General features: G+C 45.9%; 6 protein-coding genes across 12 annotated transcripts in view; 5 read left to right on the plus strand and 1 right to left on the minus strand.

Annotated features, from left to right (window-relative positions):
* Window positions 1–13,422: 13,422 nt before the first annotated feature.
* Window positions 13,423–14,754, minus strand: LOC125533927 (G-type lectin S-receptor-like serine/threonine-protein kinase At1g34300). Its single transcript, XM_048697252.1, has 3 exons — window positions 14,739–14,754; window positions 14,315–14,648; window positions 13,423–14,086 (listed from the first exon to the last, which is right to left on the minus strand). Exons 1-3 carry the CDS (start codon window positions 14,752–14,754, stop codon window positions 13,423–13,425), a joined length of 1,014 nt encoding a protein of 337 aa, XP_048553209.1.
* Window positions 14,755–16,702: 1,948 nt separating this feature from the next.
* Window positions 16,703–22,617, plus strand: LOC125539521 (uncharacterized). 2 transcript variants are annotated; one of them, XM_048702996.2, is made up of 8 exons: window positions 16,703–17,250; window positions 18,042–19,431; window positions 20,898–21,145; window positions 21,222–21,425; window positions 21,519–21,611; window positions 21,681–21,788; window positions 21,873–22,226; window positions 22,316–22,617. In XM_048702996.2, the coding sequence occupies exons 1-8, from the start codon at window positions 16,837–16,839 to the stop codon at window positions 22,367–22,369; spliced, it is 2,865 nt and encodes a 954-aa protein (XP_048558953.1). In that variant the 5' UTR covers window positions 16,703–16,836; the 3' UTR covers window positions 22,370–22,617. The 2 variants fall into 2 exon arrangements, with proteins under 2 accessions (XP_048558953.1, XP_048558954.1); XM_048702997.2 differs by having other exon boundaries at window positions 18,126–19,431.
* Window positions 22,618–24,725: 2,108 nt separating this feature from the next.
* Window positions 24,726–31,384, plus strand: LOC125539522 (uncharacterized). Of its 3 annotated transcripts, none has more exons than XM_048702999.2 (11): window positions 24,727–25,234; window positions 25,502–27,481; window positions 27,550–27,753; window positions 28,132–28,224; window positions 28,422–28,883; window positions 28,985–29,126; window positions 29,563–30,188; window positions 30,283–30,375; window positions 30,445–30,552; window positions 30,637–30,988; window positions 31,079–31,384. In XM_048702999.2, exons 1-6 carry the CDS (start codon window positions 24,818–24,820, stop codon window positions 29,078–29,080), a joined length of 3,252 nt encoding a protein of 1,083 aa, XP_048558956.2. In that variant the 5' UTR covers window positions 24,727–24,817; the 3' UTR covers window positions 29,081–29,126; window positions 29,563–30,188; window positions 30,283–30,375; window positions 30,445–30,552; window positions 30,637–30,988; window positions 31,079–31,384. The 3 variants fall into 3 exon arrangements, with proteins under 3 accessions (XP_048558955.2, XP_048558956.2, XP_048558957.2); XM_048703000.2 differs by having other exon boundaries at window positions 28,985–29,084; XM_048702998.2 differs by lacking the exon at window positions 28,985–29,126 and having other exon boundaries at window positions 24,726–25,234.
* Window positions 31,385–32,567: 1,183 nt separating this feature from the next.
* LOC125539524 (uncharacterized) lies at window positions 32,568–37,597 on the plus strand. 3 transcript variants are annotated; one of them, XR_015617295.1, is made up of 7 exons: window positions 32,568–33,079; window positions 33,376–35,355; window positions 35,424–35,627; window positions 36,006–36,098; window positions 36,295–36,756; window positions 36,858–37,047; window positions 37,327–37,597. XR_015617295.1 is itself a non-coding variant. In XM_087544793.1 (7 exons), the coding sequence occupies exons 1-6, from the start codon at window positions 32,663–32,665 to the stop codon at window positions 36,951–36,953; spliced, it is 3,252 nt and encodes a 1,083-aa protein (XP_087400919.1). In that variant the 5' UTR covers window positions 32,568–32,662; the 3' UTR covers window positions 36,954–36,999; window positions 37,327–37,597. The 3 variants fall into 3 exon arrangements, 2 of the variants coding, with proteins under 2 accessions (XP_087400919.1, XP_087400918.1); XM_087544793.1 differs by having other exon boundaries at window positions 36,858–36,999; XM_087544792.1 differs by having other exon boundaries at window positions 36,858–36,957.
* Window positions 37,598–64,473: 26,876 nt separating this feature from the next.
* Window positions 64,474–69,557, plus strand: LOC125539526 (uncharacterized). Of its 2 annotated transcripts, XM_087544795.1 has the most exons (6): window positions 64,474–64,964; window positions 65,240–67,198; window positions 67,267–67,470; window positions 67,843–67,935; window positions 68,022–68,481; window positions 69,217–69,557. In XM_087544795.1, exons 1-5 carry the CDS (start codon window positions 64,560–64,562, stop codon window positions 68,451–68,453), a joined length of 3,093 nt encoding a protein of 1,030 aa, XP_087400921.1. In that variant the 5' UTR covers window positions 64,474–64,559; the 3' UTR covers window positions 68,454–68,481; window positions 69,217–69,557. The 2 variants fall into 2 exon arrangements, with proteins under 2 accessions (XP_087400921.1, XP_087400922.1); XM_087544796.1 differs by lacking the exon at window positions 67,267–67,470.
* A 147-nt stretch (window positions 69,558–69,704) lies between these two features.
* Window positions 69,705–69,855, plus strand: part of LOC125539525 (trimethyltridecatetraene synthase) — a 3,694-nt gene continuing 3,543 nt past the window's right edge. Inside the window, exon 1 of the mRNA XM_048703001.2 lies at window positions 69,705–69,855. This exon is cut by the window's right edge and continues 19 nt beyond it. The gene's annotated coding sequence lies outside the window, so the exon portion shown is untranslated.

Raw genomic sequence — 69,855 nt, forward strand, 5'->3', positions numbered from 1 at the left:
CGCTCGACTTGACCGCTTGTTTGAGGATGGAAAGCAGTGCTGAAGCGGATGTTGGTGCCCATGGCCTTCTGAAAAGAATCCCCAAACTTGGAGGTAAAGATGCTGCCACGGTCTGAAGAGATCACTTGAGGAATACCGTGCAGAGAGACAATGCAAGAGGTATAGAGTTCCGTCAATTGAGCTGCAGTGATCGACTCTTTGATAGGCAGAAAATGAGCCACTTTGGTGAGCTTGTCGATGACAACAAATATAGCATCATTGCCACGCTTGGACTTTGGAAACCCAGTCACGAAGTCCATTTCAATGTGGTCAAACTTCCATTCTGGAATGGCAAGAGGTTGGAGGAGACCAGCTGGCCTTTGGTGTTCTGCCTTCACTCTTCTGCAGACATCACATTCATTCACGAATTAAGCGATCTCGCGCTTCATTCGAGTCCACCAATAAGCTTGCTTGAGGTCCTGATACATCTTCGTGATCCCAGGGTGGATGGAGAGGAGAGAATTGTGAGCCTCATTCATGATCACTTTACGAAGTTCACCTTTGGGCACAACAATACGATCCTCGAAGAAGAGAGTGTCCTTGTCATCAAGGCGGTAGCACTTGTACTTGGACTGACTCTTGGCAATCCCAATCTTCACCTTTTTCACCATAGCATCAAGAAGCTGGGCTTGGCGAATCTGGTCTTCTAAGGTAGGAGAGACTTGAAGGTTGGCGAGGAAACCTTGAGGAACAACTTGCAGATTAAGTTTGCGGAAAGCTTCACAAAGCTCGGGTTGATAAGGCTTGAGAATCAGACTGTTGCAGTAGGCCTTTCTGCTCAAAGCGTCAGCAATCACATTGGCCTTGCCTGGAGTATACTCAATACTCGGATTATACTCTTGAATCATTTCGACCCATCGAGTTTGCCTTAGGTTGAGATTAGGCTGAGTGAAGATGTACTTGAGACTCTTGTGATCAGTGAAAATGTCCACATTTCTTCCCAATAGAAGATGTCTCCAAGTCAAAAGAGCATGCACAACTGCCGCCAACTCAAGATCATGAGTGGGGTAGTTCTTCTCATTAGGCTTCAACTGGCGAGATGTATAAGAAACCACTTTCTTCTCTTGCATCAAAACTGCGCCAAGACCTTAGAGAGAGGCATCACAAAAGACCTCGTACGGCTTGGATTCATCAGGTGGAGTCAAAACTGGAGCAGTGATCAATTTCTCTTTCAAAGTGTTGAAAGCAATATCACACTCTGGAGACCAAACGTACTTGACGTGCTTCTGAAGAAGATTTGAGAGAGGCTTCGCGATCTTAGAAAAGTTTTCAACGAATCTTCGGCAATAGCTTGCGAGACTGAGAAAACTGCGGAGTTGCTTCACATTCTGAGGAGGTTCCCAATTCACAATTGCGGATACCTTCTCGGGATTCACGGAAATGCCCTTGGCAGAGATGATATGACCAAGATAAAGAACCTCATCGAGCCAAAATTCACACTTGGAGAACTTGGCGTAGAACTGATGTTCCCTGAGCTTATCGAGAACCAAACGCAAGTGCTTGGCATGACCTTCCTTGTTCTTGGAGAAAACCAGAATGTCATCGAGATAGACCAAAACGAAGTCATTGGTGTAGGCATTGAAGATGAAATTCATCATGCGAGAGAACGTCGGAGGAGCGTTGGCGAGGCCAAAAGACATGACAGTGTATTCATATGAACCAAAGCTTGTTCTGAATGCTGTCTTGGGAATATCTTCTTCACGAATGCGAATCTGGTGATAACCCATACGGAGATCAAGCTTGGAGAATACTTGGGCACCTTTGAGTTGTTCGAACAGCTCATTGATGTTGGGAAGTGGGTACTTGTTCTTGATGGTCTTCTTGTTCACTGGACGGTAATCAACACAAAGTCGGTCCATTCCATCCTTCTTCTTCACAAAAAGAACACCACAACCCCACGGAGAAGTACTAGGCCGGATGAGACCCAATCTTTCTTGCTCATCGAGTTGCTTCTTCAGCTCCTTCAACTCTTCAGGTCCGAGCTTGTAAGGACGTTTGCACACAGGTTCCGTGCCAGGTTCAAGTTCAATAACGAATTCCACTGGCCGGTGCGGAGGCATTCCTGGCAGCTCTTCTGGAAAGACGTCTTGATATTCGCAAACGACTGGAATTTGAGAGATGGCATCCAATTCACCCTTCTCATTGAGAGAAAACAGACGGATAGTATTATCCCGAGCGGCAAAGATAATTACATCCTCAGACGAATGAGTCAATTGAATCTGCCTGGCAACACAATCAAGCTGAGCCTTGTGCTTAGAAAGCCAATCCATCCCGAGAATAAGATCAATATCCGAGTCACCAAGAACCGTAGGAGAAGACAGAAACTTGTAGTCACCCAAAGTGATAGAAACATCCGGAACGATGGAGTTAGCCTGCATGCGCTTGCCGGGAGAGACAACTGCTAAAGGACTAGGCAAAACTTGTGAAACCAATTCATGCCTATTTGTAAACGGCCTCGAGATGAAGCAATGCGATGCACCAGTGTCAAAAAGAACTTTTGCGGGAATATCATTAACAGGAAGGTTACCCATGATCACATCTGACGAGTTCTCTGCCTGAGCTGCATTCATCAAATTGACCTTGGCGTGCTTGGGGTTATGCTTGACCACAGCTGTACTTGCCGATCTCACAGGAGGAGGAGGAGGAGGAAGGCGCCTCTGGTTGAAACACTTGTTGGCATAGTGACCCTTCTGTTGGCACTTGTTGCACGTGACCTCTGAAAGCGGATGGTGATACGGAGCACTCGATCTTGGAGCTTGAGACAAAGCCTTGTTCTGAAAGCCTGGGTTGGGTGGGTGGGAAGAACCACTGCCACCTTTGCTCTTCTGCTGGTACGGCTGACGGAACGGAGGAGGAGGAAGCCAAAACTTCTGCTGCTTGGCCACTTGAGTAGAGGAAGAAGAAGTAACATCTCTGACTCGCTTCCTGGAAGCATCACACCTCAACTGAGCAGTCTCTTGCTTCAGTGCCATGTTGTAGAACTCATCGTATCTCAAGGGCTCGAAGAGAACAAGAGCGAGCTGAATATCTTCTCTGAGACCACCCCTGAACTGATATATCATGCTCTTCTCATCAGGCACGTCCTGCTTGGCAAAGCGGGCAAGCTTCTGGAACAATTTGTTGTAGTCATAGACAGACAAAGAGCATTGCTTCAGATTGCGGAATTCCTCACGCTTGCTTTCAACCACGCTCTGCGGAATGTGATGAGCTCGGAAATCTCGACGGAAATCATCCCAAGTGATAACACGTCCACCTCTGGAATCCTTGTACTGCTGGAACCATTCTGCAGCTTGATCTTTGAGTTGGAAGGAAGCGAACTTGACAAAGTCCTCAGGCCTGACGTTGCTGCACTCGAAATGCTTACACAAATCCACAAGCCAATCGTCAGCATCGGTTGCCTCAACACAATTACTGAAAGTCTTTGGCCCGTTAGCAAGGAACTGGTTGAGTGTAGCAAAGTGACTCTGATTGCTGCCTTGATTCCCTTGATTGTCTTGATTGCGCTCTTGGAGAATTTGCATGATCAGCTGAGTGTTTGCATTGCTTGCGGCCATCACAGCTTGCCATGCCTCTGGAGGAGGTGGAGGCGGTGGCGGATCTTGATTCTGGTTCTGACTGGTGCTCTTAGCGGGAGCCATCCTGAAGAGGTTGACCACCGTTAGCACATAGACAGATAAATATTGAAGCTGAATCCAACGGAATGAAAATTGCAACATATAGTATTCACATCCGAACAAAATGAACGAATGCATTCCTCTTCAAATGGTCACATATCCATAAATTGAGAAGCCACGTAGAATTAAGGTAGAGAAATAAATCAACAAGGTACGGATCAAGAACGAATAATCGGTAAGAAATCCCAATCTCAAACCAATATCCGTGGAAGAAGAACTAGAGCTACTAGAATTCCCACCTATGAAACTCCCGAACCTTTCCGGTTATGCAATCAGGTGTTGGGGATACAGGGGAAGCATAATATCTCACCCAAACTAGCAAATCCTACATCCAGCTGTATCCATCCTTCAACACATAACCAAGAAGACTTCGGAAACCATCTACTTCAACCTTCGAAAAGCATCCGTTATACAAGTTATGGCGATACTCCCGAACTCCCGCCCCAGTACTGGGTGGCGTCGAGGTTATCTCACCAACGAACTTCATAAAAGAGATTTTCGATGTCGGCGAACATATCTTAAGTATTCCAGAATTGCAATGATAAAATTATGATGACAACACCTCAGAGCTCAACTCCCCGGGACACTTCCACTAAACCCCTGACAGGAGGCACCAAGACAGTATTCTCATCATAAGCCATCGGAACAAATCAAGATACTCGCGTGATCCTAAATTTTTTTTAGTGAAATTTGAGAAGAGAAGAGTCAAAACTCTACGTCAGGATGCCTTACCAGAGCGATGAGGAGACTGGGAAGTAAAAGAATTCCTAAACTCTCCGATATATAATTCCTAAATGACTCAAAACATTTTTTCTAGACACAACTCGGCTGCTAAAAACGATCAAGCAATGGGGCTCCTAAGGACGGGGAAGGCTCTGATTACCAACTTGTAACGCCCTCGATGCGGCTATAGCTCCCACGTGTCGAGGCACGACTTAGAGGCATAACCGCATTGAAAGCAGTGTCGCAAGTCAGGCAATCATTACAGCATCCCATGTAATACATAATAAAAGGGGGAGATACATAGTTGGCTTACACTCGCCACGTCACATCAGAGTACATAAATAACATTCATCAAACAATCACTCATGGCCCGACTACGGCGCCAAAATAGAAAAGAACCCAACATGCGACAAGGCCCTGAATCAAACCCCAACTAGGCACCACTACTGATCATCGGGAAAGAAAACATAATAACGCTGAGAGTCCTCGTCGAACTCCCACTTGAGCTCGTACTCGCCACCTGGAGCGAAATCACCTGGACCTGCATCTGGAGTTATAGTATCTGTGAGCCACGGGGACTCAACAATCTCGCACCCTCGCGATCAAAAACTATTTAAGCTTATAGGAATGGATGAGGCAAATATATGTGGAGCTGCAGCAAGCGACTAGCATATGTGGTGGCTATCTTATACGCAAAAGAGAGCGAGAAGAGGAGGCAAAGCGCGAGCGAGAAGCTATAAGAACAACCTGCGCAAGCATAACCCCAACACCGTGTCCACTTCCCGGACTCCGCCGAGAAGATGCCATCACGGCAACACACACGGTTGATTCATTTTAAACAATTAAGGTTTAAGTTATCTACAACCGGACATTAACAAATTCCCATCTGCCCATAACCGCGGGCACGGCTTTCGAAAGTTCAATCCCTGCAAGGGGGTCCCAACTTAGCCCATGACAAGCTCTCACGGTCAACGAAGGAATAGACCTCCACCTGAGACACACCGATCAGACTCGGTAACCCGGTACAACAAGACAATTCGACAGGTTAAAACAAGACCAGCAACACCGCCCGAATGTGCCGACAAATCCCGATAGGAGCTGCACATATCTCTTTCTCAGGGCACACTCAGATTGTCGTAGGTACGGGTAGGCCAGCCCAGAGTTGCCCCTGGTGGCCACCGGTAGCTGATAGGTGGACCAACACTCAGAGGAGCACTGGCCCGGGGGGTTAAAATAAGATGACCCTTGAGTCTGCAGAACCCAAGGGAAAGAAAGGCTAGGTGGCAAATGGTAAAGCCAAGGTTGGACATTGCTGGAAAAGCTTTAATCAAGACGAAATATCAAGGGGTTCCCATTATAACCCAACCGCGTAAGGAACGCAAAATCCGGGAACATAACACCGATATGACGGAAACTAGGGCGGCAAGAGTGGAACAAAACACTAGGCGAGAGGCCGAGCCTTCCACCCTTTACCAAGTATATAGATGCATTAAGATAACATAGAAATATAGTGATATCCCAACAAGTAAATAAAAGATGTTCCAATAAGGAACGGCCTCCAAACTTCACCTGCAACTAGCAACGCTATAAGAGGGGCTGAGCAAAGCGGTAACATAGCCAATCAACGGTTTGCTAGGACATGGTGGGTTAGAGGTTCAACATGGCAATTGGGAGGCTGACAAGCAAAAGGTAGGCATCGTAGCATTGGCATAGCAAGAGCGAGCAAACTAGCATAGCAAAGATAGTAGTGATTTCGAGGGTATGATCATCTTGCCTGCACAGTTGTCAGAGTTGACTGGATCCTCACAAGCAAACTCAACGGGCTCCTCGGTAGCGAACTCGTCTTCCAGCTCTACCCAACAAGACAAACAAGCAACAAGGATACAATCAACCACGTGCAAGACCAAGCAATATGATGAAATGATGATATGCTATGCAGGATGCGATGCGGGATGCAAAATGCAAGATATGACAGGAAATGCATGAACCTGGCCTCAACTTGGAATTCCAAGGGTGCCACTGGATATAGGGTATGAAATCGCTTAAAAACGATATAAAGATCATTGGAATCGGATTTACGGTTTGGAAATGGCAAGCGTTTTAAGGTATGACACCGGTCTGCGATTTACAGCAAGTAGGCATCTAAATGCAACGAAATGAACATGCTACAGCCACCAAACAAGCCAACAAAAGACATGGCAGGGATGCACACAAGATGCTTAATAAAAGACTAGCACTGAGCCACGGCCAAATCATCCATTAAGAGGTTCAAACAAGCATGGCAAAAACGCAAATGCAGAACAGATTCCAGACTTAAGTGAAATTAACACTAGTCTGAAATTTCAGATCACGAAGCCCTCTTCGGAGCAGCAAAACAACATGATACATGACCTGAACATGACAAGTAAGAACATGGCATGGAGCTACTCAACAAGCTTAACAAAAGTCCCAAAGTGACCTGGGGCCAAAAGGGATCACAAAATATATTAACGGGCACACGAACATAGCTAAAACACAATCAGTTTTCAGACTTAGTGAAAACTGAGACATGCTGAAATATAACTCACGAAGGCATGTAAACGAGCTCGATGCACTCACCACCGTGCAAGTCATGGCAAGGAAGGCATACATCCATTAAGAAGGCACAAAATACAAGCTAGACATGGTAAAAACAATGGCATAGCATGCACGGATCAACTACAACAACGCCGGCAAAATCGCAAACGAGTTGACGATCTGCCCAGATTCACCACGAAGCAAAAGTAGAGCTCGATTGACTCAAGCTATGGTGCTCCATAATTGCAAACAAAGACATGGATGGATAGAGCATAACATGATTAACAAAACTCCTTTACTGATCATCCTCAAAAGAGGCACGGATCACCAGGAAACAAGCTGAACATATGGCATCATGAACTAAAATATCCCAGACTTAGTGAAAACAGATTTACCGGGTGCCTCACTTTGCAAGCTTGCACAAGTCACCACACACATCCTAAAAATGCATGGGTTGCACCTCTGGAAAGAAGACAAAATGCTTAACAAAATATATGAAGGACTCACAGGCATAGCATGCACACAATAATCATGGCAAAAATGACAAAAGTCTAAGATGAACTAGCAGATCTGACAATTAACTCACGAAGCCTCCTTCTAACAGCATTTTGGGCATCAAGATGAACTCAAAAGAAAATGATGCAATGGAATGAAATGATGTACTCGTCGAGGCGAACATTTTGATATATAATATGCCCAAAACGGAGCAACGGATGCAAAGTTGCGGGCGGTCAAAGTAGGCATAAAAATCTGGAAGAAGAGGGAAAAGTCAACCGTCAGTTTTTAGATCTCAGATCTAGGGTTCGGGCACTCTTCACGGCGGCACTGTAGCAGCTCGGCGCTGGAGTTCGCGCTCGCCGGAGATGGAGAAGAGGCCGGGGTGGGCCGCGGCCACCGGAGTCGGCGAGTGGCGGTGGCGGCTGGGCGGCACCGGCCCGGGGCGGCGCGGAGGCGGCGTAGGGCGGCCGGGCCCTGAGGCGAGGTGGCGGCCGGCGATGGCTAAGTCCGGCAAGGCGGCGGCCGGCGAAGGAGCTCAGGCGGGCGGCGGCGCGGTGCTCCGGAGTCAGGGAAGACGGGAGGCGGCGGCGGCGCTCCTCTGGCCCGGGAGTGCGGCGCCGGGGGCCGGGCGCGGGCCTGCGCAGGCGGCGGCGGCGGTGGTCGGCGGCGCCACGTGGCAAGGCGGGATTGGCGGCGGAGTAATGTCCGGCCGGGTCGGACGTGTCCGGCTCGGCGCAGAGATGTTTTTTTTTTAGAACTAGGGTTTCGAGGGGGAAGGCGAGATCCGAAAATGGAGGGGGTATAAATAGGCATAAGTAGAGCTAGGAGAGTCCAAATGAGGTGCGGTTTTCGGCCACGCGATCGTGATCAAACGCTCTAGGAAATGGAGTAGAGTTTGGTGGGTTTTGGGCCAAATTGGAGGGGTGTTGGGCTGCAACACACACGAGGCCTTTTCGGTCCCTCGGTTAACCGTTGGAGTATCAAACGAAGTCCAAATGATACGAAACTTGACAGGCGGTCTACCGGTAGTAAACCAAGGCCGCATGGCAAGTCTCGGTCCAATCCGGAAATGTTTAATCCCCACACACGAAAAAAAGGTAGAAATGACCACCGGAGGAGAACGAAGCGCCGGAAAGCAAAACAGACAACGGGGAAAATGTTCGAATGCATGAGATGAACACGTATGCAAATGCAATGCACATGATGCCATGATATGAGATGCATGAAAACGAGAACAACACACGGAGACAAAGACTCGAACCCGAGAAATAAATATAACTTAACGCCGGAAACGGCAAGAGTTGGAGTACAAATAGGGAAAGTTATTTCTGGGGCGTTACATCCATGCTATTATATTATCTATTTTGGATGTTTAATGGGCTTTATTATACACTTTTATATTATTTTTGGGACTAACCTACTAACCCAAGGCCTAGTGCAAATTGCTGTTTTTTTGCCTATTTCAGTGTTTCGCAGAAAAGGAATATCAAACGGAATCCAAACGGAATGAAACCTTCGGGAGAGTTATTTTTGGAACAAACGTGATCCAAGGGACTTAGAGTAGACATCAAGAAAGAAGCGAGTAGGGCACGAGGTAGGGAGGCACACCTGCCCCCCTGGGCGCGCCCCCACCCTCGTGGGCCCCTCGCAACTCCACCGACCTACTTCTTCCTCCTATACATATCCTTATACCCTAAAAACATCCAGGAGGACCACAAAACCCTATTTCCACCGCCGCAACCTTCTGTACGCAAGAGATCCCATCTTGGGGCCTTTTTCGGAGCTCCGCCGGAGGGGGAATCGATCATGGAGGGCTTCTACATCGACACCATAGCCTCTCCGATGATGTGTGAGTAGTTTACCACAGACCTTCGGGTCCATAGTTATTAGCTAGATGACTTCTTCTTTCTCTTTGGTTCTCAATACAAAGTTCTCCTCGATGTTCTTGGTGATCTATTCGATGTAATTCTTTTTGCGGTGTGTTTGTCGAGATCCGATGAATTGTGGGTTTATGACCAAGTTTATCTATGAACAATATTTGATTCTTCTCTGAAATCTTTTATGTATGAATGGTTATCTTTGCAAGTCTCTTCGAATTATCAGTTTGGTTTGGCCTACTAGTTGATCTTTCTTGCAATGGGAGAAGTGCTTAGCTTTGGGTTCAATCTTGCGGTGTCCTTTCCTAGTGACAGCAGGGGTAGCAAGGCACGCATTGTATTGTTGCCATCGAGGATAAAAAGATGGGGTTTATATCATATTGCTTGAGTTTATCCCTCTACATCATGTCATCTTGCCTAATGCGTTACTCTGTTCTTATGAACTTAATACTCTAGATGCATGCTGGATAGCGGTCGATGTGTGGAGTAATAGTAGTAGATGCAGAATCATTTCGGTCTACTTGTCGCGGACGTGATGCCTATATACATGATCATGCCTAGATATTCTCATAATTATGCACTTTTCTATCAATTGCTCGACAATAATTTGTTCACCCACCGCAATACTTATGCTATCTTGAGAGAAGCCACTATTGAAACCTATGGTCCCCGGGTCTATCTTTTATCATATAAGTTTCCAATCTATTTTACTTTGCAATCTTTACTTTCAATCTATATCATAAAAATACCAAAAATATTTATCTTATTAACTCTATCAGATCTCACTCTCGTAAGTGACCGTGAAGGGCTTGACAACCCCTTTATCGCGTTGGTTGCGAGTTCTTATTTGTTTGTGCAGGTATGAGGGACTTGCGTGTAGTCTCCTACTGGATTGATACCTTGGTTCTCAAAAACTGAGGGAAATACTTACGCTACTTTGCTGCATCACCCTTTCCTCTTCAAGAGAAAACCAATGCAGTGCTCGAGAGGTAGCAGGTCCCCAGATGGGATCTCACGGGTACGGAACGTTGCGGCGGTGGAAAAGTGGTTTCGTGGATCCCCTGGATGTTTTCAGGGTATAAGAGTATATATAGGCGAAAGTAGGTCGGTGGAGCTACGAGGGGCCCACGAGGGGCCCCTGGGTGCGCCGCCCTACCTCGTGGCCGCCTCATTGCTTCCTTGACCTCCACTCCAAGTCTCCTGGATTGTGTTTGTTCCAAGAAAGATCCTCGCGAAGGTTTCATTCCGTTTGGATTCCGTTTGATATTCCTTTTCTACGAAACACTGAAATTGGCAAAAAAACAGCAACTGGCACTGGGCCTTCGGTTAATAGGTTAGTCCCAAAAATAATATAAAAGTGGATATTAAAGCCCATTAAACATCCAAACCAGATAATATAATAGCATGGAACAATAAAAAATTATAGGTACGTTGGAGACGTATCAGGCGCGCCCAAGTAGGAAGAATCCTACTTGGGCCCCTAGTCCAATTCGGCCCCCCTTACCATATTTGGACAAGGGGAAAGGAAGGAGGGGGAAGGGGAAGGAAGTAGGAGTCATACTTCATACTTTCCTTTTCCTCCTCTCCTTTTCCTTTCTCCCCACGTGGCTGGCCCTATGGGGGGCGCACCAGCCCCTTGTGGGCTGGTGTGTTCCCTTACTTGGCCCATTAAGCCCATATCTTTGCCGGGGTTTGCCCGGAACCCCTTCCGGTGACCCGGTATCACCAGGAACACTTCCCGTGTCCGAATATAGCCTCTCAATATATGAATCTTTACCTCTCGACCATTTCGAGACTCCTCGTCATGTCCGTGATCTCATCCGGGACTCCTAACAAACTTAGGTACATCAAATCACATAACTCATAATACAAATTGTCATCGAACGTTAAGCGTGCGGACCCTACGGATTCGAGAACTATGTAGACATGACCGAGACACATATACGGTCAATAACCAATAGAGGAACCTGGATGCTCATATTGGCTCCTACATATTCTACGAAGATCTTTATCGGTCAAACCGCATAACAACATACGTTGTTCCCTTTGTCATCGGTATGTTACTTGCCCGAGATTTGATCATCGGTATCATCATACCGTTCAATCTCGTTACCGGCAAGTCTCTTTACTCGTTCCGTAATGCATCATCCCGCAACTAACTCATAGTCACATTGCTTGCAAGGCTTATAGTGATGAGCATTACTGAGAGGGCCCAAAGATACCTCTCCGATACACGGAGTGACAAATCCTAATCTCGATATATGCCAACTCAACAAACACCATCGGAGACACCTGTAGGGCATATTTATAATCACCCAGTTACGTTGTGACGTTTGATAGCACACAAGGTGTTCCTCTGGTATTCGGGAGTTGCATAATCTCGTAGTCAGAGGAACATGTATAAGTCATGATGAAAGCAATAGCAATAAAACTAAACGATCATTTATGCTAAGCTAACAGATGGGTCATGTCCATCACATCATTCTCTAATGATGTGATCCCGTTCATTAAATGACAACACATGTCTATGGTTAGGAAACTTAACCATATTTGATTAACGAGCTAGTCAAGTAGAGGCATACTAGGGACACTCTGTTTGTCTATGTATTCACACATGTACTAAGTTTCCGGTTAATACAATTCTAGCATGAATAATAAACATTTATCATGATATAAGGAAATATAAATAACAACTTTATTATTGCCTCTAGCCTCTAGGGCATATTTCCTTCAATCTTCTCTCAATTCATGCCCCCAGACTGGAGCCGAAGCGGGATACGGAGTCGTTACAGAAAAGCTCAATCACTTTTGGTCTGGTCTCCCATCGGACGACTTGGTCTCGTCCTCATCGGCATCCCCTGCTTGTACATCTCGAGCCGCCATATCGCTCCTTGGCGACGAGCTCCGGATACATCCTGCAAAATTCGGCCATGTAATATTCATCGGCGCGCGCTACCTCGGGCCTATTGAAGGCCTCCTAGTTCCCCCGCAACTCGGGATGGGAGACCAATCATGGGTCATTATCAACGGCTGCCGGGACCTCATGGCTGCTGTTGGGGAAGTCAATCTTCGCTCAACTATTGTAGAGGGCCATCGTCTTCTTGTCGTGCACCCTCGCCACCAGCTCTGTCACCTGGAAGGAGCCTAGCCAGTACCAAACGCCAATGTCCGTGTCCCCCACAATCGTGGCGGCACACCATGGTACTTCTTCTTAGGCGACAGTAGTGGCAGGTCGGCGAAGGAGCGGGAGGGGGCGCCCTGCCGGCCTTGGGTCGGCTGCGCGCCGCGATGGATCCGCGCTTCGAATTAGTGGCAGTGTTCTCCAATGGCTAGATCCTGCCATCGACGTCGGGCGATTGGAATCATGGTATGAGGTGCGGGGTGGTTGTGGTTGTGGTGGCAGGCGAGAGCGCCGGCAGGGGATGTGGGGTGGGTTTGGGCCTTCGTGTGGTGCACACGAGGAAGGAGGGCGACACGGGAAGGGATTTCCCCCCTGGAGAAACGTCCCTACTCGAGTAAATATAAGCGGTGACAACGACGATGAGTAAATTTTTCCTCCTCTGAAGGTGATAAAGGATCAGCCAGGTGCGGTTTAACCCCTCAAAACCGGATTTTTACTCCTTTAACTAGGTTTGAGGGATCAGCTATAGATGCTCTTAGCATGTCTTTTTTGGTGTATCGTCCCTTTTTCTCTCTCTTAATAACTTGGCTATGCGTGTTCTCGATGTCTTGCAGTAGTTTGTTGACATTGTACTAATGTATATGCCATAATTGGTATATATACACATTTTATACGAAAACACTAAAAATATGATGTCAAATTTTTAGGCATGATAAATATCACGTTTTTCATGTCAATTTGTATTGGTGAGATGATGGCAAATTTAGTTTGCAAGCATAATAATTTTCTGACTAAAAATAATTAAGACGGATTTGTCAGCCAACTAAACTTGTCATTCTGAAAGAATATAATTTGCCGTGGCCAAAAATCTGACATCAAGTTTCTAGTGGAGTCCTTAAGCTATTGCCTTTTGATTGGAAAAATAAAATCGTACTCAACTATTCACGGCGACCACGGAGTGATCGCGTCTTGAGCCACTCTCAACAATGGTGCTCGCTCGACCATTTGACGTCCACGCCACCTCCGGCACAGCCATGAGATGCTGGAACGGATTCGGCGGAGGAGGAATGTCCATCTCCCCTTCCAGCATCTTCACCACGCTGCCCATGGTCGGCCTCGCCTCCGGCAGCTGCTGCACGCACCAGAACGCCACCTCGCACATGCTCCTCGCCGTCTCCCTGCCCTTCTCCTCCTCCGCGCTGCCACGGCTATCAACGACCTCCGCGAGCTCGCCACACTCGTATTTGGTCCACACCAGCTTTGGGAACCACCGCCGGCTCTCCGGCGCTGCTTCGTCGAAGTTCCTCCTCCGGCCGAGGATCTCGAACAGGAGGATGCCGAAGCTGTACACGTCGCACTTCTCGGTGACGCCCACCTGCATCCACAGCTCCGGCGCGGCGTACCCGGGTGTGCCGCGCATCACCGAGACGGTGGCGTCCGTGTCCGCCCGGTTCGTCAGCTGCACGAGTCCAAAGCCGGCCACCTTGGAAGCGAGGCCGACTTCGAGGAGCACGTTGCCGGGCTTGACGTCGTAGTGCACGATCTTTTGCTGGCACTCCTCGTGGAGGTACCGGAGGCCCCTCGCGACGCCGACGGCGATGCCGCGCAGCGTCGGGAATCCCACGGCGGCGACGGCAGAGTCGAAAAGGTAGGCGTCGAGCGCGCCACGCTCCATGTGCTCGTACACCAGCGCGCGCACGTCGGCGTCGAAGCAGAAGCCGAAGAGCCTCACGAGGTTGACGTGGTGGGTCCTCCCGATGGTGCTCACCTCGGCCATGAACTCCTTGGAGCTCCCGTCCTCGCGGCCGGCGTGGAGGCGCTTCACGGCGACCGCGAGGCCGTTCGGGAGCACGCCCCTGTACACGACCCCCGAGCCCCCGGCGCCGATCCTGGCCGAGTAGTTGTTGGTGAAGCCCCAGAGCTGCCGCGCGGTGAACCGGATGGGCTTGTCGCCACCGATCTTCTCGAGGAACCCCTCCACGGTGGCGTCCCGTATCTGCGAGTCCGGCACCACCGCGTACAGCGCCGTACCAGCAGTGCTCCCCGCCGTCTTGACGCTCGCGGCGACGATGCTGATGGCGGGGACGTCGTGCTTCTTGACGTGCCTGTACACGACGTAGACCACGGCGACGGTTGCTCCGAAGCTCAGTACCATGCCAACTGCGACAGCGACAAGAACATACACGCATGAGCAAAATGTTTAGTAGTAGAACGAATTTGGATTCCAAATATTTAGGTTTGCGCGCTCACCGACGGCAATGGCCATGACATGAAGGGACTGAAGGCGGCGGCGGCCTCTTTGCCACCATCGTCGTAAGATCCAACTTCATTTGTAGCAGCGGTAGTTCCTTGGTGACATCGACGAGGGTCGTGACTTCTTGATCCGACGACGACGTTTCCATAAATTAAGTTTTTGCACTCTTGTATGTACTGATGTACTATCAACCACGGTATTATTACGGGCAATTTCGTGGAAATTGTCTTTAATCCTCTTGAATTGATCGAACAAACGGATCATTGTCTGCTATTTTGAGGTTCTGATTTTGAGATGGTCGATTGGTAAGTTTGTAGTCGAGTACAGTTGCAAGTCAATGCTTCCATGCTCTGCTCTTGTTCCCACAAAACTGCACTATTTGAGAGATATTCCTTCTGTCCGAAAAAAGCTTGTCCCTTGTCCCTCAAATGGATGTATCCATTTGAGGGACAAGTTTGAGACAAGTTTTTCCTAACGAAGGGAGTAGTATTTGAGAGCCTAGCAAACAGATTGTCGTACGCAAAGGCACCCAAGTTTTGGTTTCTGATGCCTCTCGCCGACGCCGACGCCGGTCTACCTCGTCTCCTTTGGTCTTAAGGCCATGGAGACGTGGTGGATCTTGACCCTTGCCGGTAGGAGGTCTTTCTTTTTACTCACGCTCAAAAAGACGAGACGACAACGATTCTCTCAAGATGGAATAAGATTCTCATCGCCTAGCCCCCGCCCCGGTGGTGCTTCTAGCATCGTCGGTGGCCGTGTGGATGTTTGTCTTCGGCTGATCACGCGGAATTTGATCCGCGGTTGTCTTGGGTTGATCCACATGGATCCGGTCTTCGTTAGTCCGTGTTTATGTGTCTACAGGTTGGATCCTTCCAATCTATGATTCTTTTCATCGACAGCGGTTGTCGTTTTAGTGCCCTGGTCCTATAGAGTTTTAGCACGACGACTCCTTGACTATCTAGGTTTGTCCGGCTCTAATGAGGAAGGGACGATGACGGCGACACGCTTCTACTCGCTCTAGTGCTTGGATGGTCTATGGACTTGAATGTATTTTACTTCTAGTGATCTACGAATTTGGACGTATTTTTTTATGTTCCTTGTACTGCTTCAACAGTTGATGAATAGATTTGACACCCCAAAAGGTTGTACTGTTTGCTACTCACACGAGCTTAAACTTTCAAATGCAATTAGCGTTATTGCTGACAGTGTAGCGCTAGGCACGATATCAAGTGTTTCCCGGGGAGAATATCACATGATACCATCCTTTAGGTGATACCTTCCTGTTATTTAGAAAAACAATTTAATTTTTTTAAAAAATTCTGAAAATAATTTTGGGTGTTCACATCACATGAATGTACAATCCCTAAAGTTTTCGGGTCCAAATTGGAGATATCTATTGAGCAATAAAAAAGACAAATTCAACATGAATAGTGTTAGAAAAGATAAAAGTCAAAACGTCACTATTCACATCCAAATTTGTCTTTTTTGTTTCTTGATGTCTATTTAGAATTTGGACCTGAAATTTTTAAGGTTTATACATTCGTGCAATTTTCATAATTTTTTGAGACATTTAAAATTGATTTTTCTTAAAATGATATCATGGTATCACCTAAGGGGTGGGATCATGTGATATTCTCATGTTTCCTAAATGTTGATTACAGCCGGACATAGCAAATATGGCTCCCTATACGTCCGTGGGTGTGTCCGGGCGCCCCCATAGTAAATATTTGGGTTGAAGATGGGATGCCGGTCAACCCAAACGTTTGAGTCTCGTTTAAGAGGCCCGTCTGGGATCAAAAAATCATGACTGATCAATGACCGGGCGGCTGGCCCGAACGTATGAGGCGGATTTGAGAGGTCTAACTGTAGATACTCCTACCAAATTCTTCAGCACTGAAGAGCATCGGTTTTTATTTCACTCTCTGTGTCTCTAGAGAGAGAAAAAAAGAGTCTATTTTGCTCGGGTGGGGAGCAAAACCTAGGCGGAGTGTCTCTAGAAAGAAAGCGCACACTGCAACAGTTTTCCCCCAGAGCGCCGCCGTCGAAAGCGAAACTCGCCGTCGCCGTCACCATCGCCATCGCCGTCGAGCGGCCATGGCGCCGCCGCGGCAGGACTCCCCTGAGGGTTTGGAGGTGCAGTGCGCGGGGTGCGGCGAGACGCTGGAGGTGGACCCGGGCCTGACGGAGTTCATCTGCCCGGACTGCGCCACGCCGCAGTCGCTCCCGCCGGAGCTCATGCCGCCGCCGCCGCCGCGGCGGAAGGCGCTGCCCCTGCCCCGCGCGGCCGCCGACGTCCGGGGCGCGCGGCTCCCGTGCGGCTCCTGCGGCGCGCTCCTGAGCGTGCCCGTCGGGCTGGCGCGCTGCGCCTGCCCGGTCTGCGGCGCCGAGCTCGCCGTCGACACCGCGCGGCTCCGGCATTACCTCCTCTCGTCCGCTACGGCGGAGGGCGCCGTGCCCGTGGTGCCACTCGGCGACCCCTCGGCCCCACCCATCCTCCAAGCCCAGCAGGTATGCTGTCGTCAAGGTGCTATTGCAGTTTCAGGCGTAGTTCAGTTGCTAGTATGCCTTTGGTTGAGAAAGGTGGAAATTTGTTCTTAGTGTTAAACAATTTCACATTTTTACCGAACGTTGATATGTGTTCACCAAACTGATAAACGATTTGTTTAATTAGTTTATTGTGAACAGTAAATCTATTTCCAGTTTTCCACACTACAATATGTAGCTAGGGTCTATCTAACAAAGCTGTTTTACTTCATATCAATTGAAATGTTGAGCTTACCGGCTATCTGTAAGTTGTATGCATCAAAGGATAGCCCATGTGTGGAACTAGAGCATTTGCATTTTCAAGGCCTTCCTTATGGTTATGCCCCTGTGTATGAATGAGATGGGGGTAGGGAAAAAACATGCAAACGGGTATTCGGTTGAAATAAAGAGTTCTTTACTTTGGTCAATCTTGGTAGATTTGAGGAGTTGTAGGTGTTACAGGCTTTCAGCCTGACTAATAAATGTGTAGATTGCTAGATCAGTAAAGTGATGCACTATGAGTGGAGAAAGTGTTGTTGCAGAGTGCAAGGTGTTCCTACATGCTTGGCACCCAGCTTGTGTACGAGTCGAGAATGGATGCAGTCTGAACTAAACCAATTTTTTTTAATGATTGCCAGCTTATGATCTGAGCCAAGTTTTCTTAGTATGAGCTCATTACATTACATTGAAGCATATTATCATTGTTATTAGAAGTATGCTACACTTTTGTATCTAAATTAATAGTGTACTTTTTTTGTGCTTCTATTGCAATGCAGGTGCGGCAAGAACATCCTAATTTTGGGATTCGTGCAGGACTTTTGTGGACAGATCCTGATAATCGGACAAATTGTATGGGACAGGTACAAACAAATCAGCCAAATCAGCTTATTCCAGAGCAGGCAGATCTGGATAATCCTGGTTCTACGATTGAGAGAGGGGAGGTACATGATGTCAGTGGGGAGGTACATGATGTCAATGGGATTTTTGCTAAGCGGACAAGCATGTATTCAGTTGGCCCTGGAATTGTTAGTCCCGAAAGGAGACATGAAGAGCCTCAAAATCATGACCGCCATCAGGCGCAAGTTCAATCTTCCACAACACGTATAAATTGCAGAACTGGGCGATCTACTGCCCCCCAAACTGTAAATATAGAAAAGAGGCAGCTGCTCACTCCCGATCAGACCATACAACAGGCAGAAAAACAGCCTTCTTGTCGTGCAATATGTACAGAGAAGGCTCATGCAGAGGATGCAGATGGGGTGATTCATGTCCAGGAAAAGCAACAACAGCGTGTCAGCCAGGTAAATCATACAGAAGAATTATGCACTCAGGCGGCCAATCAGATAATTACAAGGGACAACAATGGAACGAGAGTCGGGTATGCAGCTTGCAGTGATGCTGCATTTGCAGAGAGGAGGAAGGTGCATGAAGCAAATGACGCTATAAAACAGGTGCAAAGAAAACAATCTGATTCAACGGTTCATATGGAACCGGAAAATCAAGTGATCCATGTAGAAAAGGAACACTCAAAATCTTTCAGTTGCAGAACCCCCAAGCAGAAAAAGAAGGGTTTGACAGCTGCTTCCAATCCAGGCCTTCAACTTAGGCGCAGCAAACGTTTGGTGAAAGATTCACCTGCTTCCATAGACCAAGAACCTGTTCAAAATGTGTTTCTTGAGAGTCAAGAAGGAACTTCGATTAGCCACATACCAGCCACCGTCAGAGTCAGTGAACCAACAGAAAGTGATTCTGATTCACTGCATGCTGGTTCTCCAGAACAGAGTGAACCAACAGAAAATGATCCTGATTGGCAGCATGCTGGTTCTCCAGAACAGAGTTTATCGGACTCTCCAGATATTGATAGAATCATCAACAATATAAAGCCTAGTCCACCCCCTCCGTGTGAGATGCATGAACCAAGCTCTAACAAGTTAGACAGCCCTCATTTAACTACACCAACTTCTAATTCAGATCTCAACTTGTCCGATCCCGAGCAGTTTGCACGTAATTACATCCCCCTTGAGGTTAGGAAGGCCCTTCCAGCGCTGAGATCTAATTCATTGTTTGAGCATACCATGTCCCAGGCAAGCTATGGCGAGGCAAGCCTGCATGATTTAACTGATTCAGAAGGAGACGACCCTTGTAGCCCGACTCTCCAGAATGTTGGTAATTTGCGCCTTGCCCTTCACTCATATTATCCTGTGTGTGCCATTGTGCAGAATTAACCTCCTCTAAAGAGGGTTCCTTTTGAGGGAACATAAATATAAGCAATATTATTACAGCAATGATAAATAGAGTTATGAAATCAGTAAGCTTATATAGCTGGTGAACTCAATGTTACCTTTTCTTACATTTTGTTAACAGTTTTGCTAAAGCACATCTAGATGTGCCATAAGTATTGCACATCTAAGTCATATGTCATTGATCTTACATTGAGATTCGTGTGAATATTTTTTTCTCTTTTTTCTTTTTCTTTTTATGCTTGATTCACTCACTTAGATGTGCAATAACTAGAGCACATCTAGATGTGCCCTAGACACACCCGTTTGTTAATGCTTAGTCATGCCAGAATGGCAACTTTATCCAAGTTTGAGTGGATCCATCACATCGAAGGGTTTGCTATGAGAGGAACTTGGGACGTTAAACATTGTTCTTTCTACATGACAGGACACCAGGTGTTTGATCTGTTGTTGAGAGGTAGTGTAAATAGGAAAGATAATAAGGATGTGATTTTATCTGAACCCAGTTTAATTTCCAAATGCTATTTATTTCCTTATTTGTACTCTTCGATATTTAGACCATGAACATGTACTTTCACGTTCTCCAGATAAATAATAGCGGCCCCTAAAATTAAGCTGCATAACAAGGGCAGCTGAGCAATGGTGGTGCTTGTAATAGAGTAACTTTGCTGTTCGGTGTAATCAGTTGTATTGGAGGATCAGAGTTCAATTTCAGGTCATAATGAAACTTTGGGTTCTTGGCTCACTGGCTAGTGGCTAACTTCTGGACTTGTGCGTCCAAAGTCAAATCGCAGAATTTAAACAATATATTTAGGGTCTCTTTGGATTTAACGCATCTCAAAAGAAAAGTGATGCCTTTGAAGAGAGAAAAGGATGGAAAATGAACAGGAAAAACAGAAGAATGAGATATAACATATCTCAGACATAAGGAATTAAGAATCACGCCTTTGGATCTCAAAAGTCAAAATATTAGAATTTTGGAAGTGATGCCTTTGGATGCTTTACAGAGAAGGAGATAGGGGCATGTGCTGCTGTGTTCAACTCCAGCCAGGCTCCCAAAACCTTATATCGCAGCAGGATACAATTTGTTTCCTTGGACTGGTCATGCATAGACAAATGAGCTCAAAATTGAGTAGTTTTACTAGGTTTATGCCAGTTCAAATTAGGTATCACGTGAGAAGTATCTGACTGTCTTAACCAGACTAGTTCCCTCTTTTTCGTTGACTGAACCATTTGGCCAGGCCTTCTTTATCATTTATAATTATATGATAAGTTATAAGACTCTAGGCAATTTACCATTTCCAAGCCAGATAGTGTCAGATCCTGCATACAATTCAGATACTCCTACAGTTATTTTGGTTGTTCGTATATCTGATTTGTTTTTTCAAGCAGGTACCAAGAGAAACCACAAACGTCTCCGTTGTGGTCTGAAACTCAGTCTTGAGGTGTGGACCTTGCCTAAAGGTGTGCGCATACCGGTTTCATTGAACACTTCAGGTGAACCTGTTGGAAAAGCGGCAGGCACCCTAAGTAACTTTTTGTGTGCAATAGCACGAGATGGCGTATTGGCACCGCTAACATATCATGATTGGAGGCGTGTTCCGGAGAAAAACAAGAATATAATCTGGCATATTGTCAAGGTATAAATAAATATTGCTGTTTTTTGTGTGTGTGTGGCTGTACCTCTTCTTTAATAGCCTTTGTTTATTGGTGTAGCTCAAATTTGACATTGCTCCGGTTGGTGAGTTATGGATCATGAAGTCCTTAGGAAAGAGGTGGAGGAGTTGGAAATCTTTCTTGAAACTACAACACTACGATACTCATGAGACGGAAGAGGAACGCCTTGCTGATCGAAATCCTCGTGTTCTCAAAGAACAGTGGCAATTTCTAGTTGCATATTGGAGTACTGAAAAGGCGAAGGTATTACTGGAAATTATACTTTCGTGTGTGGCTGAGCTTGATTTGCAAGTTTTACGCTTGTTGAATTATTGTTATATTTCTCTCTGATCTCAGGCCGCAAGTGCTCGCAGTAAAGCTTGTCAGTCAAATGTGGTCGCTCATCATACTGCAGGAACAAAGAGCTTTGCAAGGATAATCGAGGAGGAGGTAATTCAAAGTTGCTTCTGTTGCTTTCGCGATTGATGATGTATTTATTGTGTTAATTTGTGTGCGCAGAAGCAAAAACGGCCTAACAAGGACGGGCCCAGTGTTGAGGATCTGTTCATAATGACTCATACACCCAAGAATGGGAAACCTATGAAGAAGGCAACAGCTGATGCCATTGTGAGACACAAGAAAATAAACTTACTAAATGAATTTGTTTTGTGGATCGTGCACATAAGAGCTGAAGTTCCGTTGTATGTGCAGGCACGACTTCGTAAGCAGGTAGAGAGTTCAGGAGGTGATTCTGCTGCACATGACTCCTCGAAGGTCCCACGAGGGAAGGCAGTCCTGCAGGCATCCTTCAAGGAAGCCATGGAGGCTAAACGCAGAGCTGAAGACGAGGCATCGGCGCTGAAGGAAAAAATGATGGCAATGGAAGAAAGCCAGAGAAAGATGCAGGAAGATTTGGCGAATATGAAGAGTGCAGTTAGCGCTATACACAAGACGGCACCAACTGGTGACTTGCAAGGTCAACAAATGCACAAAAAAACGCCTGTTAGTAAAAACTCTCAAGACGAGCCAACAGGTGGACCATCGTTTCCTCCAGGTTTCGCAAAGGTAATGCTCCTCTCTAGCTACAATGCTGACTGGCTCATTGCAGAACACATACAGCCATTTACATAACCTGTATCACCGTTATGATTCAGAATCCGAATCCTTCACAACCCACGCGGCGTTCAAAACGGGCCAAGCGCTCGTGAAACTTCATCGATATGTTGATGTCCCCTGACGTTATGATCATTTGACACCACCTCGTCAGCAGCTTCGATCTTCACTCAACATGCAATGCATGTCAACGGATCTAAGAAATGAATGAGAAAGAGGGCGAGCCTTTAGCTGCTTGTTCATGTGTAATCTTTTGTCTGTTAGTTGCTGACTTGCTGTAAACTGTTGACCTTGGATCATGATATTGTGCATATTATGTCATGACATGATTTATCTTGTACTCTCTCCGTTCCTAAATCTTTGTCTTTCTAGAGATTTCAACAAGTGACTACACACGGAGTAAAACGAGTGAATCTACACTAAAATATGTCTATATACATCTGTATGTGGTAGTCCATTTGAAATCTTTAAAAAGGCAAATATTTAGAAACGAAGGGAGTATCATTGTACTACTTTATTTATTTGTGTACTTTGTGCTTCATCTGCAATTTTCATTGCTCGTTACTGTGGGTCTTTGCTTTCGAGTTCCTCAGGGTGCTAACGGTATTCTCAAAACGGAGATAGTAAAAGTAATAGAAGGGCATGTACAATGGTCGATAAGATATTCTTATCTTAAACCTTGCATGTAACTTAGAGATGATAAAAAAAACATGTCTACAATGAGATATTTCTTAACCTTATCTCAATAACTAGTTATTTCTAAAAACATGTTGACATATATTGTCTTAAGAGATCATCTCTTAAATAAGAGAAGACAAGTTTTTTTTTGATTTCTCTCTCCTCCACCTCAGCATTTATCCTACGTGCCACTGCTAAGATAGCACCATTGTACATGCCCTAAGTATTTTTAGAAAATTACAACTTTGACCATTGAACTTTACTACATTTTTTAATTTATAAAACTCATAAGAAATGTACAATGTGAAAGCATTTATAGATAAACTCACATGTACATGATTTTCTAACCACCATATAAACAACAAGTTATAGCTTGGTTGAAAGTTAGGTTCACTTCTTTGCTAGCATTATTGACATGCCAGCGGTTGGTGAGGGTCTCAGATCCAACGAAGGCCCTCAAATCCTCCCCAGATCAAACACCCTCATTTGTCCAGATTATAAAACCCCTCAAACTCGTCCATAGGAAGGGGGGGGGGGGGGTCCGGCAACCCGCCACATCTAAGCGGCCCACCCTGGACCGCTTTCCCACTTTTTTTTATTTCTTCTCTCTCATTTCTCTCTATCCCAATGAATCATTGCATGTGTTTGGACAATTTAGGAGAACATGACTGCTTGTATAGACGAATGAGGGGGTTCAGAGCGGGCACGCCCAAGCACTGTACGGGGACAAATGAGGAATCAAATTAGCCCAATCCAATTGAAGAACATAGAAACTGAACGGGGAGACTATTTTGGCCTTGCAGTGGTCCCGCGGCCTCAAAGAACCATGCATTTGCGTTATAAAAAACCCCAGAAAGACAAGAGATAAATGAATTTCGTATGTTGTTTGTTCACATCACACATTATTTGTTTTATTAACTTATGTGGGCACTGGCGAACCAACCTGTGGTAGATGGTTAGGTGGGCAGTGGTATCCCCAACCCACCAGGGTTCAAATCCTGGTGCTCGCATTATTCCTGGATTTATTTCAGGATTTCCGGCGATGCGCTTTCAGTGGGAGGAGACGTTCCCGTCGACGATGAGGCGCCTACGGTGACTTCGTAAATCTCAAGATGATATGCCAGCTCAGTCTCTCGGAGGTGCGGTGACTTCGTAAATCTCAAGATGATACGCCAGCTCAGTCTCTCGGAGGTGCTCATAGGGATAGGGTGTGCTTGTGTGCGTTCATAGGGATGAGTGTATGCGTGTGTATATGAGCGCTTATGTCTGTACCGATACTCAAAAAAACTTATGTGGACACTATTTTCATGGTGTCTACACCCGCTGATTTTTCAGGATTTAAGTGAAATGTTTTTAGTGAATTTGCTCGGATCTGTTCGTCGTTCGTCTTCGTTCGTGTGTTTTCAGGTTGGATCTTTTTGATCTACACTCTTCATCTGCGGCGGTTGCTGTTCTGATGCGTTGGTTCTATGGGGCCTTACCATGACGACTTACCGACTGTCTACTACAACAACGTTTGTTCGGCTCCGGCGAGGGAGAGGCGATGACAGCGGCGCGCCTTCGGCTCGCTTCAGTCTTGTAGTCGTCACTAGATGGTCTACGGATTTTGATGTAATTTTTATTATTTTTAGTGTTCGTTGTACTACCATGATTGAAGATGAATAGATTAAATGTTTTTTCGAAAAAAATGTTTTTAGAAAGTTCCGGCAGCAGTGCAAGCCAGCCCAGCGGCGAAGAGGAAAGGTAAGCACGCAAAACCCAAGCCCACCGCGGCGCCGCAAACCCCAAGCCCACATCCACCGTGACCGTGCCTGCCCCACCGCCGAAACGGGACGGAAACCACGCCCTAAGCTTGCTCGAATGCGATGGCGCCACCGCCGCTAGCCACGGCGGCGGCGGCCGAGGACACCGCAGAGCTCCTGGAGGTGCGCTGCGTGGGGTGCAGCGAGACGTTGGAGGTGGAGCGGGGGCTGACGGAGTTCGTCTGCCCCGACTGCGCCACGCCGCAGTCGCTCCCCCCGGAGCTCATGCCGCCGCCCCGGCGGAGGGCGCTGCCCCTTCCCCGCGGCGCCGCGGACGCGCGCGGGGCGAGGCTGCCGTGCGGCGCCTGCGGCGAGCTCCTGAGCGTGCCGGTCGGGCTATCGCGCTGCGCCTGCCCTTTCTGCGGCGCCGAGCTGGCCGTCGACTCAGCCCGCCTCCGGAATTACATCCTGACCTCCGCCGCAGCGGCCGTCGCACCGCGCTCCTCGGCATCCGTCCCTCCGATTGTTGCTGCCCGGGAGGTATATATACTGTGATTTTGGTATTGCAGAGTCGAAAATTTTGCAATACATTTGGGGAAAAAAACTACCTTTTTTTGCGCCATAATACATCTCACGCTGGTTTTAATTAAGTGTAGAACAAAGAGCCTTTTTGGCATTTCCCCACTTATCTGGTGATTTCATATATGCAACTTTGTAGTGTGTCTAGCTCAGTTGATGCACACTCCCACTGGCACCTGGGTATCCATCAAGATTCATAGTGCTCACCTTTCTTTTCCTGTGATGCAGAGATGGCAAGAGCGTCCTAGTTACGCAACGCGTGCAGGGCTACACCAAGCAGAACCTGATGCGGGGTTAATTCCTCCACGCAGGACGCAGGTAGAGCGTCCCAGTCGTCTCATTCACGTGCACCGGGATGAACAAGAGTATCCTGATCATATGATTGATCGAGAGGAGATACATGTGCCTCATGAGACTGTTGCAAATCATAGCCGTCAGGGAAATCGACCTTCACTTGGCCGTGGTATTGTAGGTAATGAGGAGAGACAAGTTTTTCCTCAAAATGCAAATGAGGTCAGAAATCATGTAAATGATCAGCGCCCTAGTTACCATATTCAGCCAAAGCGAGCGCAGCTGGCACGCCTGCATAGAGTCATTCATTCAGAGGAGATGCAGGATGGGCCTCTCAGCCATGAAATTTATAGAGAGGCGAGACATACTGAATTGATATACGAGGCTACTGCAACTCATAGAAACCAGAGAGTTGGATGCTCCACTGGCCCCCAAACTCCAAGTCTAGGGGAGAGGCATATGGGGACTCCTACTCAGATCATACATCAGGCGCACAAACAGCCTTATCATTTAAGTCATGCGGAAGGCAGTCAGATAGACTGTCTAGATGTGGATGGGGTGGTTCATCCGCCAGTCAACCAAGCAAATCATGGAGAAGAGGCATCCACTGTGATGATCGATAAAATGTTTTCAAGGGAGAGCACTTGGCCTACTGGATGTTCAGTTGGGCCCAACTCTGTTAATGGAGAGAAGAGAAAGGCATCAACCACAAATCAAGTCAAGCAACATATGCAAAAAGAACAGTCTGATGCAACTCCTTCAGAACACACACAGAAAGAGCATCCGGATCAGGCAATTCGTGAGCCTACCAATCATCTAACTAATACAGAAGCGATGTACTCTTTTCCTATAAAGGAGACTACTGCAAGGTGTAGCAAGCAGAAAAAATCAGAGTTAGTTAATGCCAAGACTATTGCCGAGAAGAGACATATGGAATCACTGAACCACAATATACAACAGGCAGAAGGGCAGACCTCTGATACTGATAGTTATGAAATCCAGGTCGATTTTGAGCGTCAAAGTAAGGCTAATGAGAGGCATGGCAACACTTCAACTCTTAACGGGCGGGAACATTTTACACCTCCGAATAAGCTGGCTGATCTAAAACAGAAAAATGTATGCACTAATGATGAAATCCAGAAGGAGCAGACTGAAGGTAATGTTTCCAAGCAGACTAGTGGTTGGACTCAGAAGAAGAATAGAAAAGGCTCAATAGCTTCATCAAATGATGGGCTTCAGCTTAAACATAGTAAACGTTTGGCCAAAGATTCATCTGCTGCCATGGAAAATAAACCTCTAGAAAGCGACCCTGGCGACCTGCAGAATTTTGGTCATAATGTCCAAGTGCCAGCAGATGCTATGGATGATGAATCAATTAAATGGGTGCCTCTTCAGCAGTGTCCCCCCTCTCCAGATTGTGAAGTGTCAGTTGCCACGACAGACACTGATTCTGTAGAAAGTGATGACGATGAGGACTATGTTGTATCTCCAAATCAAAGCATGTCTGAGTCTGACCATCCTGATAATGATGAGGACTATTGCCGATCTGTACATAAGGTGCCTCAGGAAATCTCTGATGAATCAGATGACCCCGATGTAACCACAACTCCTTTAGTTCCTGATATGTCTGACCCCGAGCATTTCGCGCGGAATTATTTACCTCTAGAGGTCAGAAGGGCCCTTGCAAAGGGAAAGAAAGCAGGAGGTCGTCTTTGTCTCAAAGTGTGGACCTTGCCCAAGGGTGTACGGATACCGGTCTCCTTGAACACTTCGGGCCTGCCAATCGGAGAAAATGCAATCATGTTGATTAACTTTCTAGGTGCACTGGCACGAGATGCAGTGTTGGCACCTCTCACATATGTAAGTTGGAAAAGATTTCCAAAGGAGAACAAGGATGTTATGTGGCACATTGTTAAGGTATGCATTACTAATGTTGGTTTTTTCCTGCCTGCAACTTTTTTCACACTGCTTATTCTTTGGTATAGCTTAAATTTGATGTTGATCCACCTCGCGAGTTGTCGATCCTGAGCTCCATAAGAAACAAGTGGAAGTTTTGGAAATGTCACCTAAAACTGAAACACCACGATCCTCATATAACTGAAGAGGAACGTCTTGCTGATCGAGATCCTCGTGTCCCAAAGGAACAATGGCGAGCCCTTATTGCATATTGGAATACGGAAAAGGCAAAGGTAGTGCTGTGCATTCTCTTTTGTTTGTTGTAACACTGTACCCCCTCTGTTTCAAAAAAGAAGTCCTTTTAGCACCTCCATTTTTTCTCAAAATACTTGTCCTTCTACACTTCCAACGCAAAGTTAACTCATTTGTATTCTTGCTTTGCCCTTTAATCAATGTCGTCAGAAAAGAGCTAATTAACTCTTGTGCTTGCATGCCTTGCTTCATGGGAAGAAAAATGTAATTTAATGACCTTGTGGTGAAAAATAGATGGGCCATATAGACTTATAGACATTTTACCAACACTTAATTCTAGTGCCCAACTCTAAAAAGGACAACCATTTTGAAACGGAGGGTGTAGACGTTTTATGATTGACAAATGCTTTTAAACACAGGCCAGAAGTGCTGCAGGTAAAGCTTCTCGGGCGAAATCAACCTATATCAATAAAACCGGATCAAAGAGCTTTGCACGGATATTTCAGGAAGAGGTAACTCTTATTTCCTTGTGTTTCTATCTGGATGATTTGTTCATATGTTATTTGAATGAAAAGAAAAAAAATCCTATGTATTATATACCAGCAAGTCCATTACTATATTTTACATGTAACTATAAATCCGAACTCATAGTTTTTGCTCTTGTCTCCTGGACGCGCCCAAGAACTGAAATGCCTTGCTCACCTTGCAGTCACGATCTTGTGACCCTGCTCTTGAGAATCCAGAAAGCTCAGGAGACGATTATGCACGTGCCATGGGTGCGAAAAGGAGGGCTAGTGCACGCAGGTATACACCTGGGCCCTCCCCCAAAGACCTACAGGAAAGGTCAGACCCGCAAGCTGCAAGGGCCAAACGAAAGGCTGTAGATGAAGTCTCCACACCAAGAAAGAAGGTGGTAGTAACAGAGGAAAGTCGCCCCAAAAACTCTCAGGAAAATGCAGTCTTGGAAGCTGCGAGGGCTAAAAGAAGGGCTGAAGATGAGGCAGCCGCTCTAAGGAAGAAGGTGATAGTGATGGAGGAAAGTCAGAAAAAGCTGCAGGAGGACTTGGCAAGAGTGACAAACGCAATGAGTGCTATGCAGAAGATGATATCAACTGGTGGCTTACCAAATGGAATAATGGACGAACCAGTGATGCCACCAAGTTTCCAACAGGTAAAATCCTTTTAGTGAACTGATTTGACTGTGGGAGATATGTAGCTGATATTGGCTTGTGACAATGTATCTAAACCAGACCTTTTCTTGTTATGTGCCAGGAACGAAATGAAGCGAGCTCCGATGATGTTTTGGAGCCGCATATTGTTTGCTCAGGGTTACGTCATCCTTCCTCGCATAATCAACGGACTCGATGAGATGGTAATGCCATCTCATATGTCCAAATGCAGACTCGATGAGATGGTAATACCATCTCATTATGTCCAAATACGCCTCCTCGAGAGCCGGGCTGTGAAACAATAATAATTAAACCCAAAATGTTAAGAGTATGTGGTTTACTGAAAGCAGTGAAATGCACCTGAGCTCACACTAAATACGCCTCCTCGAGAGCCGGGCTGTGAAATAAAAATAATTAAACCCAAAATGTTAAGAGTATGTGGTTTACTGAAAGCAGCAAAATGCACCTGAGCTCTCTTGCACCTGCGGTGAACAGTATGATAAACATAAATTAATTGTCAAAAAAATAGTGAAAAAACATTTTCCATGAAATTTACAAGCATAAAAAGGACTAGGGAGTCTACACGCCTCGCTGTTTTTCTTTCTTTCAGAAATGCATATTCGGTATTTTTCTTTTCAATTTGTGTGCCTTTGACTTATCGGGCTCATTCTTGTTTTGCAGATTGGACCTGATCGACTGATACTTCGGGTACAAAGCGGCACTAGTGTTCGCCTTTTAGCCGGATCTTGGTTTTATAGGCACCATTTATGGTTTCTCTTGGGTAGAAGTGATCACATTTCACCCATATGATCCCAATCTCTTGTCATGCTTCTTGCACTGTTGTAAGAGGGCAACTAGTTGTCTATCCTGATATGTAGGACTGAGAAGAGAAGCAATCATGTTTTGCTGATGTATGTGATGATAAAGGAGTGTTGCCCGAACATAAGCAAAATTTACCAATGTCGTTAAGGAACTTTGTTCAAACTTCACTGCATGTCGCTGAAGTGACGCCATGTCATTTCTTCAGTTGTCAGCCACAGCATAGTGAAATAACCTGGCAGAGGGAAATATTAGTGCCACATACCAATTTGTATATGTCATGGAAGGTTATATCTGTCGAAATGGAAGGTCATATTAGGACCAAAATGACCTGTTGGCTTGTTTGCTCTGATGTACACATGTAAAGAAGCTGAAAATGATTCCAACTAAGGGCCAGTTCTTTTGGCGGCTTAAAAAATAAGCCGCCTCCTCCCCAGCTTTTTCCATAAGCTGCCTCCCTCATTCATTGGAGTACTGAAAAGGCGAAGGTATTACTGGAAATTATACTTTTTGTGTGTGGCTGAGCTTGATTTGCAAGTTTTAGGCTTGTTGAATTATTGTTATATTTCTCTGTGATCTCAGGCCGCAAGTGCTCGCAGTAAAGCTTGTCAGTCAAATGTGGTCGCTCATCATACTGCAGGAACAAAGAGCTTTGCAAGGATAATCGAGGAGGAGGTAATTCAAAGTTGCTTCTGTTGCTTTCGCGATCGATGATGGATTTATTGTGTTAATTTGTGTGTGCAGAAGCAAAAACGGCCTAACAAGGACGGGCGTAGTGTTGAGGATTTGTTCATAATGACTCATACACCCAAGAATGGGAAACCTATGAAGAAGGCAACAGCTGATGCCATTGTGAGACACAAGAAAATAAACTTACTAAATGAATTTGTTTTGTGGACCGTGCACATAAGAGCTGAAGTTCCGTTGCATGTGCAGGCACGACTTCGTAAGCAGGTATTCAGGAGGTGATTCTGCTGCACACGACTCCTCCTCGAAGGTTCCACGAGGGAAGGCAGTCCTGCAAGCATCCTTCAAGGAAGCCATGGAGGCTAAACGCAGAGCTGAAGATGAGGCGTCGGCATTGAAGGAAAAAATGATGGCAATGGAAGAAAGCCAGAGAAAGATGCAGGAAGATTTGGCGAATATGAAGAGCGCAGTTAGCGCTATACACAAGACAGCGCCAACTGGTGACTTGCAAGGTCAACAAATGCACAAAAAAACGCCTGTCAGTAAAAAGTCTCAAGATGAACCAACCGGTGGACCATCGTTTCCTCCAGGTTTTGCAAAGGTAATGCTCCTCTCTAGCTACAATACTGACCGGCGCATTGCACAACATATACAGGCATTAACATAACCCTGTACCACCTTTCTGATTCAGAAGAATCCTTCACAACCCATGCGGCGTTGAAAACGGGCCAAGCGCTCGTGAAACTTCATCGATATGTTGACGTTCCCTGACGTTATGATCATTTGACACCACCTCGTCAGCAGCTTCGATCTTCACTCAACATGCGATGCCATCTTGATTATGCCAACGGATCTAAGAAATAAATGAGAAAGAGGGCGAGCGTTTAGCTGCTTGTTCATGTGTAACCTTTTGTCTGTTAGTTGCTGACTTGCTGTAAACTGTTGACCTTGGATCATGATATTGTGCATATTATGTCATGACATGATTTATCTCGTACTATCATTGTACTACTTTATTTTTCTGCGTACTTTGTGCTTCATCTGCAAGTTTCGTTGCTCGTTACTGTGGATCTTTGCTTTCGAGTTCCTCAGGGTGCTGCTCACGGTATTCTCAAAACGGAGACAGTAAATGTAATATAAATATTTCTAGAAAATTACAACTTTGTCCATTGAACTTTAATACATTTTTTTATTTATAAAACCCATAAGAAGTGTACAATGTGAAAGCATTTATAGATAAATTCACATGTACATGATTCTCTAACCATCATATAAATAACAAGTTATAGCTCGGTTGAAAGTTAGGTTCACTTCTTGGCTAGCATTGTTGACATGCCAGCGGTTGGTGGGGGGCTCAGATCCAACGGAGGCCCTCAAATCCTTCCCATGTGTCTGAGCATGGAAAGAACAAACACCCTCATTTGTCTAGACCGTAAACCCCTCAAACTCGCCCGTATTGGGAGGGGGGGGGGGGGGGGGGGGGGGTTGGGTTGGAGAACCTGCCACATCGGAGCGACCCACCCTGGACCGCTTTCCCACTTTTTATTATTATTTCTTTCCTCTTATTCTCTCTATCCCAATGAATCATTGCATGTGTTTGGACAATTTGGGAGAACACGATTGCTTGTATAGACGAATGAGGGGGTTCGGCGAGGGCACGCCCAAACACTGTTCTAGGATAAATGAGGAATCAAATTAGCCCAATCTAATTGAAGAACATGGAAGCCGAACGGGGAGTCTATTTCGGCTTTGCAGGGTCCCCTGAGCCTCAAACAACCATGCATTTGCGTTACAGAACCCTCAAGAAAAAACAAGAAATAAAAGAATTTTATATGTTGCTTTTTCACATCACACATTATTTGTTTTATTAACTTCTGTGGGCACTATTTTCATGGTGTTTACACCCACTCATATTTTTAAAAACATTTCACTTAAAAAATACTCCTCGGTTATACTCCCTCTGTTCCTAAATACTTGTCTTTCTAGGCATTTTAACAAGTGACTACATACGGAGCAAAATGAGTAAATCTACACTCTAAAATATGTCTACATACATTCGTATGTAGTAGTTATTTAAAATGTCTAGAAAGACAAATATTTAGGAACGGAGGGAGTACTTAAGTTAAATGTTTTTAGAAAGTTCCTGCAGCAGTGCAAGCACGCAAAACCCAAGCCCACCGCGGAGCCGCAAACCCCAAGCCCACATCCACCGTGACCGTGCCTGCCCCGCCGCCGAAACGGGACGGAAACCACGCCCTAAGCTTGCTCGAATGCGATGGCGCCACCGCCGCTAGCCACGGCGGCGGCGGCCGAGGACACCGCGGAGCTCCTGGAGGTGCGCTGCGTGGGGTGCCAGGAGACATTGGAGGTGGAGCGGGGGCTGACGGAGTTCGTCTGCCCCGACTGCGCCACGCCGCAGCCGCTCCCCCCGGAGCTCATGCCCCCGCCCCGCCGGAGGGCGCTGCCCCTGCCGCGCGGCGCCGCGGACGCGCGCGGGGCGAGGCTGCCGTGCGGCGCCTGCAGCGAGCTCCTCAGCGTCCCGGTCGGGCTATCGCGCTGCGTCTGCCCTTTCTGCGGCGCCGAGCTGGCCGTCGACTCCGCCCGCCTCCGGAACTACATCCTGACCTCCGCCGCGGCGGCCGTCGCACCGCGCTCCTCGGCATCCGTCCCTCCGGTTGTTGCTGCCCCGGAGGTATATATGCTTCTCCATTATGTTGGGCTGTGATTTTGTTATTGCAGAGTCGAAAATTTTGCAATACATTTGGGGAAAAAACTACCTATTTTTGCCCCATAATACTTAATAAGTACTCCTACATCTCACGCTGGTGTAAGTGTAGAACAAAGAGCCTTTTTGGCATTTCCCCCCTTATCTGGTGATTTCATATATGCAACTTTGTAGTGTGTCTAGCTCAGTTGATGCACACTCCCACTGGCACCTGGGTATCCATCAAGATTCATAGTGCTCACCTTTCTTTTTCTGTGATGCAGAGATGGCAAGAGCGTCCTAGTTACGCAACGCGTGCAGGGCTACACCAAGCAGAACCTGATGCGGGGTTAATTCCTCCACGCAGGACGCAGGTAGAGCGTCCCAGTCGTCTCATTCACGTGCACCGGGATGAACAAGAGTATCCTGATCATATGATTGATCGAGAGGAGATACATGTGCCTCATGAGACTGTTGCAAATCATAGCCGTCAGGGAAATCGACCTTCACTTGGCCGTGGTATTGTAGGTAATGAGGAGAGACAAGTTTTTCCTCAAAATGCAAATGAGGTCAGAAATCATGTAAATGATCAGCGCCCTAGTTACCATATTCAGCCAAAGCGAGCGCAGCTGGCACGCCTGCATAGAGTCATTCATTCAGAGGAGATGCAGGATGGGCCTCTCAGCCATGAAATTTATAGAGAGGCGAGACATACTGAATTGATATACGAGGCTACTGCAACTCATAGAAACCAGAGAGTTGGATGCTCCACTGGCCCCCAAACTCCAAGTCTAGGGGAGAGGCATATGGGGACTCCTACTCAGATCATACATCAGGCGCACAAACAGCCTTATCATTTAAGTCATGCGGAAGGCAGTCAGATAGACTGTCTAGATGTGGATGGGGTGGTTCATCCGCCAGTCAACCAAGCAAATCATGGAGAAGAGGCATCCACTGTGATGATCGATAAAATGTTTTCAAGGGAGAGCACTTGGCCTACTGGATGTTCAGTTGGGCCCAACTCTGTTAATGGAGAGAAGAGAAAGGCATCAACCACAAATCAAGTCAAGCAACATATGCAAAAAGAACAGTCTGATGCAACTCCTTCAGAACACACACAGAAAGAGCATCCGGATCAGGCAATTCGTGAGCCTACCAATCATCTAACTAATACAGAAGCGATGTACTCTTTTCCTATAAAGGAGACTACTGCAAGGTGTAGCAAGCAGAAAAAATCAGAGTTAGTTAATGCCAAGACTATTGCCGAGAAGAGACATATGGAATCACTGAACCACAATATACAACAGGCAGAAGGGCAGACCTCTGATACTGATAGTTATGAAATCCAGGTCGATTTTGAGCGTCAAAGTAAGGCTAATGAGAGGCATGGCAACACTTCAACTCTTAACGGGCGGGAACATTTTACACCTCCGAATAAGCTGGCTGATCTAAAACAGAAAAATGTATGCACTAATGATGAAATCCAGAAGGAGCAGACTGAAGGTAATGTTTCCAAGCAGACTAGTGGTTGGACTCAGAAGAAGAATAGAAAAGGCTCAATAGCTTCATCAAATGATGGGCTTCAGCTTAAACATAGTAAACGTTTGGCCAAAGATTCATCTGCTGCCATGGAAAATAAACCTCTAGAAAGCGACCCTGGCGACCTGCAGAATTTTGGTCATAATGTCCAAGTGCCAGCAGATGCTATGGATGATGAATCAATTAAATGGGTGCCTCTTCAGCAGTGTCCCCCCTCTCCAGATTGTGAAGTGTCAGTTGCCACGACAGACACTGATTCTGTAGAAAGTGATGACGATGAGGACTATGTTGTATCTCCAAATCAAAGCATGTCTGAGTCTGACCATCCTGATAATGATGAGGACTATTGCCGATCTGTACATAAGGTGCCTCAGGAAATCTCTGATGAATCAGATGACCCCGATGTAACCACAACTCCTTTAGTTCCTGATATGTCTGACCCCGAGCATTTCGCGCGGAATTATTTACCTCTAGAGGTCAGAAGGGCCCTTGCAAAGGGAAAGAAAGCAGGAGGTCGTCTTTGTCTCAAAGTGTGGACCTTGCCCAAGGGTGTACGGATACCGGTCTCCTTGAACACTTCGGGCCTGCCAATCGGAGAAAATGCAATCATGTTGATTAACTTTCTAGGTGCACTGGCACGAGATGCAGTGTTGGCACCTCTCACATATGTAAGTTGGAAAAGATTTCCAAAGGAGAACAAGGATGTTATGTGGCACATTGTTAAGGTATGCATTACTAATGTTGGTTTTTTCCTGCCTGCAACTTTTTTCACACTGCTTATTCTTTGGTATAGCTTAAATTTGATGTTGATCCACCTCGCGAGTTGTCGATCCTGAGCTCCATAAGAAACAAGTGGAAGTTTTGGAAATGTCACCTAAAACTGAAACACCACGATCCTCATATAACTGAAGAGGAACGTCTTGCTGATCGAGATCCTCGTGTCCCAAAGGAACAATGGCGAGCCCTTATTGCATATTGGAATACGGAAAAGGCAAAGGTAGTGCTGTGCATTCTCTTTTGTTTGTTGTAACACTGTACCCCCTCTGTTTCAAAAAAGAAGTCCTTTTAGCACCTCCATTTTTTCTCAAAATACTTGTCCTTCTACACTTCCAACGCAAAGTTAACTCATTTGTATTCTTGCTTTGCCCTTTAATCAATGTCGTCAGAAAAGAGCTAATTAACTCTTGTGCTTGCATGCCTTGCTTCATGGGAAGAAAAATGTAATTTAATGACCTTGTGGTGAAAAATAGATGGGCCATATAGACTTATAGACATTTTACCAACACTTAATTCTAGTGCCCAACTCTAAAAAGGACAACCATTTTGAAACGGAGGGTGTAGACGTTTTATGATTGACAAATGCTTTTAAACACAGGCCAGAAGTGCTGCAGGTAAAGCTTCTCGGGCGAAATCAACCTATATCACTAAAACCGGAGCAAAGAGCTTTGCACGGATATTTCAGGAAGAGGTAACTCTTATTTCCTTGTTTTCTATCTGGATGATTTGTTCGGATGTTATTTGAATGAAAAGAAAAAAAATCCTATGTATTATATACCAGCAAGTCCATTACTATATTTTGCATGTAACTATAAATCCGAACTCATAGTTTTTGCCCTTGTCTCCTGGACGCGCTCAAGAACTGAAATGCCTTGCTCACCTTGCAGTCACGATCTGGTGACCCTGCTCTTGAAAATCCTGAAAGCCCAGAAGATGATTATGCACCTGCCATGGGTGCGAAAAGGAGGGCTAGTGCACGCACGTATACACCTGGGCCCTCCCCCAAAGACCTACAGGAAAGGTCAGACCCGCAAGCTGCGAGGGCCAAACGAAAGGCTGGAGATGAAGTCTCCACACCGAGAAAGAAGGTGGTAGTAACAGAGGAAAGTCGCCCCAAAAACTCTCTGGAAAATGCAGTCTTGGAAGCTGCGAGGGCTAAAAGAAAAGCTGAAGATGAGGCAGCCGCTCTAAGGAAGAAGGTGATGGTGATGGAGGAAAGTCAGAAAAAGCTGCAGGAGGACTTGGCAAGAGTGAAAAAAGCAATGAGTGCTATGCAGAAGATGATGTCAACTGGTGGCTTACCAAATGGAATAACGGATGAACCAGTGATGCTACCAAGTTTCCAACAGGTAAAATCCTTTTAGTGAACTTATTTGACTGTGGGAGATATGTAGCTGATATTGGCTTGCGACAATGTATCTAAACCAGACCTTTTCTTGTTATGTGCCAGGAACGAAATGAAGCGAACTCCGATGATGTTCTGGAGCCGCATATTGTTTACTCAGGGCCACGTCATCCTTCCTCGCATAATCAAAGGACTCGATGAGATGGTAATTCCATCTCATATGTCCAAATGCAGACTCGATGAGATGGTAATACCATCTCATTATGTCCAAATACGCCTCCTCGAGAGCCGGGAGGTGAAACAATAATAATTAAACCCAAAATGTTTAAGAGTATGTGGTTTACTGAAAGCAGCGAAATGCACCTGAGCTCACATGCACCTGCGGTGAACAGGATAATAAACATAACTTAATTGTCAAAAAAATAGTGAATTTTTTCCATGAAATTTACAAGCATAAAAAGGACTAGGGAGTCTACACGCCTCGCTGTTTTTCTTTCTTTCAGAAATGCACATCCCGTATTTTTTTTAAAAATCTGTGCGCCTTTGACTTATCGGGCTCATTCTTGTTTTGCAGATTGGACCTGATCGACTGATACTTCGGGTACAAAGCGGCACTAGTGTTCGCCATTTAGCCGGATCTTAGTTTTATAGGCACCATTTATGGTTTCTCTCGGGTAGAAGTGATCACATTTCACCCATATGATCGCAATCTCTTGTCATGTTTCTTGCACTGTTGTAAGAGGGCAACTAGTTGTCTATCCTGATATGTAGGACTGAGAAGAGAACTAATCATATTTTGCTGATATATGTGATGACAAAGGAGTGTTGCCCGAACATAAGCAAAATTTACCAATGTCGTTAAGGAACTTCGTTTTCAAACTTGACGGCGTGTCGCTGAAGTGACGCCATGGCATCTTCTATATCTAAATAGCTAGTCCCCACTATCTTATTTCTCTCGACATGCAAGCATGACACCTCATCATTGAACATGCATGGAAAAAGGTCCACCTCAAAATGCAATTATCAATAATAAAAATCCACCTCAACATGCAAACATTCATGCATGGAAAACTCCATTCAATGATGCTATTTACATTTACATCTTATATTAGTTCAAGAATTAGTATTTCAAATATTCATTTTTCATATAACCAAAACCTAATTGAAATATTGAAAAACAGTCCCGCAACAACGTGCGGGGCATCATCTAGTTTCTAAAGTTGTTGGCCACAGCATAGCCAAATAACCTGGCAGAGGGAAATATTAATGCCACATCTCAATTTGTATATGTTATGGAAGGTTATATCTGTCAAAATGGAAGGTCATATTAAGACCAAAATGATCTGTTGGCTTGTTTGCTCTGATGTACACATGTAAAGAAGCTGAAAATGATTCCAACTAAATATGAAGCTGAGCAGGAGTAGATTTCTTCCTATGTTCTGCCATTTGCTGTATCCTTAAAAGCTTGGCATATCTTCCATGACACATGCTTGGAGCACAGCCCCAAGCAGAGTGAGATGTGCCCTATACATATCTTCAGGATTCACTGCGGTGCTGCCGTCGCACGCCCCTATCCCTCCGCTCTCCACCTAGTTGGAAGATGCAAATTGTAGATCATTCTGTTCCAATAGGACTGCGATTGCTGATGCTAATGTTAGGAGGAACCGAGGTCGAGTTACATCATGTTGTTAGTCACCGGATTTGCTCTAACTTATTTAAGCTACAACGTGGAATGTTTTGTTTTGATGAAATGAATTATAAGCTTTGCACTCTAACACTCCTACCTAAACTATGAAATCATTTGCAACAATCCTACACTTTTCTAAACCATTTAACATGAACCCCACCCTTGGTATGGATAGTCGTTTTTTCTATTTCGGTGTTTGTAGAAAATGTGAAAAATATTCATGGATGTAAGGAATGCTATGAAACGATAGCTCGCAAAGCTCATAAAAAAGGAGGGATAAATAAATCCATGTTGCCTTTGCTTTGAAAAAACACACAAAAAGAAACATGAAGTGCCATATGTTTAGTATGCATCTTTGTATAGGTTATCATTTGCAATATTCCCTACGTTTGTGAATTATTTCAGAATTTTATGGAACATTTGAGTTAAGGACATGTCTAAGGTATGGAGTGGCTTTGTCTCTTAGAGTGCCCAAATAGCCTGAAACAATTTTTGAGTGTAAATAATGCTACCATGAGAACAATAAAAGGCATTTGTGTAGCAGAGAAATAATAAGAAAATAGATAAAAGAATTACACATGCTATTTTCACATGACACTTTTGTTATGATTTTTGTGGGGTAGCGTCTCATGGTGTCTACACCTGATTTTTCCATCAATTTTGAAAATCCACAAAATGCAGAACAACTATACAAAACCAGGATTAGGGTTTAAGTTAATTGAATTTAATAAGTTCACGATTCAATATAAAATAGATGAATAAGTCACAATTCAAATCGAATCAAATGCCATAGTTCATACATTTAAAATCCATTACATACTACTCCCTCTGCAAAGAAATATAAGATCGTTTACATCACTAATAGACTCTATTAGTGATCTAAGCGATCTTATATTTCTTTACAGAGGGAGTACCTCATTTCTGAAATGTATGCCGTTAGAACCTTTTACACAAACTGCAATGCAAGACCTCATTTCATTCATAGTCATCATATGACATACGGAAATAAATGAAAGCATTTTCATGTGCAAAGATGGTGGGGATGAGATGTAAGAAAAACCGGCTTCTGCGCACTGAGCTAGATTTTGTAAGTTCAAACCCCTCTTCGGATTATTTGTCGTTGCATTTTGGTCATGCTTGGTTGCATGCCAAAAATTAGCTAGTCAATACTTTGGCATACCAAAATTCTGCAACTCCAAAATTTACAAAGAAATTGCCAAGTCTTGTGAGATGACCAACACAAGTTGATAATTAGTCAACTGGTAGCCAAATTCTCTTAGCTTGCTCATGTATTATCCGCGAACTTTTGGCTAGCCAATGTGTTAGTAAGTTAATCTTTGTAATGCCAAAACTTATTGGTAACTGTGAACCAACCTGCGGTTGAATGGTTAGAAGGACGGTGATATCTTCAGTCCATCAGAGTTAAAGTCCTAGATGACACGTGGAAAAGAATTCTATGAGACCAGGTGTAACGCCCTCGATGCGGCTATATCTCCTATGTGTCGAAGCACGACTTAGAGGCATAACCGCATTGAAAGCAATGTCGCAAGTAAGGTAATCTTCACAACAACCCATGTAAATAGATAATAGGGGAAAATGATACATAGTTGGCTTACACTTGCCACGTCACACAAATACATGAATAACATTACAATCATCCAATACACTCATGGTCCGACTACGGTACCAAAATAAAAGATCAACCCTAACATGCGACACAGTCCCCGATCGCCCCAACTGGGCACCACTACTGATCATCTGGGAAAGACACATAGTAACGGCGCGAGTCTTCATCGAACTCCCACTTGAGCTCAAGCGCGTCGTCTAGAACGGTATCATCGGTCCCTGCATCTGGTTTGGAAGTAATCTGTGAGTCACGGGGACTCAGCAATCTCGCACCCTCGAGATCAAGACTATTTAAGCCTATAGGTAAGGCAAGGTAATATGTGGAGCTGCAGCAAGCGACTAGCATATATGGTGGCTAACCTGTTCGCAAAAGAGAGCGAGAAGAGGAGGCAAATCACGAACAAAGAACTATGATCAAGAAGTGATCCTAGAACAACCTACGTCAAGCATTACTCCAACACCGTGTTCACTTCCCGGACTCCGCCGAGAAGAGACCATCACGGTAACACACGCGGTTGATTCATTTTAATTAAGTTAAGTTTCATGTTATCTACAACCGGACATTAACAAATTCCCATCTGCCCATAACCGCGGGCACGGCTTTCGAAAGTTCAAATCCCTGCAGGGGAGTCCCAACTTAGCCCATCACAAGCTCTCACGGTCAACGAAGGATATTCCTTCTCCCGAGACATTCCGATCAGACTCCGCATCCCGGTTTTACAAGACATCCTCGACAATGGTAAAACTAAACCAGCAACACCGCCCGAATGTGCCGACAAATCCCGATAGGAGCTGCACATATCTCGTTCTCAGAGCACACCGGATTGTCCAAGGTACCGGTAGGCCAGCCCAGAGTTGCCCCTGGTGGCCATCGGCAGCTGACAGGTTGGACCAACACTCAGGGGAGCACTGGCCCGGGGGTTTAAATAAAGATGATCCTTGAGTCCGCGAAACCCAAGGGAAAAAGGCTAGGTGGCGAATGGTAAAACCAAAGTTGGGCATTTCTGGAAGAGTTTTATTCAAGGCGAACTGTCAAGGGGTTCCCATTATAACCCAACCGCGTAAGGAACGCAAAATCCGGGAACATAACACCGATATGACGGAAACTAGGGCGGCAAGAGTGGAACAAAACACTAGGCAAAAGGCCGAGCCTTCCACCCTTTACCAAGTATATAGGTGCATTAAGATAACAAGATAATATAGTGATATCCCAGCAATAAACAATGTTCCAACAAGGAACGATCTCCAATCTTCACCTGCAACTAGCAACGCTATAAGAGGGGCTGAGCAAAGCGGTAACATAGCCAATCAACGGTTTGCTAGGACATGGTGGGTTAGAGGCTTGACATGGAAATTTGGGAGGCATGATAAGTAAGTGGTAGGTATCGTAGCATAGGCATAGCAAAAGAGCGAGCATCTAGCAAGCAAAGATAGAAGTGATTTCGAGGGTATGATCATCTTGCCTACAAAGTTGTCAGAGTTGACTTGATCCTCGTAAGCAAACTCAACGGGCTCCTCATTAGCGAACTCATCTCCCGGCTCTACCCAAACAAGACAAACAAGTAAAAGGAACACAATCAACCACGTGCAATGCTCAAACAACATGATGCGAACATGGTATGCTATGCGGGATGCGATATGTGATGCATATGCAAGATTTGACAAGGAATGATTGAACCTGGCCTCAACTTGGAAATCCAAGAGTGCCACTGGAAAGGTGAGGTGATTTCGGTTGGAATCGATATAAAGATCACCGGAATCGGATGCATGGCTTGGAAATGGCAAGCAAAACAAATATGGCACCGGTCTGCGATAATCAGCAAGTAGCCATCTAAATGCATCAAGATAAATATGCTATAGCACTCAAACATGACAACAAAATACATGGCAGGGATCCATTCATGATGCTTGACAAAAGATGAACACTGAGCTGCGACTAATTCATCCATTAACAGGTTCAAACAAGCATGGCAAAAGTGCAAATGATAACAGGTTTCAGACTTAGTGAAATTAACACAAGTCTGGAATTTAACATCAGGTAGCACACTTTGGAGCATAAAAACTACATGCTATAGGAACTTAACATGGCAAAGCAAGGCATGGCATGAAGATACCCAAAGCACTTAACAAAAGTCCCTTAGTGACCTTGAGACAAAAGGGATCAGAAAATACAATTACAAGCATGTGAACATGGCAAAAACATAATCAGATTACAGACTTAGTGAAAAACTGAGCATGCAAATATGTTAACGAGTAGGCATGTTTACGAGCTCGATGCACTCACTACAGAGCGGAATGACAAAATAAGCATACACCCATCAAGAATACATGGCATAGAAGCTAGACATGGCAAGAACAACAATATAGCATGCACGTATCAATAACAACATCCTCGGCAAAATCGCTAACAAGTCAACAATCTGCCAGGATTCACGAAATAGCAAAAGTAGAGCTCGATTGACTCAAGCTAGGGTGATCCATAATTGCAAACAAAGACATGGATGGATAGATCACCACAATATTAACAAATCATCAGTACTGATCATCCTCAAAAGAGGCACGGATCACTAGGAAACAACATGAACATATGGCATAATGACAAAATCAGGACAAGGACTTAGAGAAATTCTAAGTCCCTGAAATCAGCATTAACGAATACACTACTTTGCAAGCTTGTGCTAGTCACCACACACATCACAAAAATACGTGGTAAGCACCTCTGTAAAGATGGCATGGCATATAACAAAACTCATGTAGAGCTCAGGATCATATCATGCACACATTAATCATGGCAAAAAATGACAAATAGCTATTTGATGAAACAGATCTGAAAATTTTATCACATAGCCCTCTTCCAACAGCATTTCGGGCATCAAGATGAGCTCAAAAGAAAATGATGCAATGAGATGAAATGATGTACTCTCTGAGATGAACATTTTGATATGCTACATGCACAAATCGGAGCTACGGATGCAGAGTTATAACATTCCAAAGTTGCAAGAAAATTAGGGTTTCGGGGCAAAAGTCAACCCTTCGTCCCAGATCCAGATCTGGCGCGGATTTCGAGGATCGACGGAAAACTTCGCCGGAACAGTGGACGACGGCGGCCGGAGTGGTACTTGGCTCCGGAGTTGGCCGGAGTTCGTCGTGGAACTTGGAGACCCGGCCGGAGGAGGAGATGACGGAGAGGCTCGCCGCGGTGGTGGCTCCGAGCGGCGCTGTTAGGCGCAGCGGGGTGGCGGCTGACGGGTTCCGGTGAGGGGCCGGCGATGGGGCGGCGTGGCGGCGAAGTGGCGTCGGGCGGAGGAAGGCGGCGGCTCGGGCGCCGCGGAGGAGGAGGACGAAGGCGTGCGGGCAGGGCGGCTCGCGGGGAGGGTCAGCCTCGGGCCCGGCGGGCTTTGGCGGCGGCGGATGGCGGGAAGCCACGTGGCAGGCGGCGATAGGTCGGGCGGCGGCGGGTGGACGTGTCCGGTCCGATCCGGACGCGTCCGGCGGCGGGAGGAGGAAGAAAGCTAGGGTTAGGGGGTGTTTTTGACCCGAAATTTCGGGGGGAGGTCTAGTTTTATAGGTAGGAGGAGCTAGGAGGCTCCAAATGGAGTGCGGTTTTCGGCCATGCGATCGTGATCGAACGCTCTAGATGATGGAGAGGGTTTAGGTTGGTTTTGGGCCAAATTGGAAGGGTGTTGGGCTTCAACACAAACGCGGCCTTCTCGGTCCCTCGGTTAACCGTTGGAGTATCAAACGAAGTCCAAATGGCACAAAACTTGACAGGCGGTCTACCGGTAGTAAACCAAGGCCGCTTGGCAAGTCTCGGTCCAATCCGGAGATGTTTAACCCCCACACACGAAAAAAGGTAGAAAGGGACACCGGAGGAGATAGGAGCGTCGGAATGCAAAATGGACAACGGGGAAAATGCTCGGATGCATGAAACGAACACGGATGCAAATGCAATGCACCTGACAACATGATATGAGATGCATGACAAAGGTAACAACACACGAAGACAAAAACCCGAACCCGAGTAAATAAAATAACTTAGTGCCGGAAACGGCAAGAGTTGGGATACATATAAGGTAAATTACATCCGGGGTGTTACAACACTCCACCACTACGAAAGGATCTCGTCCCGAGATCTAGGACTGGAAAAACGCCGGGTACTCAGAACGGAGGTGATCCTCGCGTTCCCAGGTGGCTTCACGGTCGGAATGGTGTGACCACTTGACTTTGAGGAATTTGATTGACTTACTGCGTGTCTTGCGTTCAGTCTCTTCAAGAATAGCAACTGGTTGCTCACGATAAGAAAGGTCTTCTTGGAGATCAATGTCTTCGAAGTTGACGGTGCGGTCAGGGGTCTTGAAGCACTTGCGGAGCTGAGAGACATGGAACACGTCGTGCACGTTTGCAAAGTTTGAAGCAAGCTCGAGTTGATAGGCAAGATCGCCTCTCTTGCTGATGATCTTGAAAGGACCCACGTATCTAGGGGCAAGCTTCCCTTTAATACTGAAGCGATGAGTACCTTTCATTGGAGAGACGCGGAGGTACACATGGTCTCCGATCTCGAAAGCGAAATCACGATGCTTACTATCATAGTAGCTCTTCTGGCGCGATTGCGCTGCTTTGAGGTTATCACGAATGACTTTGCACATTTCCTCTGCCTCTGTGATCAAGTCGTTTCTGAGAAGTTGACGTTCACCGGTCTCTGACCAGTTAAGAGGGGTACGACACTTCCTGCCATAGAGAATTTCAAATGGGGCCTTGCCCGAACTCGCTTGAAAGCTGTTGTTGTAGGAGAACTCGGCATATGGAAGACAATCTTCCCACTTCATACCGAAAGAGATAACGCAAGCCCTGAGCATATCTTCGAGAATCTGATTGACACGCTTGACTTGGCCACTAGTTTGAGGATGAAAAGTTGTGCTGAAACGGATGTTGGTGCCCATGGCCTTCTGAAAAGAATCCCAAAACTTGGAGGTAAAGATGCTGCCACGGTCTGAAGAGATCAACTGTGGAATGCCATGCAGAGAGACAATCCGAGAGGTATACAGCTCCGCCAATTGAGCTGCAGTGATAGACTCTTTGATAGGCAGGAAATGAGCCACTTTAGTGAGTTTGTCGATGACAACGAATATAGCATCATTGCCACGCTTGGAAACCCAGTCACGAAGTCCATCTCAATGTGGTCAAACTTCCATTCTGGAATGGCAAGAGGTTGGAGGAGACCAGCTGGTCGTTGGTGTTCTGCCTTCACTCTTCTGCAGACATCACATTCATTCACGAACTGAGCAATCTCGCGCTTCATTCGAGTCCACCAATAAGCCTGCTTGAGGTCCTGGTACATCTTCGTACTCCCAGGGTGGATAGAGAGGAGTGAATTGTGAGCCTCGTTCATAATGACTTTACAAAGGTCACCTTTAGGCACAATAATGCGATCCTCGAAGAAGAGAGTATCCTTGTCATCAAGGCGATAGCACTTGTACTTGGGTTGACTCTTGGCAATCCCAATCTTCACCTTCTTCACCATAGCATCAAGAAGTTGAGCCTCACGAATCTGATCTTCCAAAGTAGGAGAGACTTGGAGGTTGGCGAGGAAACCTTGAGGAACAACTTGAAAATTGAGTTTGCGGAAAGCTTCACAAAGCTCGGGTTGGTAGGGCTTGAGAATCAGACTGTTGCAGTAAGCCTTCTGCTCAATGCGTCAGCAATCACATTGGCCTTTCCTGGAGTATATTCGATGCTCGAATTATACTCTTGAATCATTTCGACCCAACGAGTCTGCCTGAGGTTGAGATTAGGCTGAGTGAAGATGTACTTGAGACTCTTGTGGTCAGTGAAGATGTCCACTTCTCTTCCCAATAAGAGATGTCTCCAAGTCAAAAGAGCATGCACAACTGCCGCCAACTCGAGGTCATGAGTGGGGTTGTTCTTCTCGTTGGGCTTCAACTGGCGAGAGGTATAAGCCACAACTTTCTTCTCTTGCATCAACACTGCACCAAGACCTTGAAGAGAGGCATCGCAGAAGACCTCGAACGGTTTGGATTCATCAGGAGGAGTCAGAACTGGAGCAGTGACTAATTTCTCTTTCAAAGTGTTGAAAGCGATGTCACATTCAGGAGACCAAACGTACTTGACGTGTTTCTGGAGAAGGTTTGAAAGAGGCTTCGCAATCTTTGAGAAGTTCTCAACGAACCTTCGACAGTAGCTTGCGAGGCCAAGGAAGCTGCGGAGTTGCTTCACGTTCCGAGGTGGTTCCCAATTCACAATTGCAGACACCTTCTCAGGATTCACCGCTATGCCCTTGGCAGAGATGATATGCCCAAGATAGAGAACCTCATCGAGCCAAAACTCGCACTTTGAGAACTTGGCGTAGAACTGATGTTCTTTGAGCTTATCGAGCACCAAACGCAAGTGCTTGGCATGATCTTCCTTGTTCTTCGAAAAGACCAGAATGTCATAGAGGTAGACCAAGACGAAGTCATTTGTGTAGGCGTTGAAGATGAAGTTCATCATGCGAGAGAAAGTCGGAGGAGCGTTGACGAGGCCAAAAGACATGACAGTGTATTCATATGAACCATAGCTTGTTCTGAAAGCCGTCTTGGGAATATCTTGCTCACGGATTCGAATCTGGTGATAGCCCATATGGAGATCAAGCTTGGAGAATACTTGAGCACCTTTGAGTTGTTCGAACAGCTCATTGTTGTTGGGAAGTGGGTACTTGTTCTTGATAGTCTTCTTGTTCAATGGACGGTAGTCAACACAAAGTAGGTCCGTTCCATCCTTCTTCTTCATAAAAAGAACTCCACAACCCCACGGAGAAGAACTAGGTTGGATGAGACCCATTCGCTCTTGAATATCGAGTTGCTTCTTCAGCTCCTTCAACTCTTCAGGTCCAAGCTTGTAAGGACATTTGCAAACAGGTTCCGTGCCAGGCTCAAGATCGATGGCGAATTCAATTGGCCGGTGCGGAGGCATTCCTGGAAGCTCTTCTGGAAAGATGTCTTGATATTCGCAAACGACTGGAATTCGAGAGATGGCATCCAGTTCACCCTTCTCATTGAGAGAAAACAGACGGATGATATCATCACGAGCGGCAAAGACAATTACATCCTCAGACGAATGAGTCAATTGAATCTGCCTGGCTGCACAATCAAGCTGAGCCTTGTGCTTAGAAAGCCAATCCATTCCGAGAATAAGATCAATATCCGAGTCACCAAGAACCGTAGGAGAAGACAGAAACTTGTAGTCACCCAAAGTGATAGTAACATCCGGAACAATTGAGTTAGCATTCATGCGCCTACCAGGAGAGACAACTGCTATCGGTCTAGGCAAAACTTGCAAAGCCAACTCATGCTTAGATGCAAAAGGTCTTGAGATGAAACAATGTGATGCACAGTGTCAAAAGGAACTTTAGCTGGAATATCGTTAGCAAGAAGGTTACCCATGATGACATCTGACGAGTCCTCTGCCTGAGCTGCATTCATCAAGTTGACCTTGGCATGCTTGGGGTTATGCTTGACCACAGCTGTACTTGCTGATCTCACAGGAGGAGGAGGAGGGAGACGCCTCTCATTGAAGCATTTGTTGGCATAGTGACCCTTCTGTTGGCACTTGTTGCACGTGACCTCCGAGAGTGGACGGTGATATGGAGCACTCGATCTTGGAGCTTTAGACGAAGTCTTGTTCTGAAAGCCAGGGTTAGGTGAGTGGGAAGATCCACTGCCACCTTTGCTCTTCTGCTGAAAAGGCTGATGGAACGGAGGAGGAGGAAGCCAATACTTCTGCTGCTTAGCCACTTGAGTTGAGGAAGAAGGAGTAGCATCTCTGACTCGCTTCTTGGAAGCATCGCACTTCAGTTGAGCAGTCTCTTGCTTCATTGCCATGTTGTAAAACTTATCGTACCTCTTGGGCTCAAAGAGAACGAGAGCTAGCTGGATTTCTTCTCTGAGACCACCCCTGAACTAATATATCATGCTCTTCTCGTCAGGGACGTCCTTCTTAGCAAAACGGGCGAGCTTCTGAAACATCTTGTTGTACTCGTAGACAGACATAGAGCCTTGCTTCAGGTTGCGGAATTCCTCACGCTTGCTTTCAACCACGCTCTGAGGAATATGATGAGCTTTGAAGTCTTGACAGAATTCATCCCAGGTAATCACACGGCCTCCTCTGGAATCTTTGTACTGCTGAAACCATTCTGCAGCTTGGTCTTTGAGTTGGAAGGAAGCGAACTTGACAAAGTCCTCAGGCCTGGCGTTACTGCACTCGAAATGCTTGTATATGTCCACGAGCCAATCATCAGCGTCTGTTGCCTCAACACAATTGCTGAAGGTCTTTGGCTGGTTAGCAAGGAACTGGTTGAGTGTAGCAAAGTGATTTTGATTGTTGCCTTGGCCCTGGTTCCCTTGATTGCGCTCTTGAAGAAGTTGCATGATCAGCTGCGTGTTTGCATTGGTAGCGGCCATCACAGCTTGCCATGCCTCCGGAGGTGGAGGTGGTGGTGGTGGATCTGGATTCGGAGTCGTGCGCGTTGGAGGAGCCATCCTGAAGAGGTTGACATCCATTAGCACATTGACAGACAAATATCGAAGCTGAATCAAACGGGTTGAAATTGCAACATAAAGTCTTCACATCCGAACAAAATGAACGAATGCATTCCAATTGAAATGGTCACATATCCATAAATTGAGAAGCCACTTAGAATTGAGGTAGAAGAATAAAACCAACAAGTTACGGAACAAGAACGAATACTCGGTGAGGATTACCCAATCCCAAACCAAATATCCGCGGAAGAAGAACTAGAGCTACAAGAATTCCCACCTATGAAACTCCCGAACCTTTCCGGTTATGCAATCAGGTGTTGGGGATACAGGGGAAGCATAATATCTCACCCAAATCTAGCAAATCCTACATCTAGCTGTATCCATCCTTCAATACATAACCGAGAAAAACTTCGGAAATCATCTACCTCAACCTTCGAAAAGCATCCGTTATACAAGTTATGACAATACTCCCGAACTCCCGCCCCAGTACTGGGTGGCGTCGAGGTTATCTCACCAACAACTGCATAAAAGAGATTTTCGATGTCGGCGAAACTAAACTCAGGTATTCCAGAATTGCAACGATAAAATTGTGACGACAACACCTCGGAGCTCAACTCCCCGGGACACTGCCACAACCCCTAAATGACAGGAGGCACCAAGAACAATGTTCTTGTCACAAATCGATCGGAACGATTCCAAGATACCCGCGTGATCCTAAATTTTTTTAGTGAAATTTGAGAAGAGAAGAGTCAAAACTCTATGTCAGGATGCCTTACCAGAGCGATAAAGGGGCTGGGGAGTAAAAAGAATTTCTAACTCTCCGATATATATAATTCCTAAATGACTCAAAACATTTTTCTAGACTCAACAACGCTAGCTATTCGATCAAGCAGGGGGGCTCCTAAGGTCGGGGAAGGATCTGATTACCAACTTGTAACGCCCTCGATGCGGCTATATCTCCTACATGTCGAAGCACGACTTAGAGGCATAACCGCATTGAAAGCAATGTCGCAAGTAAGGTAATCTTCACAACAACCCATGTAAATAGATAATAGGGGAAAATGATACATAGTTGGCTTACACTCGCCACGTCACACAAATACATGAATAACATTACAATCATCCAATACACTCATGGTCCGACTACGGTACCAAAATAAAAGATCAACCCCAACATGCGACACAGTCCCCGATCGCCCCAACTGGGCACCACTACTGATCATCTGGGAAAGACACATAGTAACGGCGAGAGTCTTCATCGAACTCCCACTTGAGCTCAAGCGCATCGTCTGGAACGGTATCATCGGTCCCTGCATCTGGTTTGGAAGTAATCTGTGAGTCACGGGGACTCAGCAATCTCGCACCCTCGAGATCAAGACTATTTAAGCCTATAGGTAAGGCAAGGTAATATGTGGAGCTGCAGCAAGCGACTAGCATATATGGTGGCTAACCTGTTCGCAAAAGAGAGCGAGAAGAGGAGGAAAATCACGAACAAAGAACTATGATCAAGAAGTGATCCTAGAACAACCTACGTCAAGCATTACTCCAACACCATGTTCACTTCCCGGACTCCGCCGAGAAGAGACCATCACGGTAACACACGCGGTTGATTCATTTTAATTAAGTTAAGTTTCATGTTATCTACAACCGGACATTAACAAATTCCCATCTGCCCATAACCGCGGGCACGGCTTTCGAAAGTTCAAATCCCTGCAGGGGAGTCCCAACTTAGCCCATCACAAGCTCTCACGGTCAACGAAGGATATTCCTTCTCCCGAGACATTCCGATCAGACTCCGCATCCCGGTTTTACAAGACATCCTCGACAATGGTAAAACTAAACCAGCAACACCGCCCGAATGTGCCGACAAATCCCGATAGGAGCTGCATATATCTCGTTCTCAGAGCACACCGGATTGTCCAAGGTACCGGTAGGCCAGCCCAGAGTTGCCCCTGGTGGCCACCGGCAGCTGACAGGTTGGACCAACACTCAGGGGAGCACTGGCCCGGGGGTTTAAATAAAGATGATCCTTGAGTCCGCAAAACCCAAGGGAAAAAAGGCTAGGTGGCGAATGGTAAAACCAAAGTTGGGCATTTCTGGAAGAGTTTTATTCAAGGCGAACTGTCAAGGGGTTCCCATTATAACCCAACCGCGTAAGGAACGCAAAATCCGGGAACATAACACCGATATGACGGAAACTAGGGCGGCAAGAGTGGAACAAAACACTAGGCAAAAGGCCGAGCCTTCCACCCTTTACCAAGTATATAGGTGCATTAAGATAACAAGATAATATAGTGAAATCCCAGCAATAAACAATGTTCCAACAAGGAACGATCTCCAATCTTCACCTGCAACTAGCAACGCTATAAGAGGGGCTGAGCAAATCGGTAACATAGCCAATCAACGGTTTGCTAGGACATGGTGGGTTAGAGGCTTGACATGGCAATTTGGGAGGCATGATAAGTAAGTGGTAGGTATCGTAGCATAGGCATAGCAAAAGAGCGAGCATCTAGCAAGCAAAGATAGAAGTGATTTCGAGGGTATGATCATCTTGCCTGCAAAGTTGTCAGAGTTGACTTGATCCTCATAAGCAAACTCAACGGGCTCCTCGTTAGCGAACTCATCTCCCGGCTCTACCCAAACAAGACAAACAAGCAAAAGGAACACAATCAACCACGTGCAATGCTCAAACAACATGATGCGAACATGGTATGCTATGCGGGATGCGATATGTGATGCATATGCAAGATTTGACAAGGAATGATTGAACCTGGCCTCAACTTGGAAATCCAAGAGTGCCACTAGAAAGGTGAGGTGATTTCGGTTGGAATCGATATAAAGATCACCGGAATCGGATGCATGGCTTGGAAATGGCAAGCAAAACAAATATGGCACCGGTCTGCGATAATCAGCAAGTAGCCATCTAAATGCATCAAGATAAATATGCTATAGCACTCAAACATGACAACAAAATACATGGCAGGGATCCATTCATGATGCTTGACAAAAGATGAACACTGAGCTGCGACTAATTCATCCATTAACAGGTTCAAACAAGCATGGCAAAAGTGCAAATGATAACAGGTTTCAGACTTAGTGAAATTAACACAAGTCTGGAATTTAACATCAGGTAGCACACTTTGGAGCATAAAAACTACATGCTATAGGAACTTAACATGGCAAAGCAAGGCATGGCATGAAGATACCCAAAGCACTTAACAAAAGTCCCTTAGTGACCTTGAGACAAAAGGGATCAGAAAATACAATTACAAGCATGTGAACATGGCAAAAACATAATCAGATTACAGACTTAGTGAAAAACTGAGCATGCAAATATGTTAACGAGTAGGCATGTTTACGAGCTCGATGCACTCACTACAGAGCGGAATGACAAAATAAGCATACACCCATCAAGAATACATGGCATAGAAGCTAGACATGGCAAGAACAACAATATAGCATGCACGTATCAATAACAACATCCTCGGCAAAATCGCTAACAAGTCAACAATCTGCCAGGATTCACGAAATAGCAAAAGTAGAGCTCGATTGACTCAAGCTAGGGTGATCCATAATTGCAAACAAAGACATGGATGGATAGATCACCACAATATTAACAAATCATCAGTACTGATCATCCTCAAAAGAGGCACGGATCACTAGGAAACAACATGAACATATGGCATAATGACAAAATCAGGACAAGGACTTAGAGAAATTCTAAGTCCCTGAAATCAGCATTAACGAATACACTACTTTGCAAGCTTGTGCTAGTCACCACACACATCACAAAAATACGTGGTAAGCACCTCTGTAAAGATGGCATGGCATATAACAAAACTCATGTAGAGCTCAGGATCATATCATGCACACATTAATCATGGCAAAAAATGACAAATAGCTATTTGATGAAACAGATCTGAAAATTTTATCACATAGCCCTCTTCCAACAGCATTTCGGGCATCAAGATGAGCTCAAAAGAAAATGATGCAATGAGATGAAATGATGTACTCTCTGAGATGAACATTTTGATATGCTACATGCACAAATCGGAGCTACGGATGCAGAGTTATAACATTCCAAAGTTGCAAGAAAATTAGGGTTTCGGGGCAAAAGTCAACCCTTCGTCCCAGATCCAGATCTGGCGCGGATTTCGAGGATCGACGGAAAACTTCGCCGGAACAGTGGACGACGGCGGCCGGAGTGGTACTTGGCTCCGGAGTTGGCCGGAGTTCGTCGTGGAACTTGGAGACCCGGCCGGAGGAGGAGATGACGGAGAGGCTCGCCGCGGTGGTGGCTCCGAGCGGCGCTGTTAGGCGCAGCGGGGTGGCGGCTGACGGGTTCCGGTGAGGGGCCGGCGATGGGGCGGCGTGGCGGCGAAGTGGCGTCGGGCGGAGGAAGGCGGCGGCTCGGGCGCCGCGGAGGAGGAGGACGAAGGCGTGCGGGCAGGGCGGCTCGCGGGGAGGGTCAGCCTCGGGCCCGGCGGGCTTTGGCGGCGGCGGATGGCGGGAAGCCACGTGGCAGGCGGCGATAGGTCGGGCGGCGGCGGGTGGACGTGTCCGGTCCGATCCGGACGCGTCCGGCGGCGGGAGGAGGAAGAAAGCTAGGGTTAGGGGGTGTTTTTGACCCGAAATTTCGGGGGGAGGTCTAGTTTTATAGGTAGGAGGAGCTAGGAGGCTCCAAATGGAGTGCGGTTTTCGGCCATGCGATCGTGATCGAACGCTCTAGATGATGGAGAGGGTTTAGGTTGGTTTTGGGCCAAATTGGAAGGGTGTTGGGCTTCAACACAAACGCGGCCTTCTCGGTCCCTCGGTTAACCGTTGGAGTATCAAACGAAGTCCAAATGGCACAAAACTTGACAGGCGGTCTACCGGTAGTAAACCAAGGCCGCTTGGCAAGTCTCGGTCCAATCCGGAGATGTTTAACCCCCACACACGAAAAAAGGTAGAAAGGGACACCGGAGGAGATAGGAGCGTCGGAATGCAAAATGGACAACGGGGAAAATGCTCGGATGCATGAAACGAACACGGATGCAAATGCAATGCACCTGACAACATGATATGAGATGCATGACAAAGGTAACAACACACGAAGACAAAAACCCGAACCCGAGTAAATAAAATAACTTAGTGCCGGAAACGGCAAGAGTTGGGATACATATAAGGTAAATTACATCCGGGGTGTTACAACACTCCACCACTACGAAAGGATCTCGTCCCGAGATCTAGGACTGGAAAAACGCCGGGTACTCAGAACGGAGGTGATCCTCGCGTTCCCAGGTGGCTTCACGGTCGGAATGGTGTGACCACTTGACTTTGAGGAATTTGATTGACTTACTGCGTGTCTTGCGTTCAGTCTCTTCAAGAATAGCAACTGGTTGCTCACGATAAGAAAGGTCTTCTTGGAGATCAATGTCTTCGAAGTTGACGGTGCGGTCAGGGGTCTTGAAGCACTTGCGGAGCTGAGAGACATGGAACACGTCGTGCACGTTTGCAAAGTTTGAAGCAAGCTCGAGTTGATAGGCAAGATCGCCTCTCTTGCTGATGATCTTGAAAGGACCCACGTATCTAGGGGCAAGCTTCCCTTTAATACTGAAGCGATGAGTACCTTTCATTGGAGAGACGCGGAGGTACACATGGTCTCCGATCTCGAAAGCGAAATCACGATGCTTACTATCATAGTAGCTCTTCTGGCGCGATTGCGCTGCTTTGAGGTTATCACGAATGACTTTGCACATTTCCTCTGCCTCTGTGATCAAGTCGTTTCTGAGAAGTTGACGTTCACCGGTCTCTGACCAGTTAAGAGGGGTACGACACTTCCTGCCATAGAGAATTTCAAATGGGGCCTTGCCCGAACTCGCTTGAAAGCTGTTGTTGTAGGAGAACTCGGCATATGGAAGACAATCTTCCCACTTCATACCGAAAGAGATAACGCAAGCCCTGAGCATATCTTCGAGAATCTGATTGACACGCTTGACTTGGCCACTAGTTTGAGGATGAAAAGTTGTGCTGAAACGGATGTTGGTGCCCATGGCCTTCTGAAAAGAATCCCAAAACTTGGAGGTAAAGATGCTGCCACGGTCTGAAGAGATCAACTGTGGAATGCCATGCAGAGAGACAATCCGAGAGGTATACAGCTCCGCCAATTGAGCTGCAGTGATAGACTCTTTGATAGGCAGGAAATGAGCCACTTTAGTGAGTTTGTCGATGACAACGAATATAGCATCATTGCCACGCTTGGAAACCCAGTCACGAAGTCCATCTCAATGTGGTCAAACTTCCATTCTGGAATGGCAAGAGGTTGGAGGAGACCAGCTGGTCGTTGGTGTTCTGCCTTCACTCTTCTGCAGACATCACATTCATTCACGAACTGAGCAATCTCGCGCTTCATTCGAGTCCACCAATAAGCCTGCTTGAGGTCCTGGTACATCTTCGTACTCCCAGGGTGGATAGAGAGGAGTGAATTGTGAGCCTCGTTCATAATGACTTTACAAAGGTCACCTTTAGGCACAATAATGCGATCCTCGAAGAAGAGAGTATCCTTGTCATCAAGGCGATAGCACTTGTACTTGGGTTGACTCTTGGCAATCCCAATCTTCACCTTCTTCACCATAGCATCAAGAAGTTGAGCCTCACGAATCTGATCTTCCAAAGTAGGAGAGACTTGGAGGTTGGCGAGGAAACCTTGAGGAACAACTTGAAAATTGAGTTTGCGGAAAGCTTCACAAAGCTCGGGTTGGTAGGGCTTGAGAATCAGACTGTTGCAGTAAGCCTTCTGCTCAATGCGTCAGCAATCACATTGGCCTTTCCTGGAGTATATTCGATGCTCGAATTATACTCTTGAATCATTTCGACCCAACGAGTCTGCCTGAGGTTGAGATTAGGCTGAGTGAAGATGTACTTGAGACTCTTGTGGTCAGTGAAGATGTCCACTTCTCTTCCCAATAAGAGATGTCTCCAAGTCAAAAGAGCATGCACAACTGCCGCCAACTCGAGGTCATGAGTGGGGTTGTTCTTCTCGTTGGGCTTCAACTGGCGAGAGGTATAAGCCACAACTTTCTTCTCTTGCATCAACACTGCACCAAGACCTTGAAGAGAGGCATCGCAGAAGACCTCGAACGGTTTGGATTCATCAGGAGGAGTCAGAACTGGAGCAGTGACTAATTTCTCTTTCAAAGTGTTGAAAGCGATGTCACATTCAGGAGACCAAACGTACTTGACGTGTTTCTGGAGAAGGTTTGAAAGAGGCTTCGCAATCTTTGAGAAGTTCTCAACGAACCTTCGACAGTAGCTTGCGAGGCCAAGGAAGCTGCGGAGTTGCTTCACGTTCCGAGGTGGTTCCCAATTCACAATTGCAGACACCTTCTCAGGATTCACCGCTATGCCCTTGGCAGAGATGATATGCCCAAGATAGAGAACCTCATCGAGCCAAAACTCGCACTTTGAGAACTTGGCGTAGAACTGATGTTCTTTGAGCTTATCGAGCACCAAACGCAAGTGCTTGGCATGATCTTCCTTGTTCTTCGAAAAGACCAGAATGTCATAGAGGTAGACCAAGACGAAGTCATTTGTGTAGGCGTTGAAGATGAAGTTCATCATGCGAGAGAAAGTCGGAGGAGCGTTGACGAGGCCAAAAGACATGACAGTGTATTCATATGAACCATAGCTTGTTCTGAAAGCCGTCTTGGGAATATCTTGCTCACGGATTCGAATCTGGTGATAGCCCATATGGAGATCAAGCTTGGAGAATACTTGAGCACCTTTGAGTTGTTCGAACAGCTCATTGTTGTTGGGAAGTGGGTACTTGTTCTTGATAGTCTTCTTGTTCAATGGACGGTAGTCAACACAAAGTAGGTCCGTTCCATCCTTCTTCTTCATAAAAAGAACTCCACAACCCCACGGAGAAGAACTAGGTTGGATGAGACCCATTCGCTCTTGAATATCGAGTTGCTTCTTCAGCTCCTTCAACTCTTCAGGTCCAAGCTTGTAAGGACATTTGCAAACAGGTTCCGTGCCAGGCTCAAGATCGATGGCGAATTCAATTGGCCGGTGCGGAGGCATTCCTGGAAGCTCTTCTGGAAAGATGTCTTGATATTCGCAAACGACTGGAATTCGAGAGATGGCATCCAGTTCACCCTTCTCATTGAGAGAAAACAGACGGATGATATCATCACGAGCGGCAAAGACAATTACATCCTCAGACGAATGAGTCAATTGAATCTGCCTGGCTGCACAATCAAGCTGAGCCTTGTGCTTAGAAAGCCAATCCATTCCGAGAATAAGATCAATATCCGAGTCACCAAGAACCGTAGGAGAAGACAGAAACTTGTAGTCACCCAAAGTGATAGTAACATCCGGAACAATTGAGTTAGCATTCATGCGCCTACCAGGAGAGACAACTGCTATCGGTCTAGGCAAAACTTGCAAAGCCAACTCATGCTTAGATGCAAAAGGTCTTGAGATGAAACAATGTGATGCACAGTGTCAAAAGGAACTTTAGCTGGAATATCGTTAGCAAGAAGGTTACCCATGATGACATCTGACGAGTCCTCTGCCTGAGCTGCATTCATCAAGTTGACCTTGGCATGCTTGGGGTTATGCTTGACCACAGCTGTACTTGCTGATCTCACAGGAGGAGGAGGAGGGAGACGCCTCTCATTGAAGCATTTGTTGGCATAGTGACCCTTCTGTTGGCACTTGTTGCACGTGACCTCCGAGAGTGGACGGTGATATGGAGCACTCGATCTTGGAGCTTTAGACGAAGTCTTGTTCTGAAAGCCAGGGTTAGGTGAGTGGGAAGATCCACTGCCACCTTTGCTCTTCTGCTGAAAAGGCTGATGGAACGGAGGAGGAGGAAGCCAATACTTCTGCTGCTTAGCCACTTGAGTTGAGGAAGAAGGAGTAGCATCTCTGACTCGCTTCTTGGAAGCATCGCACTTCAGTTGAGCAGTCTCTTGCTTCATTGCCATGTTGTAAAACTTATCGTACCTCTTGGGCTCAAAGAGAACGAGAGCTAGCTGGATTTCTTCTCTGAGACCACCCCTGAACTAATATATCATGCTCTTCTCGTCAGGGACGTCCTTCTTAGCAAAACGGGCGAGCTTCTGAAACATCTTGTTGTACTCGTAGACAGACATAGAGCCTTGCTTCAGGTTGCGGAATTCCTCACGCTTGCTTTCAACCACGCTCTGAGGAATATGATGAGCTTTGAAGTCTTGACAGAATTCATCCCAGGTAATCACACGGCCTCCTCTGGAATCTTTGTACTGCTGAAACCATTCTGCAGCTTGGTCTTTGAGTTGGAAGGAAGCGAACTTGACAAAGTCCTCAGGCCTGGCGTTACTGCACTCGAAATGCTTGTATATGTCCACGAGCCAATCATCAGCGTCTGTTGCCTCAACACAATTGCTGAAGGTCTTTGGCTGGTTAGCAAGGAACTGGTTGAGTGTAGCAAAGTGATTTTGATTGTTGCCTTGGCCCTGGTTCCCTTGATTGCGCTCTTGAAGAAGTTGCATGATCAGCTGCGTGTTTGCATTGGTAGCGGCCATCACAGCTTGCCATGCCTCCGGAGGTGGAGGTGGTGGTGGTGGATCTGGATTCGGAGTCGTGCGCGTTGGAGGAGCCATCCTGAAGAGGTTGACATCCATTAGCACATTGACAGACAAATATCGAAGCTGAATCAAACGGGTTGAAATTGCAACATAAAGTCTTCACATCCGAACAAAATGAACGAATGCATTCCAATTGAAATGGTCACATATCCATAAATTGAGAAGCCACTTAGAATTGAGGTAGAAGAATAAAACCAACAAGTTACGGAACAAGAACGAATACTCGGTGAGGATTACCCAATCCCAAACCAAATATCCGCGGAAGAAGAACTAGAGCTACAAGAATTCCCACCTATGAAACTCCCGAACCTTTCCGGTTATGCAATCAGGTGTTGGGGATACAGGGGAAGCATAATATCTCACCCAAATCTAGCAAATCCTACATCTAGCTGTATCCATCCTTCAATACATAACCGAGAAAAACTTCGGAAATCATCTACCTCAACCTTCGAAAAGCATCCGTTATACAAGTTATGACAATACTCCCGAACTCCCGCCCCAGTACTGGGTGGCGTCGAGGTTATCTCACCAACAACTGCATAAAAGAGATTTTCGATGTCGGCGAAACTAAACTCAGGTATTCCAGAATTGCAACGATAAAATTGTGACGACAACACCTCGGAGCTCAACTCCCCGGGACACTGCCACAACCCCTAAATGACAGGAGGCACCAAGAACAATGTTCTTGTCACAAATCGATCGGAACGATTCCAAGATACCCGCGTGATCCTAAATTTTTTTAGTGAAATTTGAGAAGAGAAGAGTCAAAACTCTATGTCAGGATGCCTTACCAGAGCGATAAAGGGGCTGGGGAGTAAAAAGAATTTCTAACTCTCCGATATATATAATTCCTAAATGACTCAAAACATTTTTCTAGACTCAACAACGCTAGCTATTCGATCAAGCAGGGGGGCTCCTAAGGTCGGGGAAGGATCTGATTACCAACTTGTAACGCCCTCGATGCGGCTATATCTCCTACATGTCGAAGCACGACTTAGAGGCATAACCGCATTGAAAGCAATGTCGCAAGTAAGGTAATCTTCACAACAACCCATGTAAATAGATAATAGGGGAAAATGATACATAGTTGGCTTACACTCGCCACGTCACACAAATACATGAATAACATTACAATCATCCAATACACTCATGGTCCGACTACGGTACCAAAATAAAAGATCAACCCCAACATGCGACACAGTCCCCGATCGCCCCAACTGGGCACCACTACTGATCATCTGGGAAAGACACATAGTAACGGCGAGAGTCTTCATCGAACTCCCACTTGAGCTCAAGCGCATCGTCTGGAACGGTATCATCGGTCCCTGCATCTGGTTTGGAAGTAATCTGTGAGTCACGGGGACTCAGCAATCTCGCACCCTCGAGATCAAGACTATTTAAGCCTATAGGTAAGGCAAGGTAATATGTGGAGCTGCAGCAAGCGACTAGCATATATGGTGGCTAACCTGTTCGCAAAAGAGAGCGAGAAGAGGAGGAAAATCACGAACAAAGAACTATGATCAAGAAGTGATCCTAGAACAACCTACGTCAAGCATTACTCCAACACCATGTTCACTTCCCGGACTCCGCCGAGAAGAGACCATCACGGTAACACACGCGGTTGATTCATTTTAATTAAGTTAAGTTTCATGTTATCTACAACCGGACATTAACAAATTCCCATCTGCCCATAACCGCGGGCACGGCTTTCGAAAGTTCAAATCCCTGCAGGGGAGTCCCAACTTAGCCCATCACAAGCTCTCACGGTCAACGAAGGATATTCCTTCTCCCGAGACATTCCGATCAGACTCCGCATCCCGGTTTTACAAGACATCCTCGACAATGGTAAAACTAAACCAGCAACACCGCCCGAATGTGCCGACAAATCCCGATAGGAGCTGCATATATCTCGTTCTCAGAGCACACCGGATTGTCCAAGGTACCGGTAGGCCAGCCCAGAGTTGCCCCTGGTGGCCACCGGCAGCTGACAGGTTGGACCAACACTCAGGGGAGCACTGGCCCGGGGGTTTAAATAAAGATGATCCTTGAGTCCGCAAAACCCAAGGGAAAAAAGGCTAGGTGGCGAATGGTAAAACCAAAGTTGGGCATTTCTGGAAGAGTTTTATTCAAGGCGAACTGTCAAGGGGTTCCCATTATAACCCAACCGCGTAAGGAACGCAAAATCCGGGAACATAACACCGATATGACGGAAACTAGGGCGGCAAGAGTGGAACAAAACACTAGGCAAAAGGCCGAGCCTTCCACCCTTTACCAAGTATATAGGTGCATTAAGATAACAAGATAATATAGTGAAATCCCAGCAATAAACAATGTTCCAACAAGGAACGATCTCCAATCTTCACCTGCAACTAGCAACGCTATAAGAGGGGCTGAGCAAATCGGTAACATAGCCAATCAACGGTTTGCTAGGACATGGTGGGTTAGAGGCTTGACATGGCAATTTGGGAGGCATGATAAGTAAGTGGTAGGTATCGTAGCATAGGCATAGCAAAAGAGCGAGCATCTAGCAAGCAAAGATAGAAGTGATTTCGAGGGTATGATCATCTTGCCTGCAAAGTTGTCAGAGTTGACTTGATCCTCATAAGCAAACTCAACGGGCTCCTCGTTAGCGAACTCATCTCCCGGCTCTACCCAAACAAGACAAACAAGCAAAAGGAACACAATCAACCACGTGCAATGCTCAAACAACATGATGCGAACATGGTATGCTATGCGGGATGCGATATGTGATGCATATGCAAGATTTGACAAGGAATGATTGAACCTGGCCTCAACTTGGAAATCCAAGAGTGCCACTAGAAAGGTGAGGTGATTTCGGTTGGAATCGATATAAAGATCACCGGAATCGGATGCATGGCTTGGAAATGGCAAGCAAAACAAATATGGCACCGGTCTGCGATAATCAGCAAGTAGCCATCTAAATGCATCAAGATAAATATGCTATAGCACTCAAACATGACAACAAAATACATGGCAGGGATCCATTCATGATGCTTGACAAAAGATGAACACTGAGCTGCGACTAATTCATCCATTAACAGGTTCAAACAAGCATGGCAAAAGTGCAAATGATAACAGGTTTCAGACTTAGTGAAATTAACACAAGTCTGGAATTTAACATCAGGTAGCACACTTTGGAGCATAAAAACTACATGCTATAGGAACTTAACATGGCAAAGCAAGGCATGGCATGAAGATACCCAAAGCACTTAACAAAAGTCCCTTAGTGACCTTGAGACAAAAGGGATCAGAAAATACAATTGCAAGCATGTGAACATGGCAAAAACATAATCAGATTACAGACTTAGTGAAAAACTGAGCATGCAAATATGTTAACGAGTAGGCATGTTTACGAGCTCGATGCACTCACTACAGAGCATGGAATGACAAAATAAGCATACACCCATCAAGAATACATGGCATAGAAGCTAGACATGGCAAGAACAACAACATAGCATGCACGTATCAATAACAACATCCTCGGCAAAATCGCTAACAAGTCAACAATCTGCCAGGATTCACGAAATAGCAAAAGTAGAGCTCGATTGACTCAAGCTAGGGTGCTCCATAATTGCAAACAAAGACATGGATGGATAGATCACCACAATATTAACAAATCATCAGTACTGATCATCCTCAAAAGAGGCACGGATCACTAGGAAACAACATGAACATATGGCATAATGACAAAATCAGGACAAGGACTTAGAGAAATTCTAAGTCCCTGAAATCAGCATTAACGAATGCACTACTTTGCAAGCTTGTGCTAGTCACCACACACATCACAAAAATACGTGGTAAGCACCTCTGTAAAGATGGCATGGCATATAACAAAACTCATGTAGAGCTCAGGATCATATCATGCACACATTAATCATGGCAAAAAATGACAAATAGCTATTTGATGAAACAGATCTGAAAATTTTATCACATAGCCCTCTTCCAACAGCATTTCGGGCATCAAGATGAGCTCAAAAGAAAATGATGCAATGAGATGAAATGATGTACTCTCTGAGAGGAACATTTTGATATGCTACATGCACAAATCGGAGCTACGGATGCAGAGTTATAACATTCCAAAGTTGCAAGAAAATTAGGCTTTCGGGGCAAAAGTCAACCCTTCGTCCCAGATCCAGATCTGGCGTGGATTTCGAGGATCGACGGAAAACTTCGCCGGAACAGTGGACGACGGCGGCCGGAGTGGTACTTGGCGCCAGAGTTGGCCGGAGTTCGTCGCGGAACTTGGAGACCCGGCCGGAGGAGGAGATGACGGAGAGGCTCGCCGCGGTGGTGGCTCCGAGCGGCGCTGTTAGGCGCAGCGGGGAGGCGGGCGGCGGCTCGGGCGCCGCGGAGGAGGAGGACGAAGGCGCGCGGGCAGGGCGCCTCTGGCCCGGGCGGCTCGCGGGGAGGGACGGCCTCGGGCCCGGCGGGCTTTGGCGGCGGCGGATGGCGGGAAGCCATGTGACAGGCGGCGATAGGTCGGGCGGCTGCGGGCGGACGTGTCCGGTCCGATCCGGACGCGTCCGGCGGCGGAGGAGGAAGAAAGCTAGGGTTAGGGGGTGTTTTTGACCCGAAATTTCGGGGGAGGTCTAGTTTTATAGGTAGGAGGAGTTAGGAGGCTTCAAATGGAGTGCGGTTTTTGGCCACGCGATCGTGATCGAACGCTCTAGATGATGGAGAGGGTTTAGGTTGGTTTTGGGCCAAATTGGAAGGGTGTTGGGCTGCAACACAAACGCGGCCTTCTCGGTCCCTCGGTTAACCGTTGGAGTATCAAACGAAGTCTAAATGTCACGAAACTTGACAGGCGGTCTACCGGTAGTAAACCAAGGCCGCTTGACAAGTCTCGGTCCAATCCGAAGATGTTTAACCCTCACACACGAAAAGAAGTAGAAAGGGACACCGGAGGAGATAGGAGCGTCGGAATGCAAAACGGACAACGGGGAAAATGCTCGGATGCATGAGACGAATACGTATGCAAATGCAATGCACCTGACGACATGATATGAGATGCATGACAAAGGCAACAACACACGAAGACAAAAACCAGAATCCGAGTAAATAAAATAACTTAGTGCCGGAAACGGCAAGAGTTGGGATACATATAAGGTAAATTACATCCAGGGTGTTACACCAGGTCTCACGTGAGACCCATCCTGATGGATGACATGGTGGAAAAGAATTCTATGAGACCAGGTCTCACGTGAGACCCATCCTGATGGATGACACGTGGCATTCACAAATCACAAAGCAACCCCTGCTTTGTGATTTGTGAATGCCACGTGTCATCCATCAGGACGGGTCTCACCTGCTAACCGTGAGACCTGATCTCATATAATTTTTTTCCCTTGACACTAGGATGAAAACAGAGCGGAAATGAGCGAAACTAGTGCTACCATATTTGTTTCCATAATTTTTTTATGAAAGCAGAAACAAATACATAAACATTGAAGCAAACCAACATATTCAATTTTTAACATGACTACAATATTATGTTGATTATATTAGAAGATATGCATTTGTGCATATTTTTTTCAACTTTAACAACCCAAACATATTTGTGGTAATCATAAGGACAAAATCCATATATAAGCAAAACACGGTGTATCAAGTCACCCTCTTACAAGTAAAACACATTGTAACATCACAAAATAATCCATGAAGGGGAATTTTAGGCTCGACCTTCATTGTAGTTACATAGGTCTAACTTCTTTGTATGGTACTAGAAGTTGGGCCACACATGAGCCATTTTGCTCACTGTATAATTGTGTGATATTTGATGGTTAGGCTACAAAGCATCCATAGGTCGATAAAAACGATTTTTTTTCCATATTCACGGAAATGGAAGCTTTCATTTTCATGTCTGATCCGCCGGAAAATGAACTTCTATTTTGTTTCCCTCCGCATAAAAATTCCTTTTTTTAATTTTCACTTTCATTTTCATTTTGCCTCTTTGTTTCCATTTTTCTGCCAGAAAAGTGAGAAGTTTCCACTTTGTTTTCCCTATCCGGTGCTCGCAATTTTCTAAATATATTTCAGCCCTCGTGTGCGCTCAGTGGACGAGACGTTCATGTCGACTACGATGACTTTGTCAATCCTAAAATGATGTGCCAGCTCAGTTTCTCGTAGGTGATCACAGGGGTAGTGTGTGCATTTGCGTTCATATATGAACTTGTGTTTTAAAAAATGATTTATTGGAAACTTTACGGGAGGTTTTAGTAGCCAATATTTTAGCCCATGCCTAAACTAGTGTGTGAGAGTATGACCGTGCCAGCCATCGGCGTTCCTCCCCCCGCCGCCGAAATAGAAATCACGCCCTAGCTCCAAGGCAATGGCGCCACCGCCGCTAGCCACGGCGGCGGCAGAGGAGTTCTTGGAGGTGCGCTGCGCGGGGTGCGAGGAGACATTGGAGGTGGAACGGGGGTTGACGGAGTTCGTCTGCCCCGACTGCGGCACGGCGCAGTCGCTCCCTCCGGAGCTCATGCCGCGGCCCCGGCGGAGGGCGCTGCCCCTGCCGCGAGGCGCCGCGGGCGCGCGCGGGGCCAGGCTTCCGTGCGGCGCCTGCGGCGAGCTCCTCAGTGTGCCGGTCGGGCTATCGCGCTGCGCCTGCCCGCTCTGCGGCGCCGAGCTGGCCGTCGACTCCGCGCGCCTTCGGAACTACATCCTCTCCTCCGCCGAGGCGGCCGTCGTGCCGCTCGCCGCCGCATCTGTCCCACCGATTGTTGCTGCTCGGGAGGTATATATATACTTCTCGATTATGTTGGGTTGTGGATTTTGGTATTGCGCATAGTCGAAAAAATTGCAATTCAATTGGAATCTACTTATCATCTTCATCTCACGCTGGTTTATACTATATGTGTAGATTGTAGAACAAAGAGCCTTCTCCTCCTCATTTCATGATCTCATATACTCTGTACTGTGTCTAGCTCAGTTGGTTGGAGATCTGGATGATCCATCGACCTTTTTCCCTAAATAGTGCACACCTTTCTTTTCCCTTTTCCTGTGATGCAGAAATGGCAAGAGCGTCCTAGTTATGCAATGCGCGCAGGGCTACCACGAGCAGAACCTGATGAACAACAGGGGTATACTGATCATATGATTGATGGAGAACATATACCTGTGGCTAACGAGACTGTTGCAAATAATAGCCTTCAGAGAAATCGACCGCCCCTTGGCCGTCGTATTGTAGGCAACGAGGAGAGACAAGCTTTGCCTCTAAATGAGGTCAGAGATCATGTAAATGATCAGCACCCTAGTTACACTATGCAGCCAAAGCGAGCACAGCTGGCACACTTGCATCAAGTCACTCATTCAGAGGAGATGCAGGATGGACTTCTCAGCCATGAAGTTTATGGAGAGGCGGGACATACTGAACTGATAGATGAGGCTACTGCAACTCATAGAAACCAGAGAGTCGGATGCTCTGTTAGCCCCCAGACTGTAAGTATAGAGGAGAGGCATACGGAGACTCCTGCTCAGATCATACAGCAGGTGCACAAACAGCCTTTTTATGAGAGTCATGCAGAAGGCAGTCAGTTATACTGTCTGGATCTTGATGGGGTGGTTCATCCACCTGTCAACCAAGCAAAACACGGAGAAGAGGCATCTACTGAGATGATCAATAAAACAGTTTCGAGGGAGAGCATTCGGCCAACTGGATGCGCTGTTGAACCCAACTCTGTTAATGTAGAGAAGAGAAAGACATCGACCACAAATCAGGCAATTCGTGAGCGTATCAATCCTGCAACTAATAGAGAAGCCATGTGCTCTCTTCCTATAAAGAAGACTACTGCACCGTGTAGTAGCAAGCAGAACAAATCAAAGTTAGCTAATGCTAAGACTATTGGCAAGAAGAGACATATAGAACCACTGAACCACATTATACAGCAGGCAGAAGGACAGACCTCTGATAGCCGTAGTCTTGGAACCCATGTCGACTTTGAGCATCAAAGTAAGGCTAATGAGAGGCCTGGCAACACCTCGACTCTTAAGGAGAGGGAACAGGTTACATCTCCGAATAAGCTGGCTGATCTAAAACAGAAAAATGTATGCACTAATGAGGAAACCCAGAAGGAGCAGATTGAAGTTAATGTTTCCAAGCAGACTAGTGGTTGGACTCAGAAGAAGAATAGAAAAGGCTCAATAGCTTCATCAAATGCAGGGCTTCTGCTTAGACGTAGTAAACGTCTGGCCAAAGATTCAGCTGGTGCTATAGAAAATGAACCTCTAGAAAGTGATCCTGGTGACTTGCAGGATTTTGGTCCTAATGTCCAAGTGCCAGCAGATGCTATGGATGACGAATCAGTTGAATGGGAGCCTCTTCAGCAGTGTCCTGCCTCTCCAGATTGTGAAGTGTCAGTTGCCATGACAGACACTGAATCTGTAGAAAGTGAGAACGATGATGCTGTATCTCCAGATGAAAGCATGTCTGATTCTGACTATCCAGACACTGATAGAATGAGCGCTGGTCTTTACCCTAGCACACCGTCTGCGCATAAGTTGCCTCAAGAAATCTCTGATGAACTAGATGACCTTGATTTAACAAGAACTCCTTCAAATACTGATATGTCTGACCCTGAGCATTTTGCGCGGAATTATTGTCGGTTATTACCTCTAGAGGTCAGAAGGGCCCTTGCCAAGAAGAAATATAATGTGTTTCATGACCGTCTGATGCCTGAGGGTTCCAATAAGGTATCCCTGCACGATATAACTGATTCTGAGGAGCAGCAACAAGGTAAAAAGGGACACAAAGCAGGAGGTAATCTTTGTGTCAAAATGTGGACCTTGCCTGAGGGTGTACGGGTGCCAGTCTCCTTGAACACTTCGGGCCTGCCAATTGGAGTAAATGCAAACATGTTGATTAACTTTCTAGGCGCACTAGCACGAGATGGAATATTGGCACCTCTCACGTATATAAGTTGGAAAAATATTCCAAAGGAGAACAAGGATGTTATGTGGCACATTGTTAAGGTATTCATTGCTAGTTGGTCTTTTCCCTGCCTGTTAACTTTTTTCACACTCCTTGTTCTTTGGTATAGCTTAAATTTGATGTTGATCCACCTCATGAGTTGTCGGTCCTGAGGTCAATAAGAAACAAGTGGCGGGTTTGGAAATCTTATTTAAAACGGAAACACTATGATTCTCATACAACCCAAGAGGAACGCCTTGCTGATCGAGATCCTCGTGTCTCAAAAGAACAATGGCGAGTCCTTGTTGCATATTGGAATACCGAAAAGGCAAAGGTAGTGCTGTGCATTCTCTTTCATTTGTTTTAACAATGTACCACTACCTCCATTTCAAAATAGATGCCCTCTTTGCCTCCATTTTTTCTCAAAATACTTGTACTTCTACACTTACAATGCAATTTAAGTCATTGTGTTTCTACTTTGCCCTTAATCAATGTCAGCAGAAAAGAGATAGTTAACTCCTCTTGTGCTTGCATACCTTGCTTTGGTGTAAAAATGGTAATTAATGGAGGAAGAAAGAGATGGGCAATATAGACATTTCACCAAAACTTAATTCTTTGCCCAACTCTGAAAAGATATCTATTTTGAAACGGGAGGGAGTAAACATTTTGGATAATTTGGATGATTGATATATGCTTTTAAACACAGGCCAGAAGTGCTGCATCTAAAGCTTCTCGAGCCAAATCAACCTATATCAATAAAACCGGATCCAAGAGCTTTGCGCGGATGCGTCAGGAAGAGGTCTCTTATTTATTTGTTTTCTATCTGGATGATTTATTCATACATTACTTGAATGAAAAAACAATCTGCCCTTGCTCACTGTGCAGTCAAGATCTTGTGACCCATCTCTTGAGAGTCCAGAAGGCTCAGGAGACGACTATGCGCCTGCCATCGGTGCAAACAGGAGGGTTAGTGCACGCAGGCATACACCTGGGCCCTCTCCCAAAGACCTGCAGGAAAGGTCAGCCATGCAAGCTGCGAGGGCCAAACGAAAGGCTGGAGATGAAGTCTCCACACTGAGAAATAAGGTGGTAGTAACAGAGGAAAGTCGCCCCAAAAACTCCCAGGAAAGTGCAGTCTTGGAATCTGCGAGGGATAAAAGAAGGGCTGAAGATGAGGCAGCCGCTCTAAGGAAGAAGGTGATAGCGATGGAGGAAAGTCAGAGAAAGCTGCAGGAGGACTTGGCGAGAGTGACGAATGCAATGAGTGCTATGCAGAAGATGATGGCAACTGGTGGCTTACCAAATCGAAATGGGTGAACCAGCGGTACAACCAAGTTTCCAACAGGTAATATCCTTTCAGTAAACTGATTTGGCTGTGGGAGATATGTAGCTGCTATTGACTTGTGACCAAGTATCTGAACCCGACCTTTTCTTGTTACATGCCATGCGAGGAATGAAATGAAGCGAGCTTTGATGATGTTTTGCAGCTGTAAATTGTTTACTCAGGGCAATGTCACCCTTCCCCGCATAATGAACTGACTCAGTGAGATGGTAATGCCATCTGAAATGCCCAAATATGCCTCCTTAATCGCGGAGGCATGAAATAAAAAAAAACTGAACTTTTTTTTCAAGAGTATGCCATTTACTGAAAGCAGGGAAATGACACCTGAGCTCACATGCTCCTGTGGTAAACAGTAAAATAATAATAATTAAATGTTTTGATCGAAATAATAATAATTAAGTGTCAAAAAAAATTCTGGAATAAATGTTATGCACATGACTGTTGTAGTTTTTATATGCTTGTAGATTTTTATGCGGAAAAGAGCATTTGTTAGCTCTAAATGAACAAATTTTGTGGTGTAAACCAGCAACATTTTATAGCACTGAACATCTCCTTTTGCAACCGTCGCAAAAATAATCCTTTCCATGAAATTTACAAGCATAAAAAGGACTTGATAGTCAAAACTCTACATGCATCGATGTTTCTTTCTCCAAAAAGCACATTCAACATTTCTTTTTTCACTCTGCACCTTTTGACTTATTGGGCATTTATTTTCTTTGACTTGTTCTTGTTTTGCAGATTGGACCTGATTGGCTGATGCTTGGAGTACATACCTGCAATTGTTTCTGCCTTTAGCTTGCTGATCCTGCAATCGTATCTATGGATCCTAGTTTTAGATGTGCAATCTCTTGTCATGTTTTTTCCGTTGTCGTAAGAGGGTAACTAGTTATTTATCCTGATATGTAGGACTGAGAACTTAAGCTTGTTTTGCCTATGTATATGTGATGACAATGGGATGTTACCCGAATTTTAGCAAATCTTACCGATGTTGGCAAGAAATTCCGTTCAAGCTTCACAGTATGTCGCTGAAATGACATCACGGCATTTCTTCAGTTGCCAGCCATATCCTAGTTAAATAATTTGGCTGAGGGAATTATTAGTGCCATAGCCTATTTCTATATTCCTGCATTATCTAAGTTGAGATTGTGACGTATGCTAACAAGATGATTTCTAAAACACCAGTGTAAGATTTTGAGAATACCTTAATTGTATCTGCATTTTATCTTCAAGTTTTATGATGTACTAGTGATCTAAACGATCTTATATTTCTTTACAGAGGGAGTACTAAACTACATCACAATTCTAACATTTGCTCGGACGTAGAAGTGGAAGTTCACATTAAGAATGAATCCTCTCACGCCCTAAGACCAACAGTGT

This window comes from Triticum urartu, chromosome 2A (assembly GCF_056163025.1).
Source record: "Triticum urartu cultivar PI428250 chromosome 2A, HENAU_Tu73, whole genome shotgun sequence".
NCBI lineage: Eukaryota > Viridiplantae > Streptophyta > Magnoliopsida > Poales > Poaceae > Triticum > Triticum urartu.

Excerpts from the sequence above, each read along its gene's own strand:
- LOC125533927 (XM_048697252.1), bottom strand. Across the intron at positions 14,087-14,314 it reads CCGAACGGCCTCGCGGTCGC|CGCCGTCGGCGTCGCGAGGG; the intron begins CGTGAAGCGCCT and ends GCTGCGCGGCAT.
- LOC125539521 (XM_048702996.2), top strand. The coding sequence starts at position 16,837 with ATGGCGCCGCCGCGGCAGGACTCCCCTGAGGGTTTGGAGGTGCAGTGC. Across the intron at positions 19,432-20,897 it reads CCCGACTCTCCAGAATGTTG|GTACCAAGAGAAACCACAAA; the intron begins GTAATTTGCGCC and ends TTTTTCAAGCAG. Across the intron at positions 21,146-21,221 it reads TAATCTGGCATATTGTCAAG|CTCAAATTTGACATTGCTCC; the intron begins GTATAAATAAAT and ends TTATTGGTGTAG.
- LOC125539522 (XM_048702998.2), top strand. The coding sequence starts at position 24,818 with ATGGCGCCACCGCCGCTAGCCACGGCGGCGGCGGCCGAGGACACCGCA. Across the intron at positions 25,235-25,501 it reads CGATTGTTGCTGCCCGGGAG|AGATGGCAAGAGCGTCCTAG; the intron begins GTATATATACTG and ends CCTGTGATGCAG. Across the intron at positions 27,482-27,549 it reads TTATGTGGCACATTGTTAAG|CTTAAATTTGATGTTGATCC; the intron begins GTATGCATTACT and ends TCTTTGGTATAG.
- LOC125539524 (XM_087544793.1), top strand. The coding sequence starts at position 32,663 with ATGGCGCCACCGCCGCTAGCCACGGCGGCGGCGGCCGAGGACACCGCG. Across the intron at positions 33,080-33,375 it reads CGGTTGTTGCTGCCCCGGAG|AGATGGCAAGAGCGTCCTAG; the intron begins GTATATATGCTT and ends TCTGTGATGCAG. Across the intron at positions 35,628-36,005 it reads GGAATACGGAAAAGGCAAAG|GCCAGAAGTGCTGCAGGTAA; the intron begins GTAGTGCTGTGC and ends TTTTAAACACAG.
- LOC125539526 (XM_087544795.1), top strand. The coding sequence starts at position 64,560 with ATGGCGCCACCGCCGCTAGCCACGGCGGCGGCAGAGGAGTTCTTGGAG. Across the intron at positions 67,199-67,266 it reads TTATGTGGCACATTGTTAAG|CTTAAATTTGATGTTGATCC; the intron begins GTATTCATTGCT and ends TCTTTGGTATAG. Across the intron at positions 67,471-67,842 it reads GGAATACCGAAAAGGCAAAG|GCCAGAAGTGCTGCATCTAA; the intron begins GTAGTGCTGTGC and ends TTTTAAACACAG.